Here is a 72,089-nt window from a genome sequence, read left to right on the forward strand (position 1 = left end):
ATAGGATCTTGCTAGTTCGTGCTTGGCTCTACTCCTTGCTTGTTCTGCCCACTATGGTTAATATGCTCCCATTGGGCGACAGGCTGTGGTCTGTTTTAGGTTAGCAATAAAAAAAAAAAAATATTTGGTACAGTGGTTTCACCCTCCTATTAGTGATGGGCATTCCGAGTCTTTTMTCATCAAACGGCTCTTCGTTCAAAATGCTTAAAAACTTCTTGTCRATAGGGGGCGCTGTTTTCACTTTGGAAGAAATCGTGCCCAAATTAAACTGCCTCGTACTCTATTCTAGATYGTACAATATGCATATTATTATTACTATTGGATAGAAAACACTCTCAAGTTTCTAAAACTGTTTGAATTATATCTGTGAGTAAAACAGAACTCATTTTGCAGCAAACTTCCATACAGGAAGTGAAAAATCTGAAAACGATGCTCTGTTCCAGGGCCTGCCTATTCAATTGCCTAATATTTATCGATATGCATGCACTTCATACGCCTTCCACTAGATGTCAACAGGCAGTGGAAGGTGGAATGGGGTGTCTAGCTTGATCTGAGGCCGAACAAGAGCTTTTGGAGTGACAGGTCTGGAAATTTCTTTGTCTTCTCTGGCGCGCGAAGTACGTCGACATTGGCTTCTGAAAAGCGTTCGGTATACACGGCGGATATCTCCGGCTCTGATTTTATTTGATACATGTGATAATAACATCATAAAGTAGTTTTTTTCAACCGAGTTGTATCAGTTTATTCAACGTTTATTGGGACTTTTGGAATTTTCCGTTCTTTGCGTATAGAGAAGATGGGCATGTTCGCGCCACATGGCTAGCTAAGGTTGCTAATTCGACAGGAGAAAAGGACATTCTAAAACCAAACAACGATTTATTCTGGACCTAGGACTCCTTGTACAAGATTCTGATGGAAGCTCAGCAAAAGTAAGAACAATTTATGATGTTATTTCGTATTTCTGTGGAAAATGTTGATTCCTATTCTCTGCCGTTTTGGCGGGCGCTGTCTCGCAATAACGCAAGCTGTTTGTTATGGTAAAGTTATTTTTAAAAATCTAACACGGCGGTTGCATTAAGAACCAGTGTATCTTTCATTTGCCATACAACAAGTATTTTTATGTAAAGTTTATGATGAGTTCTTTGGTCAGATTAGGTGAGTGTCCAAAATCGCTCCGGACATTCTGGTGAATCGATGCTACATATTCGCAATGTTCGATGCTACATATTCGCATATTCACATTTTCGAACAAAACATAAGTGTATTGTATAACCTGATGTTATAAGACTGTCATCTGATGAAGTTGGTCAAGGTTAGTGATTCATTTTATATCTTTTGCTGGTTTTTGCGAATGCTATCTATGCGGTGAATAAATGCGGTTGTGTGTTTGGCTATTGTGGTAAGCTAATATAATGCTATATTGTGTTTTCGCTGTAAAACACTTAAAAAATCTGAAATATTGGCTGGATTCACAAGATGTTTATCTTTCATTTGCTGTACACCATGTATTTTTCATAAATGTTTTATGATGAGTATTTAGTTATTTCACGTTGCTCTCTGTAATTATTCTGGCTGCTTTTGTGATATTTTTGATGGTAGCTGCAATGTAAAACTATGATTTATACCTCAAATATGCACATTTTCGAACAAAACATAAATTTATTGTATAACATGTTATAAGACTGTCATCTGATGAAGTTGTTTCTTGGTTAGTGACTAATTATATCTCTATTTGGTCGGTTTTGTGATAGCTACCTATGCGGTAGAAACATGGTGAAAATATGCGGTTGAGTCTTGGCTATTGTGGTTAGCTAATAGAAATACATATTGTGTTTTCGCTGTAAAACATTTTAAAAATCGGAAATGATGGCTGGATTCACAAGATGTTTATCTTTCATTTGCTGTATTGGACTTGTGATTTCATGATATTTATATGCTATTATTTACTTGTGGCGCTATGCTAGGCTATGCTAGTCAGCTTTTACTGATGAGGATGCTCCCGGATCCGGGATGGGTGTTAAGTAAAGGTTTGACTAAGAAATAAGAAGAAAAAAAATATCCAATGTAAAAGCCAAAAAGTAGGCTACCATTATGAAATGCGCGTTCAAATACATTTTTACCTGGCCTAATTATTAGATCASCTGATATATATTTTTTTAACACTGCAAAAAGTATCGTGGACCATGCTCTCCCCACTATTTATTGTTTCTGCAGTGAGAATTCAGCCTATTTAGTTCATTATTCTGTAACGTATCTACATTTAAACGTTGTTTTGAGCTCAAAAAGCAGTAGCAGTTTGCAAACCAGAGAGCCAAATGAATTGGCTCTTTCACCGATGCAATTCGGTTCCCAACGTTCACCAAAAAGAGCCGTTGATTAGGAAACGACACTTCACCTATCAAATTGCTGCGTTCTCCTCTAGTCAGTGTCGTAATCTGATTCCAAGGCCATCTGGCATCATCTATCTCAAAGTAAAATGTAAATTTGTGTTTTAAAAAATATGTATCTATTGGCACTATTACTTAAGTAGCTAGATACATGTTGAATTCAGGATAATGCAATTAAAGGTTAGATTGCTACATTGTTGATATACCCGTAGCTAGCTAGCTAAAATTCGGAAGCTAGCTGACTCGATGGCTAACGTTAGCTAGGCTAGCAAGCTAACTTTTGTCATTGTTTATCATCGTTGCCCAACACCAGATCATCATGTCGGGAGCTCTGTTTCCCAGTGTGGTGTCAGGGTCCCGCGGCTCCTCCAGCAAATTCCTGGTTGAGTTTCGGGCAGGGAAGATGACCATGAAGGGTAGCACAGTGACTCCAGGCAAGCGCAAGGGACAATTCTATGTTCAGACTGACGACTCCCTCATTCATTTCTGTTGGAAGGATCGGACCTCTGGAAACGTGGATGTCAGTGGCACTTTTCTCGCTCTCTGTCCTTTGTGTTGTCATGGTTAACTAACCTTTGTGATTAATATTATTGTCCCTATTCAGGACCTGATCATCTTCCCCGACGATTGTGAGTTCAAGAGAGTGAACCAGTGCACTACTGGTCGGGTGTTTGTTCTGAAGTTCATGGCTGGCTCCAAGAGACTGTTCTTCTGGATGCAGGTGTGTATGGCATGATGAAGATCCTATGGCTGTGTTTACACAGGCAGCTCAATTCTGATATTTTCCCCCACTAATTGGTCTTTTGACAAATCACATCAGATATTTTAACATCAGATCATTTTTCAGAGCTGATCTGATTGGTCAAAATACCTATTCGTGAAAGATTATCAGAATTGGGCAGCCTGTCTAAACACACCCAACACCACGCCTGCCGCCTTTGTATATTTATCTGGAGAGGAAGGTAATGTTATCAGCTGCCAATTGTATGAGAAAAATAAGTTCCTGGTGTAATAAAGTGTTTCTCTGTTATAGGAGTCCAAGGCTGATAAGGATGAGGAGTACTGCCGTAACGTGAATGAGTATCTTAACAACCCTCCTATGCCTGGAGCCCTGGACAGTGGAGGCAGCAGCGGGCATGAACTGTCTGCTCTGAGTGGTAAGGATTAAAGAAGGGTACGGTGCACACACTCAAACAGAGTGCAAAGGTACTGTGGCATGTTGACACAGGAAGCAATGCATTCTCAGAGACAATAGTTCCTTCCCCACTCAGCCTCTCCTTGTGCATGATGTGTTGATCCGTTTGGGAACATTTTTCCATTCTTCCTCCTGTCCTAGGCGAGGATGGACTGCAGTCTCCTCGGTAACATGAGTCACAACCAGCTCATGCAGCTCATTGGACCTACTGGACTGGGAGGTCTTGGTAAGTGGCTATTGTTTAGTGTACAGTCTTTTTTTACCACTCGTAGCAATGTGCTTTAAACAGCCGATAGCTGGATTGACTGAGAATGTGTTCTGGAGTGCMTGACTATTGGGTTGTCATTAATTGCAACAATGTCTATCATAACAGGATTCTTTGGGAGACAAATTAATAATCCGCTCCCTATTTCTGTCATGTGTCTGTCTGTAGGAGGTCTTGGGGCTCTGGCTGAACCGGGCCTGGCCAGCCTGCTAAGTAGTGGAGGTCCTGCAGCCCGCAACTCCTCTTCAAGGTACCACAAGACAACAGACTACTTCACTACTAAATTAATGATTTTGGTACATTTATACACTTGTCTCTCTTCAGCTTAGACTACACACTCAATACTTAGCCAACTTTTACAGATAGCTTATTCTACATTTATTACAACCCCTGTGAATTTAGCTAGTCTCTCGGTCTCTCTCCCGCTCAGTCCATCTCAGTCTCCTGCGGTCACCCCCACCTTTGCTGTCACCCAGCTGGGCTCCTCCCAGGTGCCAACCACACCCATCACCCCATCTGCCACCAGTGCAGTGTCACCCATGGCCTCACCCGCCACCCCTGTTTCCCCCTCCCTCACAGCCGGGGCAGCCAGCCCCACCCAGCCAATCCAGCTGAGTGACCTGCAGAGTATCCTAGCAACCGTGAATGTACCTGCAGCCGGGCAGGGAGGTGAGGGACTAAACTAAATTATAGAGCAGCTCACAACACAGCTCAACAGTTTAGAACAGTGGACAGAGCAATAAGGAGTCTCTTGAAGACATTTACAATGAAATAAGGGACTGTAATCATGCTGTTACCAGTGAAATAAAACCTTGCAGCAGTAGATCCATGACTGAAGTTGAGAATGGCCCTCTGTATTTATCACCTGTCTGATGTCTGTATGAAATATGAATGACTGTTTGTTCTCTCTAAAGTGAACCTGGCCAGTGTTGTTACCCCTGAAATCATGGCTCCTATCCTGGCCAATGCTGAGRTCCAGGAGAGGCTGCTGCCTTTCCTGCCRTCAGGAGAGGCCCTGCCTCAGAGCACCGACAAGCTCCACCACATACTCACCTCCCCACAGTTTCAGCAGGTATACCACACACACAAACTGCTCTGAGTATGTGTTGAGCAGTGCTCTTCCTTTCTCTGTAGAGCACACTTGAGTAGCAGTGTTTTCTTAGAACACTTACTATAGTATGATAAAGTGATCCTGGTCTTTCTTTTAGTTACCACTTGAGTGCTAAATTTCATATACTACAGTATGAGTATGTATGATGTAAAGCAGTGATTATTCTCTTTGTAGGCCATGGGTCTGTTCAGTAGTGCCCTGGCTTCAGGGCAGTTGGGGCCTCTAATGAACCCGTTTGGGCTGCCAACAGAAGCTGTGGATGCAGCTAACAAAGGAGGTCAGTGTCCTGTATCTGCCCACAAAACATGAACCCAGGGACCTTGTTTGTATATAGAACACATAACATGCAGGTCTGCCTGTGCAGATATTCCTACATAACATTAGTGTCTACCATTTTGAATAAGATTTCCATAAGAGGTTATGACCTGCTGTTTTCATGAGTGAAATTCTAATTGCGCTTTCCTCCATTCCAGACATTGAGGCCTTTGCTAAAGCCATGGAGACAGACAGCAAGTCTGACCATGAGAACGATGATTCCAAAGACAAGGATGATGACGAAGATATGAGTTTGGATTAGTACCTGTGTTAGTCCAGTTTCATTAAATATTTTATTAAAACAATTTACTAGCTGATTTGTTATTTAGAGCACTGAAGCGGTCTACCATTTCCTATCAGAATATATATTTCATGGAATGTAAGACACCTACCCTCTCAATTGGGTGTTAAATTTATAACAAATTGATGCACACATGCTCAAATCCTCAGAGCTTGAATCAACATAACATTAAATGTGTTCCCTGATATATTGCAAACCAGAATATTGTGACTGTTTAGGATTTGGGCCTTGGTAAACTAGTGACAGCTACATGTGCCAATGTGACCCGTAGCTTCCTGGCCTAAAAAAAAAAAAGAACACTCAAGTCATGCGGTCTTAATGGTTAGATAATGTTTAAATATATTTTCTGATTTAAAAAATATATATACACACGTTTACAAAATTGACACCATCCATGAGCACAACATTTTCAGAAGTTCTACCATTTCACATTCTAAACAAATTACATGAGGTAATTTTTTAAGCATACATTTGCAAAACAAAGACATCCAGTCACACCACAGCAGACATCTGCACATTACTGTACAAAATGTTTTTTTCCAAGATCACTCACAGAACAATGAGCTTCACATTATGCAGTCCAATTTTCCATGATATTCACAGGTACGGTGAAACAACACCCCAACAGCAATAAGAGTGAAATACAAGAGGGAATAATATCTGGATAGGACTGATACATCATTCAACTCATGGTGGTTTTAGGCACTTACGGTTTTGTCAAGTGGCATAATACAACGCAAATGAAGAGAAATACACAATACTGTAAATAAATCCACTTTTTAGGACACAAATAACTGGTTTCTACCTGCTCTCATTCCAGAGTTTTTCTGTTTGATAAATCCCATGATCCCAGAATGATCAGCGGGGAAAAAAGCTTTAATTCAAAGATATTTCCTGAGAGCTAAAAAAAAATATGACAACTGGCTTGTGGATGATCCAGCACTTTGAACAATATGGTAAGAATACTTATTGCAAATCCTATACCTGAGTGTTGATATACAATACCAACCAGGTACTGATATGAGGTTTGATTGAACATTAACCATGCAACTTAACAAAACCATTCACAGCAGAAAAGTAATTTGTGTAATAGAAGATTGATAACGCCAACATCAAAGAGGCAGTTGATTGCACAGTGGTGATTTAAAGTCTACACAATTAGACTGATTGCTAGCTACAGTACTGACATGATCAAAACTGTTGAGACTCCAACTCAAGAAAAGGGTAATAAAATACCTTAAGCCAAGTTTTAAACTAATTATACAATAAAAACTGAAACGCTGATGGTTYTACAGTATAGTTTGTGAGGATGAGAGTTCTGGGCTGGCCAGAGTGTCATTTCAATCACATTTGAGGCCTTTTAAGTCCAATGACTGATGTGTCATTTTCAAAGTGAGTGAATAAATAGTAAGATCAACACAAGCTACAATGAGCAAAGATACCAATACCAGGCACCATTTACACATTAAAAAAAAAACATTTCTGTACCTTTGGACGGGGAAATACTTCAGGGCGGCTAAATTATTTCAAACTGATATGGCAATCATCAACATCACATTATGCGGACCTTATCAGACACATCCTTTAAATAGAGTTTAAGTTAAGACTTCTTCCCACAGCTCGAAATGAACGTACAGAGGATTAGAAGGAACAATCACCACCTTTAACGTGATCTGTGACATCTATAACAGAGCGCTGTCATGCGTTTTGAATGCACTGCAAGTCTTAATCTGGTTTATTGATTTAAAAAATAATAACTAAACCTTTGAACAACAAGTCAACCCTCGGGAGATGCCTTTTGGCTGCTTATAGATGCAGGCCAAATGTAAAAACTCATACTTCGGTGGCCTGTGTGGTCCTGCGGTTACAGCCGCTGACCCAGCACACATGTATGCGTGTGTGCCGCATATGTGTGAAATAGGCCAAATATAACCCCTTCCGACTTTCCAACACTATCATCTCTTCAATAAAGCATTTTTTATTATAGAAATCAACAACAAAAAATGTAACTCACCATGGCCTAGCCTGCCCCCCATTAGTCGCCACACACCTCCATCAAGCAGCATGCATAACCTCCATAACAACCACCTGTGCTCTCACCTGCAGTCGTTAGCCCTCTTCTCACAAGCAACCAAACCAGTACAATGGACACAAACAGATGCGTGTACTGACAACTAAAACCATCTACATCTGTCATCGGATCACATGTAACCCATCATTGCGACTCATMCGAGCACCAATGCCTTTAGGACTGAAAGAGATAAACTAGAGAAGAGTAAAAGTCCTCTGTGTTCTTACAGACACCCCCATCAGGTTGCCATCCTACACTCAGTTTTTTAGCAATTTCTTAGCAAATATTTAAGGTGTACTGTTTGTACAAATAAACATGGTTTTGAACCCTTCTATGAAAAAAATATTCACATCAGAATGYCATATACCACCCAGAAAGAAGTTCAGTACAAGCTGACCCAACAAGAATCAAAACATGAAAAAAACAAAAAAAAACAGTCCAACAGCTTTGCAGAAAATATTCTTAAAAATCCTTCATCAAGATATTATCATATCAAGTTATCAAGATATTGGATTGCATTCAATCAAATAAATAGAGTACCTAAACAGTTATATGTATTTTTATAAGGAGCATGTAGGCTGGGCTGGCCTGCTACACCTGAACAGATTCTAGGGCAGAAGGTGCATCTCTCAAGGTGCTGATTCAGGATCAGCATTTCCAATCAATATCATCAGGACTTAAATATCAAAACTGGCACAGGCCAGTTCTCCAGGCCACCTCCAAGCTCCAGCTTAGCCCTGCTGCACCAGCCTGCGGTAGTGCGGCATGACCTTGCTGTCAGGGAGGTAGAGCCCCATTTCCAAGGCAACCAGGACAGGGAATTCCAATGGAATCAACTCCCGGCTGTTTATACGAAAACGCTCCTCCAGCTTCTGCTCAACCATGGAGAGAGAAAGAGAAGGGGGGCTAAGAACGAGAAGACAACCTCCTACAATACTGCCCAATGCTCTGATCACCGTAACAATTAAATTCATTAAAGTGATCCTGACGTGAGCAAAATTATCCATACATTTTAAACACACAAGGTACTGTATTTTCAATTCTTAAAAAATGTATGCAATGCTTAAATGGGTAGGTTGAATAATATAATTGCATGTTAGGAGTGCTACTTGATTGTAAGTTGCTCTGGATAAGAGCGTCTGCTAAATGACCAATATGTACAGTTTAAGTCGGAAGTTTACATACACCTTAGCCAAATACATTTAAACTCAGTTTCACAATTCCTGACATTTAATCATAGTCAAAATTCCCTGTCTTAGGTCAGTTAAGATCACCACTTTATTTTAAGAATGTGAATTATCAGAATAGTAGAGAGAATGATTTATTTCAGCTTTTATTTATTTTATCACATTACCAGTGGGTCAGAAGTTTACATACACTCAATTAATATTTGGTAGCATTGCCTTTAAATTGTTWMACTTGGGTCAAACGTTTTGGGTAGCCTTCCAAAAGCTTCCCACAATCAGTTGGGTGAATTTTGGCCCATTCCTCCTGACAGAGCTGGTGTAACTGAGTCAGGTTTGTAGGCCTCCTTGCGCGCACACGCTTTTTCAGTTCTGCCCACAAATTTTCTATAGGATTGAGGTCAGGGCTTGGTGATGGCCACTCCAATACCTTGACTTTGTTGTCCTTAAGCCATTTTGCCACAACTTTGGAAGTATGCTTGGGGTCATTGTCCTTTTGGAAGACCCATTTGCGACCAAGCTTTAACTTTCTGACTGATGTCTTGAGATGTTGCTTCAATATATCCACACAATTTTCCTTCCTCATGAAGCCATCTATTTTGTGAAGTGTACCAGTCCCACCTGCAGCAAAGCACCCCCACAACATGATGCTGCCACCCCCGTGCTTCACAGTTGGGATGGTGTTCTTCGGCATGCAATCCTCCCCCTTTTTCCTCCAAACATAACGAGGGTCAATATAGCCAAACAATTCTATTTTTGTTTCATCAGACCAGAGGACATTTCCCCAAAAAGTACAATCTTTGTCCCCATGTGCAGTTGCAAACCGTAGTCAGGCTTTTTTAATGGCGGTTTTGGAGCAATGGCTTCTTCCTTGCTGAGCGGCCTTTCAGGTTATGTCGATATAGGACTCGTTTCACTGTGGCTATAGATACTTTTGTACCCGTTTCCTCCAGCATCTTCACAAGGTCCTTTGCTGTTGTTCTGGGATTGATTTGCACTTTTCGCACCAAAGTACGTTCATCTCTAGGAGACAGAACGCGTCTCCTTCCTGAGTGGTATGACGACTGCGTGGTCTCATGGTGTTAATACAGATGAACGTGGTACCTTCAGGTGTTTGGAAATTGCACCCAAGGATCAACCAGACTTGTGGAGGTCTACAATTTTTTCTCTGAGGTCTTGGCTGATTTCTTTTAATTTTCCCATGATGTCAAGCAAAGAGGCACTGAGTTTGAAGGTAGGCCTTGAAATACATCCACAGGTACACCTCCAATTGACTCAAATGATGTCAATTAACCTATCAGAAGCTTCTAAAGCCATGACATAATTTTCTGTAATTTTCCAAGCTGTTTAAAGGCACAGTCAACTTAGTGTATGTAAACTTCTGACCCACTGGAATTGTGATACAGTGAATTATAAGTGAAATAATCTGTCTAAACAATTGTTGGAAAAATTACTTGTGTCATGCACAAAGTAGATGTCCTAACCGACGTGCCAAAACTATAGTTTGTTAACAAGACATTTGTGGAGTAGTTGAAAAACTAGTTAATGACTCCAACCTAAGTGTATGTAAACTTCCGACTTCAACTGTACATGTAAAAAAACGACTTCACTTACGTCAATCAGCTGTCGGACCTCCTGCTTCTTCAGGTCACTGCTGATCTTGGCTGCCAGTAGGACGCAGGCTGCAGACACCAACTTCCTATTCTGCTTGTTCAGGCGGCCCTSCAGCACCAGTTTCTCAAAGTACACAAATGCCATAGCCACTGTGACCGGCTGCAAACTGCACTCCTCTCCCACCGCGCGTATCTCCCACTTCAGGCTGTCAAACAGGAGGGAGGTTACACATGGGTGTGTATGGTAGGCAGATATGCAGGATTTGCATATGTAAATGCAGGGTTTGGAGACAAAGATACAAATGTGACTTTCAGAGATTGAAACAGACAGTAGACAAAAATGCACAACGTGTTCATGCACCGTGCACCTTCTTATCTTGCTGAGGGTCAGTTTAATATAGGGGAATTTCTCCTTGAACGTCTCATTCATGTCTTTYTTCAGGTCCGACGGCTTCACATACTCAATAACAGTCGTCTGGAAGACAGGGAACAAGATAAATATGAGAACTTTGCTTTCATCCTATTCATAGAGATTGCATTATGATGCTGTTTACTATGTGCAGTAAAGTTTACTTGTCATAAAATCCCTTACAATATGGATTGTTTTAAGTTCATAATGGTGCTACTGAACAAAATCAGAGCATTCTGGACTGCAGTGTGTCGTGTGATGTATTGTCTAGTCACAAAGTAATGTGGTGAGGTGTATGTAACATGTATAATGTTATATGAATGCTTACCACATATGATGAGAATATAAGAACTCTCTTGTGTCTCCCGCAAGGCCACTGAGGGTCACTGAGTAGGTAGGGATCATAGTCTGCCAGGTCTTCTATATCTGTAAAAATGATATTAAATGAGAAGACAGTAATACTTGCAAAAACAATTTGCTAAAGAGAGAGTGCATGTAACCTGTATTCTAGTGAAGTGGAGCGTACTCGGGTCCTGTCCTATGGTGCTGTTGAGTCGAGACGGGTTGGTGTAGTTCTTCTGGCCGTTGCCTCGGTAACGGGACAGGGGTGTCTGTGTTGTGCTGGGCTCTAGTGCTCCACTGCTCTTCGGTCTCACCAGGGCATTAGTGGGGAAAAGGAACTGGGCGTACGATACCGTCTGATGAGGAAAGAGAGACGTTTACGAACACAAAGCACAGACAGTGTGCAGTTACTCTCCAGTGCAACCTTACCTTTCCATATGCACCCAGCTCCACCCCCAGGCCCTCCAGGCCAGGGAACAGGTCAGATGCCACCCCAGAGGACAGCTGTAGTTTGTGCGCCTCCAACTTTGGGTCACTGGGTGTGCAGAAAGAGAATCTACTCATGTCACCATCATGCATCATAAAATGTATGAATGCATGACTAAGTCACTTGGATAAAAGTGTCTGCTAAATGGCATACATTATATAATTATTATGCAGCTCCACATTAAAACCTGTGATCATCATAACACAAAACCTTTCCTGATGGCGATTCAGGACACACGAGAGGATGGCTGGGTCATATAGTGAGACAGAGGGATTAGGTGGGCTCTAGTTGGTTAGGGCTATGTGTCTGTACCTGAGGTGAATACGCTCTCCATAGGGCAGCACTGAGAAAGCAGCACATAGAGACCGCTTGGCACAAATCATCATGATCCTGCAGGACACAGATAGCAAGTACAGGCACACAGAACATCCGCAGTGTCAGTCTACACAAACAACAGCTACAGTCACATACTACTAAACGGGTCGGGTCGCCCAAAAAGGTACATACTGTATGGCAGCCCTAACCATATCACTTAAATACATTTTTAAAGGGTTAATGACCTTAGATTTGAGTATCTGGCCTACGATTAAGAAAATCCTGAATAACCAAAAATGTCTCATTGGTGTTACTACTCCTACTGGTGGCACGTTATCCTAATGTAAAAAGAAAAAGCATATTAGTTGATTTAGAATGGAAAGCCTTTAATTACATTTTTTAATGTAGTGCCCAAATGCCACCGCAATTCAAGAACGACCCAAACTACAGCATTAGTAATGCACTTATTAGTTCAATGTGTACAGTGCTTTCAGAAAGTATTCAGACCCCTTGACTTTTCAAAACAATGTTACGTTACAGCCTTATTAAATGGATTAAATAAAACAATTTCCTCAGCAATCTACACACAATACCCCATAATGACAAAGCGAAAACAGGTTTAGAAATGTTTGTAAATTTATTAAAACCAAAAAACAGAAATACCTTACATAAGTATTCAGACCCTACATAAGTATTCAGACCCTACTATGAGACTCGAAAATGAGCTCAGGTGCCTCCTGTTTCCATTGATCATCGATGAGATGTTTTTCATGGTCTGAGAGTCCTTCAGGTGCCTTTTGGCAAACTCCAAGCGAACTGTCATGTGTCTTTTACTGAGGAGTGGCTTTTGTCTGGTAACTCTACCATAAAGACCTGATTGGTGGAGTGCTGCAGAGATGTTTGTCCTTCTGGAAGATTCTCCCTTCTCCACAGAGGAACTCTGGAGGTCTGTCAGAGTGACCATGGGGTTCTTGGTCACCTCACTGACCAAGGCCCTTCTCCCCCGATTGCTTAGTTTGGCCGGGCGGCCAGCTCTAGGAAGAGTCTTGGTGGTTCTAAACTTCTTCCATTTAAGAATGATGGAGGCCACGGTTCTTGGGGCCATTCAATGCTGTAGAATTGTTTTGTTACCCTTCCCCAGATCTGTCCCCTGACAAAATCCTGTCTCGGAGTTCTACGAACAATTCCTTTGACCTCATAGCATGTTTTTTGCTCTGACATGCACTGTCAACTGTGGGACCTTATATTGACAGCTGTGTGCCTTTCCAAATCATGTCCATCAATTGAATTTACCACAGGTGGACTCCAATCAAGTTGTAAAAACATCTCAAGGACGATCAATGGAAACAATGCACCTGATCTCAATATCAAGTCTCATGGTAAAAAATTATGTATAGCAACCCCAGGTGTAAAATAGTAAATAACGGCTACTTCTCAGAGAGTTTTGAATTGTCAAGAGGAGTTAAACAAGGGTGTCCGCTGTCACCATATCTATTCGTTATGGCCATTGAAACGCTAGCTATTAAAATCAGATCCAATAACATTAGAGGATTAGAAATCCAAGGCTTAAAAAACAAAGGTGTCCATGTATGCCGATGACTCAAGTTTTATGTTAAGTCCGCAAGCTAGATCCCTGCAATGTCTCATTAAAGATAACTTTTCTGTACTCTYTGGACWAAAACMTAATTATGATAAGTGTACAATATTACATATYGGAYCCTTMAAAAATACAACTTTTACATTACCTTGCAGCTTACCTATAAAATGGGCTGATGGTGAAGTAGACATACTCGGTATTCATATCACAAAATATATAAATAAGCTCTCCAAAATGAATTTCAATAGAAAACTTGTAAAAATAGACAAGATCCTGCAACCATGGAGAGGTAAATACCGGTCTATTTATGGAAAAATTGCCCTGATTAACTCCTTAGTCATATCTCAGTTTACTCACTTAATTATGGCGCTGCCTACTCCTGATGATTCGTTTTTCAAATCATATGAGCAAAAAATATTTTGCTTTATCTGGGACGCTAAACCAGACAAAATAAAATGAGCATAGAGCATACCTATATAATGAATATGAATTGGGTGGGTTGACATTATTAAATATAAAAGCACTAAACTCTCTAAAAGCTTCACTCATTCAAAAGTTTTATTTGAACCCTAAATGGTTCTCAAGTAGATTAATAAGAGAAGCTCATCCATTGTTTAAAAACTGCCTTTTTGCATTTGTGCAGATTGCCATGTCTCATTTTCGATTAATTGAAAATGATACTTTTWWAAAAAGTATCTGTCTTTTTCAAACAAGCATTGCAGAACTGGCTACAATTTCAATTTCATCCCCCTGGAAAGATAGAACAAATATTACAACAAATATTATGGCTGAACTCAAATGTGCTGGTTGATAAAATACCTGTATTTATGGGAAAGATGTTTGAAAAGGGTATTTTGTTCTTAAATGATATTGTAATGGTAGAGTTACGTCCTTCATGGAGTTATCAGAATTGTACGGGAAGGTCTGCTSAATCCAAGAGTACAACCAATTGATTACAGCATTGCCCCAAAAATGGAGGAGGCGGGTGGCAGCGGGAGGCGGTAGGGAACGGGTCTGTCTGCCCAATATAAACGATCAAAACTGGCGGAGGAATAAAAATAGCATAAATAGGAATGTATACCAGTTTCATTTGAGGACCAGGATGTTGACAACTGTGCCATACAGATTGCAAAATAGTTGGGAATAGATTTTAATTTTTTTATTTTTTTATTTTATCCCATTTTCTCCCCCCTTTTTGTGGTATCCAATCGCTAGTAATTACTATCTTGTCTCATCGCTACAACTCCCGTACGGGCTCGGGAGAGACGAAGGTCGAAAGCCATGCGTCCTCCGAAGCACAACCCAACCAAGCCGCACTGCTTCTTAACACAGCGCGCCTCCAACCCGGAAGCCAGCCGCACCAATGCGTCGGAGGAAACACCGTGTACCTGGCCCCCTTGGTTAGCGCGCACTGCGCCCGGCCCGCCACAGGAGTCGCTGGAGCGCGATGAGACAAGGATATCCCTACCGGCCAAACCCTCCCTAACCCGGACGACGCTAGCCCAATTGTACGTCGCCCCACGGACCTCCCGGTCGCGGCCGGCTGCGACAGAGCCTGGGCGCGAACCCAGAGACTCTGGTGGCGCAGTTAGCACTGCGATGCAGTGCCCTAGACCACTGCGCCACCCGGGAGGCCCCGGGAATAGATTTTTGATGTACCGATTCCATGGTACAGTCCGTTTGCAATATTACAACAACCAAGAAGTTACTGCAAACAACGAACACATTTGTTTCCCACCCGGACATCATTGCACACGCGATAAACCGTGAATTGCATATGCTGCTGTTCTAACTTTTTTTTTACCAAATCCGCGCCGCTCCCAGCTCTGCTTTGTTAACAAAACAGAAACAATAACTACGGCTGTTGGGTGGTCAGTGGCGCAGTTTCCCCTACTGCGGATACCATCTTTACTGGAGCGCTAACAGGACTGCCATTTAATTTTTAAGTGTCATGTAAATGCACCATAATGCTCTTTCTAGACATTATATTCCGCATGTAATGTTAATTGTACGCCAACATGGCTGCAGTGCCACGTAAATGCATCATGATACAGAAACCTCAATGTCCCATCTCTCTATATACATGGCTCTGGTTATTGCAAAACATCTTACAACATGCCAGCAACGTGTGATCCTGTATTTGCATTTTGCACTAAGTTCAGGAAAACATGCAAAAACGACTATGGACGTGATATTGTCTATGATTAAGTAATTTTCAGGTAGGGAAAAATGAGAGGGCTTCTAAAACTGTTTGCCTTGTTGAAACAAATAAGTTTAGAAAAATGTGTGTCTTATCTTTGTGTATCCAGGGAAACTTTTCTTTCTAAGACAACCTGACTAGGCTGTAGCCCTATAGGCCTCACCCAGGTTCCTCATTCATAAAAAACACATTGAGTAAGAGACTAAGTTAAACAGAGTGAGAATAGGTTGAGTGCAGCTTGAGTGTGATAGTTCAGTCCCATCTTACATAAGGGGTATTTTACTGTTAATGCCAGGGAGGGTTATAATTCCACTGGACACCTTTTTGGTGTTTTGATTTGATTAAATGCACTGTTGCAATCCACACAGTCGTTCTGTTATCTTCTTCCCTCTTCTCTATAAAGGCTATGCTTATGAATGCAATTCATTTCCTGTATGTCATGGGTCACTAAAATGCCATTTAGAATTACTTTTTTTGATACCACTTGTTGAGCCTATAGAAGAATGCTTTATACATTTTGTTTTGGTTGTTCACTTCATTAGAATACACAGTTTACTCCACACATCTCCTGCACCCCCTCATCTACTACTTAAACTCACCTGCTTCCTCTTGTGTCGTACTGCCTCATATTCTTGATAAAGTGGACCTTCTTGCCCACCCTTGCAGGTTTTGGAGAGCCCGAATGATTCCGTGATCTAAGACAAAATGGAGGACACATAATTGTCAATTAAACGTCAACATTAGTAATGTCTAATGTCTGGACCAACAGGTCGCAACAGTACCATATAATTTGTCAGTGAGTTTTAGAATATGGAGGTAAACAAATATGGAGGAAGAATGAACCATTTTCTTGAAATAATAAACTAAGGAAGACCTTAAAGATTAATTTACATGACATGTCTGAATAATAATGCCAAAATCACAATGTTGTGTGAGAGGGAGTTGAAGTTATATGTTTGTTTTTCTAAACATGTTCAAAGAGAATGACGGAGAGGTAAGATGCAGAGCAAGACAGATGTGGTGGCTGGAGGAGAAGGTGAGATGATAACACAGAAGGTCTGACAACAATTAATGTAATGTTTACACAAAGCACAGCATTACAAAGAATGTTAAAATAAACAAACCAATATCAACTAAATATGTAAGAACTATCAGATAATTGTATGAAACTGTAGTTTAATTTAGTGATGAGTTGTGCAGCACTTGTAGCTGAGGAAGGCTTAGCTGTTTTTAGAAACATCTGCTAAATATCCGTATGTGACCAATACAATTTGATTGTTAGTATCTTACACACTAGCATTGCTAGGAATTAGCTTGTAAAAAACGAATAGTCCTCAGAAGCGAGAAGTTAAATAAAATTCMATTTCAACCTACTCCCGAGTCTGCCCTGCCGATTGCCCATAGGGTTGGTCCTTATGCAGGGGGAAATTGAGAAGAAAAAAAATCTAATAGAACAAAAATTAAACAGATTTCTCAAACATGGGTATCTTTTTAGACCTACTTCCTCTCTGATAACCTCATGTCAAAATAAAAGTTCAGCACGTGCGCCATACCTGCACAAAAAAAAGCAAGAACTTGTAGGGGACTTTTATTTTGACACGAGTAAGGAGAGGAACTTCATAGGTCTACAACAGACCCAGGTGTGGAAAGTTTCATTTTAAGTTCCATTGTGTTTTTTTCTCAAATTGCCCTCTGCATAAGGACCAACTATACAGACAATGGACAGAATATTTTAACTTCTGGCGGACTATTCCGTTTTTTTGCAAGCCAATTTCCAGCAACCCCAGTGTGTAAATACTAGCGTTGCTATAAGCAGCTAAGCGATCGTCCAACTGTTCTCTTATATCAAGGCAGGGTTGAGTGTTTATAACTGGGCGCCGATTTGCTAGTAACAACATTGAGTTACCAGCAGTCAAGACTTGAAAAAAGTTCAATCTTGAAAACGCTTACCTGTAGGCCTACAGTACGTATGTTTGTCCTGTACAACCGTGGTCCAAACCTAAACAATACCTACTTTTTCTCACATTTGTGTTGCTCACGTAGCGTCCTTGATGTAAGCCAAAATACAATTGGCACATGCGCATTCGCGCTGAGTTGAGCAACACAAATTAGGAAAAGGTCGGTGGTTGTATTTGATAAGGGTTTATTAAAACGTGTGAATTTCGGATCCCGCGGAAGGAACGCGGTTGTACATAACAAACGGGTACAGGTAAGCGTTTTTAGAATTGACATTTGTACATATCGACCGATGGTAAAGGGTGTTGCTAGTAAATCGCGCGACCAATTTCCCCCTGCATGAGGACCAACCCTGTGGACAATCTGCAGGGCAGACTCGGAGTATATTGAAATTGAATTGTATTTAACCTCTCGCCTTTGACGGGCTATTATCTTTTTTTATACAAGCTAATTCCTAGCAATGCTAGTGTGTAAGATACTAGCTTTGCTAAAAGGAGCTAAGCGTTCCTCAGCTACAAGTGTTGCACAACTTATTGAATCAAAACTCTACTCCGCCTTTATACTAGAACAGAGTTGAGCGTTCCTCAGCTACATTTGTCGCTGCAGAGGTTTTTTTAAAAGGACTGACAGGGAAATAAGATTTTTTTCAATGTGGCAGCTGACAATTAAGACGTTCTAATGATTGTTTTGAGAAATAGATTTAAATAACTACAATTTCGACGTAAGGTCTAGTCTGTGGCCATTTGAGTTACCGTAGATTTCTATATTGAAATGAGATACGCGGAAGTAAATAGACCACATTTATAAATCAGGCCTATTCTGTCAAACTTTGAAACAGCCAATGTTGGTTACAATGAATACAAAAGCAGAGTGAGTAACACCCAGTCGTGACTGATGGTTATTATGACAGATTAATCCCTTATTGTTTACCACCCTATAATACAAACGTAGTARCTAGATAATATTTCCCACCTTTGTGTATCTCCCGGAACGGAATTCTGAGTCTGGAGCACAAATGATGATTTGGCACTTGGATTGAATGTCTGAGGTCCAGAGGTGGGGCACAGAGGGGTATCTGGTGGAACCATGGGGTCAACACCCTCAAAAAACACCTCACTACACCGCACAGCAGTACTTGAGCCCGTGTCTGTAGACATGCCCAAATTAGGAGGGACTGGGCTCAGTCCACTGATCCCCGCCACAGTAGGAGCAGCGCCACCGGCCAAGGACGGTGCCACAAGGGAGACGGTTCCGTAGATACTCGATGAGAAAAGAGGGTGTCCAGTCGCCTGTGCCCCGGTGGCGTCTCGATTTCGGAGCTCGGCGGCCTCCCTTTGACCGTGGTTTCCATTGCTGAGATGATACAAAGGCCTTCCGTCTAAAGATATGTTGTTGAGGAACAAAAGAGCCGCCTGTCTCCGTCGTGAATCCTTACCTTTTCRCAGGTGTTCTTTGTGTGATTTTGCAGTATTACTGCCTGTTGTACATTGACGACCGAAAACAGCAGTCGCCATTCTAGTATAATAGAACGATTGTGCTCGACGAGGAATGAATTTAGCCGGCGAGAGGACCTCTCCACGCCCACCATAAGCTGATTGGTTCAAACGTATCATTATTGAAATAAGTACGGTTTGGTTTTAGGGGATTGGCTGTGAGTTGATGGCGATGCATTGTAACAACTGATAGACACATTGTTCTGTTCGTTTTGCGTTGCCTGGTGCCCCTGGTTAGCGGAGTTGATAACCATTCCATTGGTCCTTAAGTGAAATAGCCACCCACCCGGGGCACCGGGCCATGCAAAACGAACTCCACCAATGTAACAACAGATAATAATAATAATACATTGTAACGAATAGATGCATAATAGTCAAGGTATTGTAATACATTCGACCCTATGCATTTAATCATCAAGACTTTGGGCATCTTTTAATAGATTTTTCTATTAACTATGGTCCTACTAATTTCAGCCTAATCACCAATTTATAGTATAGGGATCTGTTTCTTAATAGCCTGCTTTACCCAGAAGGTTGGTGATTTATATTGAATAACATTGTGCTGCAGATAAGCAAAAATGTGTACATTTGGCCCTATACTCCAGAATTTTGGATATGAGATCAAATGTTTCATATATATCTGTTTTACTGTTTAGATATCACTTCATGTATCTAGACCCCCATTTTGAATAAGTTTTATTTGGAACAATGAAATTATAGTATATTAAAGTAGTCATTGAGTATTTGGTCCCATATTCCTAGCACGCAATGACTACGTCAAGCTTGTGACTCTACAAACTCTTGTTGGAAGCATTTGCAGTTTGTTTTGGTTGTGTTTTGGATAATGTCTTGCCCAGTAGGAACTGAATGGTAAATAATGTATTGTGTCATTTTGGAGTCACTTTTATTTGAAATAATAATAGAAGATGTTTCTGAACACTTCTACATTAATGTGGATGCTCCCATGATTATGGATAATCATGAATGAATCCTGAATAATGATGAGTTAGAAATGCTAACCTCCCCTGTTATTGGTAATGGTGAGGTTAGCATTTTTTGAGGGGGACTAGAGACATAAAGTGCTTTCATTTCTAAACAGTAAAACCGGTGTGTATGAAAATACCCTCACATAAAAGGTGTCATTCCGTACTGTCACTTCATATGAAACATTTTATTTCAAATACAAAATGCTTGAGTTTAGAACCAAATGTACACATTTCTGCTTCACTGTCCAAATTAATACAGATGGGAGTGTATATGATATGGGAATGGCTGTTAAGTGAACCACTTTCAGTTGAAAATTATGATGATAAAAATATAATAATTTTGTGTAGACAGCCTCACCTGACCCAATGACCTCTGCCTGAGCTCAGGTGCCAGCAGCCAGCGGGGTAGTGTTTCATAATCCACTGATCTACTTCTATATGAGACAGGATTTCGCTTTTTACCACTGGACAGTCTAATCAGAATAATCTGTCACTTTAGCAGAATGATTAGATCGATCTGTCTGTCTCTCCCTATCTGTTTGATTGTCTGCTTCACATTTAAACTATTCTATTGTATTTGGATAACTGCATTTACCTGACTTGAAATCTGGATTTATGTTTTGGATAATTAGCCATATTTTGGATAACTGGTTGCATTTGGTTTCTGAAAACCACCCATTGAAAGAATGAATTGGTCATGGAGAAGGTAAACACATTGCTCTTTATTTTCCCAACAACAACATAATGAAAGTCTTTGTTCTTTTTTCCTGCAGTCACCAGCAACAGTCTGGCTTGACCAGTTTAAGGCTTTCATTCTGGTATGTGTATTTGAGTTACAGCCCACCCAAACCAGTATGGTTTGATGGATGAATCCAGACCACTGTATAAGGTAAGTTGTGGTGTTTATAAACAGACTCAACAGTTAGCACCAACGTGGAGCTGTGGCTTCATAGTTCTGTGGCTGTGTTGATGGTTCTGTGTGGAGATATTGTATTCATCTTAGTGCTAGCGGGATAATTGAGTTACCTGGACAGCATTTAAGAACATCTTTCTACAACACAATATCATATGAACCCCAATGTACAACATACAAATGTGCACGAACACACCTCATATACAAATGCTCCCAGTTTCCACTTCTCAGCCACATAAGGTTTCTGTCTTGTTCTTCTGGATTTAAAGTTGATACAATGCACTCCATTTTTAGTGTTAGACAGATAGAACATTTCTTTATGGAGCAATGGCCACCTAGATACACACAAAGCACACACTGTATCATCATCATGAAGATTGAAAGATATCTAAACTATTTTCTACAGGGCAACCAGAGTCCAGACAAGTTAGACATAATACAGCAATCCATGGTACTGCAATCCTGCACATTCAGTATCCAGCCTCATGTTTATTGTACTTCACGAATGTTGTCATAATACCACACTAACTGTATGACAACAAAGTGTATTGAACATTCATCCCAATACATCTTCTCAATTTATCTCTCTTTAGAAATTGTCCTATGGATTTTAGACCACTTATTAAGGCTTTGAGATTACTTAAACATGCATAAATAGCTATGACAAATCACACACAGCAGTAAGATCTTCCACTGTCATCTTCAGGTCAAAATGTCCTGTTCCAGTAGCTCAATTAGACGGGTATGTATTAACCATGTGACTTATCTACTGTTATGGTGTATAATCATAATAAATTAACAGAGATATTGTCATAGGTATTCATAAATGTTTAGGTATTGTCTCTGATGGTATTTGCCTTGGCTTGAGAGGACATTATTTTGGAGCACGTTCATTGAGGATGGTTTCCCTCTGATTGACAGCTATCCAGCTCCTCTTTCTGTCCTTCTGCACTTTCACTGATCCCTAACCTCTGACCCCTGGCCCATAACTCTACCTGTACCATCCCCCTAACCAGAGAAATGATACTGACACGGCACCAAAATACAAACCTCAAGTAGTCACCTACTTAGGCCACATCAGACATTGTCTTTCTATCCCAGACATTTGATGTGAAAACCTTTGCACGCACTCCCCCTCTCCCAGCCAGTGTATTCTTGATGCTTTACAGCACAGAGCGGGACTAGAGCAGAACTGATCCTCAGAGAGAGTTAGTCAGCTGTGTGCCACTGTGGGGCTTTGCCGGCTGGATGATAGCCAGTTGAGTAACTGTACTCTAAGCGGTTCACACTGTGGTCTCATACTCCATCACCTCTGTGGCTGAGCCCAGACAGCGGTACTGGATCCTTGGTGTGACCGGAGCAGCACCCTCGAGCACCAGGATGGTTTTGCGCAGCCGGCGGTCGATGAAGTGGGCATCCCAGGCAGGGTACTTCTTCCTGGGCAAGTCTATACGGATGACTGGCCCTTCTGTCCTAGGGGCGAGGGGTGGGAGATTTGGCTTGGCTCCTCTTTTAAGTGTTCGTACCAGAAACACGTCTGCATTAGCCCCTCCCATCTGCTCACGTTCTCCACCTTTAGTCCTCTGCAGAGTCCTGGGGGGGCTCGCTACTACATCTGGAGGGAGAGAGGAAGCTGGGGAAAGGCAGGACTCCATTGCTACCTCCTCTGGTACCCCCCATCCCCACCCTGAGATAGGACCGTCAGGGTGCAGCAGGCAGTAGTAGACTAACATAAAGAAGATGCCCAGAGCGTAGCTACTGGCCACCATACACACTATGATCAGGGCATTGAAGTCAGAGGTATGTTGTCCACGGTACACATACCAGAATGTGGTGAGTGCCACATTCTCAATGAATACAACCACACTGTAGATGAGCATACGGCAGCGTGTGCGCCCCTCCCTCACGCTGAACCAACAGAAAACATACACTATGCCGACCATCATGTTATAGATGACCTCCTCCCATTTGGACATGCAGAAGTCTGTTTCGCCTTGAATGATCCAGAATGTCATGATGCACCAATGGGCCACGATGAAGATACCGAAGTAGAGCTGGAATACGGAGGCGAACAGGGCGAAGGCAATCGTACGGGCTCCGATGGTAAACAGGTGCCACAGGATTTGCACACTGACGGCCTTGTAGGACATGGGCAGCTTATCGTCCCGGGAGTCCCTTAGAACCTTCTGGTAGGAGGCGATCATCCAGGACAGGGACACCAGCGAGGCAGAGGCTGAGAGGCCTGGAGAAAGAGGGAGAGAGACGGGGAGAGGGAGGGAGAAAGAATAATTAAGATTGAGCAGGGTAAAATGTGCTGACTATCATGAGAACGCTGCTGAGTCTGTGTGAATCAGAAGGCTCTATTGTAGGTTAATGAATTCTTTAGAGCAGGGATGGGCAACTTTGATGGGGGTGGGGGCCACCAAAAATATGAACTCATCCTTAGTGGCTCTGTGTGAAGGGATTTTTTGTTGTTGTTATATTAAGAATGGTGACTAACTGCGTGGATTGAAAATCTGGCAGTTGTGACTATGTGAGGTCATTATATGGGGGAGTTTGAGAGGGTGATATCATTAGTGAGTGAAAAGGTAAAGGAATAACAGGAGCAATTGGTGTTAAGTGCCTTTCTCAATGACACATCACATTTTTCACCTAGTCGGCTCAGGGATTCAAACCAGCGACCTTTCGGGTAATGGCCCAATGCTCTTAACCGCTACGATGCCTGCCATCAATGTGAAAGTCACAGTGGATTGTATGGGGCAGTTTGAGATGGTGATGTCACTAGTAATTATTAAGGTTCAGGTCAGTATTTGTGTTCAGACCGTGACTCACCCTGCAACGGGAGGACCTGGCTGGCCTGGACCATGATGCTTAGCTGCAGGACCAGCTGGGGGGCACTCTTCAGGAACGACTCCAGCAGACGCAGCATGCTGATGTCAGCACTCTCAAACATCATGCGCCAGTAGAAGTGACGTCTCTCGCGGTCCCCACGCCAGCGACTCTGCACCCCCAAGTACAGGGCATGGACATACCTGTGGAACATCAAAGGGGAGGTTGGGGGATGGGGACAGAGAGGGAAAGGCATGAGTATGATATTAGAATTATGTCATCATTTGTGCGAGAGAAGAATCTCCAGCTATCGAGAGACGCTCCATATCAATCTGTTTCATCCACATGCCAGCACCATCCCAAGACAGATGGCTCATTGCAGCCTCAGTTCAGCCTTATTCTAGCAACTGAACATCAAACTCTCCAGACAGCCTGGGAGCTGTCACTCCATYCAGACAGAATAACTGGTAATGGTATGTCATCTCTTGGTAGAGTGCCACTGAGCTGGTCTGGTCACTTCATCCTTTCCTCTCCAGGCTACAGAAGTGATTGCTTTGACAATATAAAATTATACTTTCTCATTTGACCTCTCTAAATGTAGTAAAATGCAGGGACTGTTTTTGTCACTTTATTACCGCCGACTGATTTTGTGAAAGAGAAGTGTTTCTCTGTGATGGCTAGAGGGATGATGGGATCATGGGACAGAAGAGAGCTCTACACTACAGTATCTCAATGAGCCCAGTGAACAAGGAGTTAGTATAACACTTTTTGTTCTGGTTTCCTCTGCCTGGGGATGTCATATACACACAGTACACACATAATTGCATGCTATAGTTGCCCACTGATGATTATGCTCATTCAAAGTAATCCAAAAGCATCCTGTTCTGGGACTCCTAACCAACTGTGCTCTTTTAAAAAAAAACTTATTTTGTACATAATGTTGCTGCTACCGTCTCTTATGACCAAAAATAGCTTATTTATTTTATTTTATATATATTTAACATTTACCCCTTTTTCTCCCCAATTTCAGGGTATCCAATTGGTAGTTAGTCTTGTCTCATCGCTGCAACTCCCGTACGGACTCGGGAGAGACGAAGGTCGAGAGCCGTGCGTCCTTCCAGCCAAGCTGCACTGCTTCTTGACGCAACGCCCGCTTAACTGGAAAGCCAGGTGCACCAATGTATCGGAGGAAACACTACACCTGGCGACCGTGTCAGCGTGCATTGCGCCCGGCCAGCCACAGGAGTCGCTAATSGGGAAAAAAGCATCCCTGCCGGCCAAACCCTCCCCTAACCCAGAAGACCCTGGGCCAATTGTGCGCCGCCCCATGGGTCTCCCGGTCGTGGCCGGCTGTGACAGAGCCTGGACTCGAACCAGGAGCTCTAGTGGCACAGCTAGCACTGCGACGCAGTGCCTTAGACCACTGCACCACTCGGGAGGCCACCCAAAAAGAGCTTCTGGACATCAGAACAGCGATTACTCACCTCGAACTGGATGAAGATTTTTTCTTTAATGAGTCCGACGCGAAGGTTATACTTCTTTCCCGAGACCAGGCCCAAATCCCTGTCATTTGCGTGAAGAAAAGACTGAGATACCGGGGGCGGAGGTCRGGGTGCCTTGTGAGAATTAATTGGCAAGTGGGTAAACCGCCACTACCATCTGTCCTATTGGCCAACGTTTTCACTGGAAAATAAACTGGATGATCTATGATCAAGACTATCCTACCAACGGGACATTAAAAACTGTAATATCTTATGTTTTACGAGTCGTGGCTGAACGACGACACGGATAAAATAGAACTGGCTGGGTTTTCCGTGCATCGGCAGGACAGAGCAGCTACGTCTGGTAAGACGAGGGGCGGGGGTGTGTCTATTTGTCAATAACTACTGGTGCGCGGTGTATAATATTAAAGAAGTCTCGAGGTGTTGCTCGCCTGAGGTAGCGTACCTCATGATAAACTGTAGACCACACTATCTACCGAGAGAGTTCTCATCTATATTATTCGTAGTCGTCTATTTACCACCACAAACCGATACTGGCACTCGGACCACACTCAACGAACTGTATAAGGCCATAAGCAAACAAGAAAATGCTCATCCAGAAGCAGCACTCCTAGTGGTCGGGGACTTTAATGCAGGCATACTTAAATCCATTTACCTAATTTCTACCAGCATGTCACGTGCAACCAGAGGGGAAAGAAACTCTATACCACCTTTACCCCACACACAGAGACACATACAAGGCTCTCCCTCGCCCTCCATTTGGCAAATCTGACCATAATTCTATYCTCCTGATTCCTGCTTACAAGCTAAAACTAAAGCAGGAAGTACCCGTGTCTTGCTCAATACGGAAGTGGTCAGATGATGCGGATGCTAGGCAACAGGACTGTTTTGCTAGCACAGACTGGAATATGTACGTACCACCTCACTACCGTACGTACATATCCCAACCAGAAGCCATGGATTACAGGCATCATCCGCACCGAACTAAAGGCTAGAGCAGCCGCTTTCAAGGAGCGGGACACTAATCCGGACGCTTATAAGAAATCCTGCTATGCCCTCAGATGAACCATCAAACAGGCAAAGCATCAATACAAGACTAAGATTGAATCCTACTACACCGGCTCTGACACTCGTCGGATGTGGCAGGGCTTGCAAACTATTACGGACTACAAAGGGAAACCCAGCCGGGAGCTGCCCAGTGACGCGAGCCTACCAGACGAGCTAAATGCCTTTTTATGCTCGCTTCGAGGCAAGCAACACTGAAGCATGCATGAGAGCACCAGCTGTTTGGAGCGACTGTGTGATCACGCTCTCCATTGCCATTGTGAGCRAGACCTTTAAACATCACAAGGCCGCAGGGCCAGATGGATTTCCAGGACGTCCAGGACGTGTACTGCATGCTCGGACCAACTGGCAAGTGTCTTCACTGACATTTTCAACTTCTCCCTAATAATTCCACCACATTTACAGTTGAAGTCGGAAGTTTACATTCACTTAGGTTGGAGTCATTAAAACTCATTTTTCAACCACTCCACAAATTTCTTATTAAAAAACTATAGTTTTGGCAAGTCGGTTAGGACATCTACTTTGTGCATGACACAGGTAATTTTTCCAACAATTTCCAACAATATTTCACTTATAATTCACTTTATCACAATTCCAGTGGGTCAGAAGTGTACATACACTAAATTGACTGTGCCTTTAAACAGCTTGGAAAATTCCAGAAAATGATGTCATGACTTTAGAAGCTTCTGATAGGCTAATTGACATAATTTGAGTCAATTGGAGGTGTACCTGTGGATGTATTTCAAGTCCTACCTTCAAACTCAGTGCCTCTTTGCTTGACATCATGGGAAATTCAAAAGATATCAGCCAAGACCTCTTTTGTAGATTTTGTAGACCTCCACAAGTCTGGTTCATCCTTGAGAGCAATTTCCAAACGCCTGAAGGTACCACGTTCATCTGTACAAACAATAGTACGCAAGTATAAACACCATGGGACCACGCAGCTGTCATACTGCTCAGGAAGGAGACGCATTCTGTCTCCTAGAGATGAACGTACGTTGGTGAAAAAAGTGCAAATCAATCCCAGAACAGCAGCAAAGGACCTTGTGAAGATGCTGGAGGAAACATGTACAAAMGTATCTATATCCACAGTAAAACAAGTCCTATATCGACATAACCTGAAAGGCCGCTCAGCAAGGAAGAAGCCATTGCTCCAAAACCGCCATTAAAAAAGCCAGACAACGGTTTACAACTGCACATGGGGAGAAAGATCGTACTTTTTGGAGAAATGTCCTCTGGTCTGATGAAATAAAAATAGAACTGTTTGGCCATAATGACCACTGTTATGTTTGGAGGGAAAAGGGGGAGGCTCGCAAGCCGAAGAACACCATCCCAACCGTGAAGCACGGGGGTGGCAGCATCATGTTGTGGGGGTGCTTTGCTGCAGGAGGGACTGGTGCACTTCACAAAATAGATGGCTTCATGAGGAGGGAGATTATGTAGATATATTGAAGTAACATCTCAAGATGTCAGTCAGGAAGTTAAAGCTTGGTCGTAAATAGCTCTTCCAAATGGACAATGACCCCAAGCATACTTCCAAAGTTGTGGCAAAATGGCTTAAGGACAGCAAAGTCCAGGTATTGAATGTCAGGAATTGTGGAAAAACTGAGTTTAAATGTATTTGGCTAAGGTGTATGTAAACTTACAACTTCAACTGTATGTGTGAGGAAACCATGAATACGGTCTAGAGCCGTGCCATTATTCCGAATTTTAATGGTGTGCCCTCTTAAAACCTCTTAGATGTAAGGTCCCTTTTTAGCGGACCTGTGTGGTTCTGGTACCGGTTCTGTCTGACATTTTTGCTTATAAATTGATCTGTGGATACCGTAGTGGATATCGAAATAGTGTCACGCCCTGACCATAGAGAGCCCTTGTTTCTCTATGGTGTAGTTGTGAGGGGAACGGCACCTCCGTACCTTCAGGCTCTGATCAGGCCCTACACCCCAAACAAGGGCACTGCGTTCATCCACCTCTGGCGCTCGCCTCCCTACCTCTGAGGAAGACAGTTCCCGCTCAGCCCAGTCAAAACTGTTCGCTGCTCTGGCACCCAATGGTGGAACAAACTCCCTCACGACGCCAGGTCAGCGGAGTCAATCACCACCTTCCGGAGACACCTGAAACCCCACCTCTTTAAGGAATACCTAGGATAGGATAAAGTAATCCTTCTAACCCCCCCCCCCCTTAAAAGAGTTAGATGCACTATTGTAAAGTGGTTTCCCACTTGATATCATAAGGTGAATGCACCAATTTGTAAGTCGCTCTGGATAAGAGCGTCTGCTAAAATGACTTAAATGTAAATGTAAATGTAGTAGGTCAGGGCAGTGACTAAGGGGGTATTCTAGTTCATAATTTCTATGTTGTGTTCTAGTTTATTTTCTATGTTGGTGTTTTGTTATGATTCCCAATTAGAGGAAGCTGGTATCGGTTGTCTCTAATTGGGGATCATATTTAATAGCTATTTTTCCCACCTGTGTTTGTGGATATTGTGTTGTTTGTTGCACCACGGTAGTCACGTTTAGTTGTTCGTTTATTGATATATTTTGTTTGTTTAAGTTTCTCTTTGATTTAAATATGTGGAACTCAACATCCGCTACGCCTTGGTCCCGTTCTTACGACAGCCCGTGACAAATGGCTTGCATTGAGCGATAGCCCTGGTTCCCACGTACACAGTCCTATTTTTTTGAGCCCGTGTGACGTATGATGTGAAATCTGAAACCACTTGAAGCTGGGATGTCCCTCCTACCATTTAATTCGCTCTTCCGACTGTTCCATCAACTCCTGGCTGAACCCTACATCACAGCCACTGACAAATGCCTGCAAGCATTAGGTCTTAGTGCAGCAGGAGAGAGTGGTTTCATCATATAGCACATTCAGAGATCGATTTATAGTCATTTACTCAAAAAATAATTAATTGATTTGAAACAAACTTTCTGTTTGGGCACAGACGGACAAATAGATAACATAGAGATGAAAAGGTTTTCTTAGAGCTCTGTGATATGTTCACAAAGATGGGGGCAGAAGTTTTGATCAAGAGAGACCTTTAGAAAATATGCACATTTTCTCTAACACTAAACATACAAATATGTATTTACAGTTATAAGGCAGGTGAAATCTTATAGTTAGTCATTTTATAATTTGATTATGCTATATTTAGAAAGTATATAAGTCATTTCAAGCCTTATTTATACATTTTGTTGAATAGGAAATACATCATATCAAATATTTCATATTTTTATCATATTTGTTCTGTGTACTTGAGCTTGTGTCCTCAATAGTGACTAAACCTCAGCAATTTATAACAATTTTTACCAGAAAGGTGAGATTTTAACCTTTTCTTTGAGTATACAGCATTAGTAGTTATTGTTTATGATCAATAATTACTTTTGGGGATTACATAGATTACATTTTCGATTACATTTAATTAGATAATTTGCATGGATGAAATGTTGACATCCAAGCTAAGTAATACCCATATATATATTTATAACTGCCACTTTGGTGTTAGTTTTCTTCAATGAGTAGCTTACATTTTGCATCATTCTATTCCATTTCCATTTATTTCCTCTGTCAAGACCGTTTAAACAGTTCCTGAGGGTCTTATTATTAGTGGATCATATTAGGCTAACGTTGTGCTATAATTTGGGACATGCAGTGGCGTGTATTCATGGATGCCAAGGGAAGCCAGGCTTCCCTCTGTATGTGTACAGAGACACAACTTTGGTTCTGCCGTTTCACGTCCCTCACCCATGCTTGCATCGTCCAATGGTCCCCCGCCCACTTTTCTTCCTTCATTCAAAATGTATGGGCTTCCAATGACCACGTTTACATGCGCACATTATTCCGGATAGTGGCTCATATCCCACTTAAGGTCTTATTCGGGATAAGCTGTTTCAAATCAAAGTTTATTTCTCACATGCGCCGAATACAACAGTTCACCTTACAGTGAAATGCTTACTTAACCAATAGTGCAAAAAAGGTATTAGGTGAACAATAGGTAAGTATAGAAATAAAACAACAGTAAAAAGACAGGCTATATACAGTAGCGAGGCTATAAAAGTAGCGAGGCTATATACAGACACCGGTTAGTCAGGCTGATTGAGGTAGTATGTACATGTAGATTTGGTTAAAGTGACTATGCGTATATGATGAACAGAGAGTAGCAGTAGCGTAAAAGAGGGGATGGCGGGACACAATGCAGATAGCCCGGTTAGCCAATGTGCGGGAGCACTTGTTGGTCAGACCAATTGAGGTAGTATGTACATAAATGTATAGTTAAAGTGACTATGCATATATGGTAAACAGAGAGTAGCAGCAGTGTAAAAAGAGAGGTTGGGGGGGAACACAATGCAAATAGTCCAGGTAGCCATTTGATTACCTGTTCAGGAGTCTTATGGCTTGGGGGTAAAAACTGTTGAGAAGCCTTTTTGTCCTAGACTTGGCACTCCGGTACCGCTTGCCATGCGGTAGCAGAGAGAACAGTCTATGACTGGGGTGGCTGGGGTCTTTGACAATTTTTAGGGGCTTCCTCTGACACCATCTGGTGTAGAGGTCCTGGATGGCAGGCAGCTTAGTCCCAGTGATGTACTGGGCCGTACGCACTACCCTCTGTAGTGCCTTGCGATCAGAGGCTGAGCAATTGCCGTACCAGGCAGTGATGCAACCAGTCAGGATGCTCTCGATGTTGCAGCTGTAGAACCTTTTGAGGATCTCAGGACCCATTTACCTTTGATATCCCGCTCAGGAGTATCCCTGTATCAATGAATGAACTGAATATTCCTCAATTAAGTTCATATGGGTTAAATGGAATAGTAACTGAAATATGGAAACTGACTGTCGGCCTATAACCTCACATGTAGCATAATATCATATTAACTCCTGCAGAATTATGCATTTCTTGCAGTGAAATTATACAATAAATGTTAATTTTGTCTTGGGAACAGGAGTGGAGAAATATTAATTTATTTCAGCATCTCTTGAGAAAATGCAAGTGGAATGTGTTATCTTTGACACTGTTATGCAAGCAGACACTATTTCAACCCCAAATATGCACCTAAAACAAACTGAAGTCTTACCAGAAACATGTTTAATTGTTTTCTCAGCTTTTCATTTCCCTAAAACCATTCAAACTGATGACATTTTGCACAGGACCAATCTTTCCACTGTTTTGGAGTTAGTGAGTTTTCTCCCCGGTCCCTAAACGCAATATACAACTTTACTGGTGTTAATTACATTACTAATGTATTAATTATATCAATGTAAAACATTATTCTGGTGAGAACTACTTTATTTAGTCTTCTGGTGCAAGAAGTTATGACAAACGAGAAGCTGCATGTATCTAACTATAGTTGACAAACAAATGGCCTACCAAATGTCGGAAATTATAAGCAGAAAGTTGTCTAAATTAAGGGGGAAAGTTGCCAGTGGGCTATACTGTCCAGTACGGAGTATCAGCAAAATAAAATTATTATGGAATTATGGTGGATCCAACTGTGCAGGTAGCCTACTTTTTGAAGTGATTTGTTTGACAATCAGATGAAAACATCATCACACAACACCAATGATATGCGAAACTGAGCTTGTGCAGACCCAGAAAAAAACCCAGTAAAGGAGATAAGATTTTTACATGCCACAGTATCCCGTCTAAAATCAGCATATCCCAGGCATTTTATACGGGTTTCTCACAAATGAGATACGAGCCTTTTTCGGGTTATTGTAAACGGGATATGATGTTCATGTGTCAACTCCAAAACAGAATAATTGAGTATCCCTAATAATAACGGGATATTGGTGTGCATGTGAACGTTGTCATTGTTTCATCGACCCCAACGTGCTATGTGGACCTTGTGTAAATCTGAATACGAATTACTGAGAAGTGTGTAGGATAGGCGTAAATTCCTAAATCGGAATCGGCCCTATTGTGAATACAGTAGCCTTCTCTCTGGATGAGTTTTTAAATTCGTTTAACAATTAGGTCAAGATTGAGCTGTTAAAACAAACCCAGACATCGCAGTCTAGTAGGGCTACTAGGGCTTTTAGAATGCTTTGATCACCATCTTCGCAGAACCCTGTCACACACACGCTCAAGCCAGTACAGTATCCGTATATGAGAGAGAATGGGTGATCTTACCTCCAGACCTGTGCTAGCTGAAATATATGGATGAAGCATTGAAAGAGCCACATAAAAACTCTGCAGCAACCCCGGGCTCCTCCCATAGTGCCCGTAGTAGGCAATTTCCCGAACTCAGCATCGCGGCCAGCGCCCGGTTGATCGCTGTTCTTGGTGGTGAAATGGCTCTCGGCGCCCGGTGCTGCGACCGCTGCTGCAGCTGTGCTACTGTCGTTGGTATCCGAATAATCATAGGCGAACCACCTAAAACTCAGCACCTGAACCACCACAGATGGGACGATCACGAAGACCAGTGTCAATGCAAACCACCAGTAGTTCCGACTGAGGTAGTAATCCGCTGCCAGCCACAGGTCTGAGGCCCCGTCCGAAAAGAACACCAAAAGGGCACATAGCGTCCAACTGCAGTCGTGGAGCGAGTAGCGCTTCCTATCAGGGTGGCACTGAGGYGAACGTTGATCTGAACCGGGCAGGCACTCGGGCAGGATGTCATTTCGCAACGAGACTGGTGCACCATCAGATTTAGCGGCCATGTTTGTTGTAGAGAAGAGTGTGGGTAAGGGAGATGGGGAAATTATGGAAGGGAGGAGGGGGTCGCGTATGTGTGTGAATGCATGCGTGTGTGGGGGAGAAAGGAAGGGAGGAATAAAAGGCGAAGGGAGGTGAGAAAGCGAAAACTATATTTCATAAAAAAATGTGATTGATTTAGCTCTACCATATAACGGAAATGTAGTGTGAAATTTTAGCAAGCTAGATCATAAGATTAATGATTGTGCGGTTTTATTAAATACTGCATTTGCACTGGTAGGGGAGCCATGACGAAACAGTTGGACGTTCCATCAGTGCCGAACCGAACAATACTGAGATGGCCGTTATGAGAACACATATCAGATGTTAAAATGTCAATTTACTATTTATTATGAAATTAATTATATGGAGGCTGTATGTGTGTGTTTTTTCTTTTTTTGTTTGAACATTTCCCTTGGGAAAAATAAAAACAAATTTGATTGGAATATGTATATGAAATGTAATATCTTTCCTGCTAAGATATATTATATTAAGTCAATTTACAAGTGCATTCAGTCCTTTGTTTCATACAAGTAATTTGCTATAAAGAAGCTGGTTCCTCCTTGGTGTAATTTAGGCCTACATGATCCATGTGCCACAAAGATACTGTACTTTTAAAATGTCTTAATATGATGATGTGATAGACATAGGGCTATCAAAAAGCAGGCGCCTATGGATCCTGGTACAGTCTCTAATTATACTGACACCTACTGGTGAAAATGTGAAGCAGAGTTGTAAAAAATCTAAAAAGTTCATCAGTAGGGCTAAGATTATTGTATAAAAAATTGCAGAGAGGATGTATGAGACAAAGCAAGACAGAACAATGAAGTTGATTAGCTTGGACAGGCTCAGTGTGGGTATTKTTTTATATAGAGAGCATGTTCATCTCCGATTGTTATCCCATCACCACCTTCTTTCCAGAGTTCCCCAGCTCTTATCCAGTAGCTGCTCAACCCTCTTCCTCTAAAAATATACAGAAAGAACTGAATGAATAGGTGAGTGTTTTATTTGTTGCAATTTCCATGATTCACATACTCGTTATATTTTTACTCTGACAGTCATATCCACAGTGCCTTGCCTGGTTCTTGCAGAAGAGTCATGTTAGTATGAGGTCAGGCTTTAGCTCAGTATGTTAACGTTGTCTTTAGATATGGCTTTGCTAACCTGGAGTTTGTCAAAAGGATCCTGAACATTGAGTCCTGTCTCTTCTTGTGGCAGTAAAAGCTCCAGCCGTACAGCCCTCTGAGCAGTGGGCTGACAGGCGATCATCAGACTTATATCTTGGGTCTTGAGAGCAATAATAAAACAAGCAGGTAGAGGTAAAGAGAAGACTGAAAGATACTGTATAGGCCTATATTTTCACATTCAATGTAATCAGTGGAACATACACTGTAGCAAAGAAAACAAAACGTACTATGGGAGTGACATATATGTTGGTGGCTTGTTGTAAGTTGAATGCAACTTTTATGGTCTTACCCTAATGTTCTGGTGATGCAGCCTCATAAGGCGAACCCTGTTGCGCGCCTCTGCAGCCTTCAGTTGAGCGATTATTGTGTCTCTCCTAGCTCTTTCTGACTGTTGCGCAGCATTCACATTGGCCTGTCTGCCTTTCCACTCTGTTAGCCTGGCACACACCCTCTGCCGCGCTACAGCCATCACACCCTGCGCCTCCTTAGGTGGTTCCTCATAAGCCAAATAACGGGCCTTTTGCTGTGGGCACATCTCACGAAGTTCCGCTGCTGTCGCATTTCTCCAATTCCTGCAGACGACGTTATAGGGCTTGGCTGGTGCGTCGGTCATTTTCTAGGATAATCGTTTGGCTTTTAAGCCATTTGAAGTTAATTAAAAGGAACGTCTAATCATCATGAATAATAGGCCTGAATTAGATGGAGGATGAACTGTGACAATTGGGGACAGCAGTTAGCGCATTACTAACGTTGCAAACATTGCTGTATTTCAGACACGCGGGAAGTTGATAAATGTTAGGCTGAGGGCCGATTCCATGGAAATAGAACGAACTGTCTCATTCTAATTCTATGAGATTCGTTCTGTTTACTCTCGTCACCACAGAGACGTTACCGTGACATATTGCATTTGCAACATGCAAAATTGAGGACAGATAGCCTATCAGGTAGAGCATTAGTCCAGTAACCCAAAGGTTGTTAGTTCGAATCCCCGAGCCGACTAGGTGGAACTTCTAGTTTGGACTAACTTCAGAACAATTTTTGAAAGTCATTAGAGAAATGCATTTTGAGCAAACGTGTTAACAACCCAATATTGTTAATCAACCAGGTTGTCACCGAAATATTTATAATATAATAGTAGCCTCATTAATGCCAATGCTGTTTTCTATGTTTGTTTTCCATTAATATTTTGGGATACTGGTGCTATGTCAGATTACATTTTTTATTTTATAACCCATTTTGTCCCCAATTGGTAGTTACAGTCTTGTCCCATCGTTGCAACTCCCATACGGACTCGGAAGAAGTCGAGAGCGGCACATCCACCGAAACACAACCCAGCAAAGCCACACTGCTTCTTGACACAACGCCCTCTTAACCCAGAAGCCAGCCAGACCAATGTGTCGGAGGAAACGCCATACACCTGGCGACCGTGTCAGCGTGCATGCGCCTGGCCCGCCACAGGAGTCACTAGAGCGCCATCGGACAAGGACATCCCGGCTGGCCAAACCCTCCCCTAACTAGAACAACGCTGGGCCAATTGTGAGCTGCTTCATGGGTCTCCGGGTCGCGGCCGGCTGCGACAGAGCCTGGACTCGAACCAGGATCTCTAGTGGCACAGCTAGCTCTGCGATGCAGTGCCTTAGTAGGGCCTCCCAGGAGGCGCAGTGGTCTATGTCGGATTTTATGGGGGTTGCCAGATTGGAGTAAAAAGCTGTATTTTTATGTTTTATTTGTGGTATCGATGAAGGTATTTGATTGGGGAATGGGGATACATTTTCATTATGGGAAATTAATGAATCAGTTAATGTGGGGAAACCGAAGACCTGCAAAAAAATCTGTTTGGTTTAGATTCCCAAGGTGCAACTGCATGGTATTTGCAACTATAATGAGTCTGGTCTATGATCAATTAAGCCATATCAATACAGTTAAACAGGTTAACGTAAAATAATACATTTTGTTGGGTTACACTTATAGCCGTTTCATGATGATTATTACGGTTGTGTCAATCATGTTACATACTTAGGCTATTGTAACAAGGCATATGCCAGCATTGTAGGCCTACTGCCTCTGCCCAGAGGACTATTAAGCTTTCATGGCAATGGCCGCTCACTTTGCCACGCATGAGCCTTGGTTAGATTCCCTGTTGCCGCTTTCACTTTCTTCTGCTACATTGGTGGCAGTGCTGGGATCACGTCCAGCTCACATCTAGTTATTTGATCTAGTGGTGGGAAGCGTTCTGTTTTTCAACATTGTATTGGGTTTAATAACCCTTGAATGAGTAGGTGTGTCCAAACTTTTGACTGGTACTGTATATATTTTTTGTGTGGGCTGTATTGCAATTTTTGGGGGAATTAATAAGTGTCACATATCAGTTTGCAAACAATGTAAAAAAAATTAATCAATGAGTTAATAAAGTTGCATACATACATGTTTTTTTCTTTGCTTTCTTGAATAAGCCAACTCCAAAATGCAGGTGTTTCAGCCTAGCTCAGTGCTTTCTGTTGTGGTGGGGCAGCCAGCGGAAAATACACAGAGTAGGGGTTGGTAAGACTCCATAGAATGAAAACAGACATTTCTCCTAACTGTAAAAGATGTACCTCTGAAAGTGGAACCTATATGCATATATTTTGGAGTTGTAGAGGGATTGCCAGATTTTGGCAATCTATACATACTGCTGTACAGATAATACTAGATGTACAGTTCGATATGACCCCGTGTATCTATCTTCTTAATGCCCAGCAGGACTTTGTTCTTGATCCCGACAGAGAAAATTTGTTTATGACTAATACATACTTTGCTAAGAAATGTATTCTTCTATTGTGGGCTTCTAATACTTCTCATACATTTAAAATGTGGATTGACCAGATTGTTGACTTTCTTCCTCTTGGAAAGCTCACTTATGACCTCAGCAAGAGACAGCCCAAGTTTAATAGACTCTGATCTCCACTACTCAACTACTGTATATTTGAAATTGGACAGAGTGAAGGGGGTGATTAGGGAAATGAGCAGATACATGTTGTGTAAGGTGCTGTAAAAACTCATTATTTGCTTGTCATCTCAGCTAAGGTTGTAAATAGCTAATAAGAACCTTGATAGTGCTGCTGCAAGGTTTTTTTGTTTATTATTATTATTATTTTTTTAATTATTGTTATTTTTTTWTATTTTTTTAAAGTCTGTCACATCTGTGAACGTGGAATGTGTTTTGTTGGTTGATTGAAAAACAAGAAAACGGAATAAAACTTTAAATTGAAAAAAAAAAGAAGTGCCCATCCAAGAAGACTCAAGGTCATTGGTCACAGATAAAATTATGTCAAATCACGTTATACTTTGATTGGACTGATCATGTCAACATCATACTCTCAAAAATATTAACTAGCAAGCTAGACAAGCAGTCATCGTCATGAATCAAGTCGACAATCTACTTGGGCAAATCCTTTTCAAGAATTTTCATATGAAGAGAAATTCTAGATAAAACGTATTGGTGCTCATCCGCCATAGGACATAAACATTACACAACAAGTTGGAAATTGCAAATTCAACAATGAGTGGTTTGGAAAGAATCAGTGGCTAACTGCAAGCGTTGCAAAGCAATCACTAGCCTGCTATTCAGTGGAGAGGATGTGTGGTCCAAGTCTGGGTTTAAGGGTTTCTTTTCCAAGCTTAAAAGCATAAACATTCACATGCAACACCATGGGCCAGAAAAGGTCAAATACATTGGCCATGCTCTCAATCCAGCATGACTTCTGACGCATTCAAAACAACTGGAAACTCGGAACTGGGAAATCTCAGACTGGGGAAAAAAAGAGCTCCGACTGGGAAAATATGTTTTAAACGGTCATCCAACTCGGAATTCCAAGTCGGCAACTCAGGGCTCTTTCTAGAGCTCTGACATGAAGATCACTGACGTCATGATTCAACCTTGTTTTTTCTGAGTTTCCAGTTGTCTTGAAAGCACCATAAATCCAGAGAACACCAGACTTTGATGACAAAATTTGCCCACAAGAAGGACCGTCGCACCACGTTCCTTTTCAAGTGAGCACAGCACAACAAGGTGAGTCCAAAAATGTATTGTATGCTGCTGCATAAATGATGCAATATGCCAGGGAGATATGTATACTGTAGCTGAGAAAATAATACTAAGTGTATGTTGTGTAGTAAGCTGTTAGTAGCCCATGTGCCTCACCCTAATAATTTGGTCCCTTTCCCCCTCATAACATCATGAGTTGGTGGTGGTGCACATGTAACCCATAGTCTGTTTTAGAGAAATGTCATAATCAAATATTGTAAGAGCTTTCATTGTCTGCTTATATGCCCCCTTTATTTATCCTACGGTTCTGACTTGGTGTACAGAGAGAATACTGTAAGAATGGTCCATGTTCTGAATTCTATCGCTGTACATTTTAAAGTGCTAAACAAATAGTTATATTGACTACGTCCATCTTAGCTGCTCATTGCATCTTATCTGCTCATCGTTCCCTTATGTCATAGTTTGTACATCTCGGTAGTCAGTAGAAGCCACATTTGTTTAAGCAAGTCAGCCATATCAGCTATGTTTTTAGAAAAGGCAGTAAATGAGGCATAATAACTGTTTCGCTGCCAGACAAGGCTCCGCTGATAGCCAGTGTAGCGGTGGTAAGGATTCACTCAATGGTGCTGAAAAGAAAGCTCTGCTAATGGGACAGCTTTATGTACAGTCGTGGCCAAAAGTTTTGAGGATGACACAAATATACATTTTCACAAAGTCTGCTGCCTCAGTTTGTATGATGCAATTTGCATATACTCCAGAATGTTATGAAGAGTAGCAGATGAATGGCAATCAATTGCAAAGTCCCTCTTTGCCATGCAAATGAACTGAATCCCCCCAAAAACATTTCCACTGCATTTCAGCCCTGCCACAAAAGGACCAGCTGACATCATGTCAGTGATTCTCTCGTTAACACAGGTGGAGTGGTGACGAGGACAAGGCTGGAGATCACTCTGTCATGCTGATTGAGTTCGAATAACAGACTGGAAGCTTCAAAAGGAGGGTGGTGCTTGGAATCATGTTCTTCCTCTGTCAACCATGGGGTAAAGTCATTTTCTCTGATGAATCCCCTTTCCGATGTTGTTGGGGCATCCGGAAAAAAGCTTGTCCGGAGAAGACAAGGTGAGCGCTACCATCAGTCCTGTGTCATGCCAACAGTAAAGCATCCTGAGACCATTCATGTGTGGGGTTGCTTCTCAGTCAAGGGAGTGGGCTCACTCACAATTTTTCCTAAGAACACAGCCATGAATAAAGAATGGTACCAACACATCCTCCGAGAGCAACTTCTCCCAACCATCCAGGAACATTTTGGTGACAAACAATGCCTTTTCCAGCATGATGGAGCACCTTGCCATAAGGCAAAAGTGATAACTAAGTGGCTCGGGGCACAAAACATGGATATTTTGGGTCCATGGCCAGGAAACTCCCCAGACCTTAATCCCATTGAGAACTTGTGGTCAATCCTCAAGAGGCGGATGGACAAACAAAAACCCACAAATTCTGACAAACTCCAAGCATTGATTATGCAAGAATGGGCTGCCATTAGTCAGGATGTGGACCAGAAGTTAATTGACAGCATGCCAGGACGGATTGCAGAGGTCTTGAAAAAGAAGGGTCAACACTGCAAATATTGACTCTTTGCATCAGCTTCATGTAATTGTCAATAAAAGCCTTTGACACTTATGAAATGTTTGTAATTATACTTCAGTATTCCATAGTAACATCTGACAAAAATATCTAAAGACACTGAAGCAGCAAACTTTGTGAAAATTAATATTTGTGTCATTCTCAAAACTTTTGGCCACGACTGTAGGCACACGACAGTTTGTGGGCACTGGTTGTCACCGTTATAGTGCAATTCATGTATTGTTTAGTGCCGTGTTGTGTCGTGGCATTGCTGGCTTGGATAACATTTTTTTTTTTGCCCCACTAAGATTTACTGTTATTCATAACAAAAAAACAGGTAGCTAAATATAATAATATGCAATCATTTCCTGTTGATGAGAAGAGCACAAATCTAGGCCTATTTATTTTATCTTTGGATTCTAAAATAATTTGAAATAGGCATCTATTTCCTATTATTTCCATCTTCATTGCAGAATACATTCCTCCTCATTTCTGAAAATGATGGTTTCATACTCGCAAAATAGTTTAAATGCCTATAAAACAAGTTTGGATAGGCGACCATTCCTCCCAGCTCTCATTTAATAGATAAGCTATTTCAAGTATTTTGCGCAATGCGATGTGCAGTTTAACCGTAGAACAGACGGTTCACCTTTTTTATTGTAGGCTGTCTGAATACTGTAATGTCACATTTCTCGAGTAGACAGTATTTAATTATAAACATAATACATAAATATACATAACCATTGCAGAATAAATTCCTCACCTTTTCTGGCTATGATGAGTTCATATTCACGAAGTAGCGTACAACAAATTACTATCCGCATCTTATTTAATTGGGCCTATTAGATAAACTATTATAATTTGTTTTTGCTCTATGCAGCCGAAAGGGAGAGCGGTTTATAACACATGCCTATAGTATAATTTGACAGGTGAACAGACAGTTGATCTTTTGCAACGAAGTGTGTAGGCTGCCACTGCAAGTAGTAGTTTACATTTTTTCCCAGTAGAAAATGTTTTAGAATTCGCGGGCAGTGCAGTATATTTAGGTTTGGGAAAAAGTAAATGCAAAACATAGTTGAACGCAAACGATCTGTTTACAGGTCCAAAACTATTTGTAAATGTTTKTWTTTTTCAGAGATAGATACAGCAACTTTAGTTCCAACGCAAACATTCTGCAACCTCCAAAGACATTTGATCAAGTTTGCCATTACTATTTCCCTTAGGATGTCTCAGCCTAATTCCAATACTTCCAAAGTATACAGCAAAGAAGGGCGTTATAGAGTACCACAGTATGAGTCAAAATACCTGTAATACCTAGCGGTCAAACAGGGAAATGGTTCCAATCGTTTTTCCACCATCCATTTTTCCCATAGGGGATTTTAGAAACACTTAAAATAAGGTCTGTGTTTCATGTAGTTTTTTTGATAGCCGTGTAAATCTCTCTAGGACAAGGTGCCTTTTTATCAATATATAATGGCCTGTATTTACCCCCACCCAAAATGAAATGCTAATTAGCTGTGTATGTGGTTATCATAAAGAAGCACAAACGGCATGAATATCTGGAAGACAAAGGTAAGAATCTCTGGATTAACTGTTAGCTAAATGTAGTAACTAATAAATTGGCAACATTTCTTTCAATTGACAATTCTGTGGACTGTCTTGTGCACGTTTTAAATTGACAATAGCTGTTAGCAAAGGTGTCAGCTAGAGATGACGTGCAGGAGCTTGCAGTTTTGCATGATGTCTATGTTGAAGCTAATTAACATTTTCTAATCAGAGTAAATAAAGTTGAATATATGGATAAAAGTCACCTTGTTTGAGAGAGATTTACATGGTTATCAAAACATCACGCCAGGATGAGATATCACATAACACAGCCCTTATTTCAAGTGTTTCTAAAATCCCCTATGGGAAAAATGTATGGTGGAAAAACAATTGGAACCATTTCGGTTTGACTGCTAGGTTATGGGTATTATGACACCTGCATTGTGGGGCTCCATAATCACCATAAAAAGGTGAATGATGGGTGTTTTTCAGGTGGTTATAATGCTCATTCACACAGTTTTATAACAGGTCTGATTTATAACGGGAAACATGCGTATGTATAGCTTGCGCCAAGTTTATGAATCTCAATATTTGTGCGTGCGCAGTCTTCCAGAAATTACCCATGCATACATTTATAATTTATGAGGTCCCTGATCTCATCTGCTCTCAAAATAAATTACATGTTCTCATTGTCCAAGACCGTGTAAAAATGGATCCGAGACCAAGACACTGTAGTCCCGAGACCAGACTCTACAACACTGAAAAACACAATCCATTTCACACCACACACCTGTTTAAACCAGTGTTTCCCAAACTCAGTCCTGGGGACCCAAACATGTGCACGTTTTGTTTTTTGCCATAGCATTGCACAGCTGGCTGATTCAAATAATCAAAGCTTAATAATGAGTTGATTATTTGAATCAGCTGTATAGTGCTAGGGGAAAAAACAAAACATGCACACATTGGGGTCCCCAGGACTGAGTTTGGGTAACACTGAGTTACACACTTGTACATGTATTTTTATTGAGAGAGCATGTTCATTTCAGATTGACCTTTTGACTTAATTACTATTATGTAGAGGAATAAAAAGGCATTGACAAAATATAATGAAAATGTACTAAAATTTAATCATTCATAAAAGCTGGAAAATCTTTTGTGACAGGGTAACAAGAAGCAATATTAGAGTTGGTTTTTAGTACAATATATTTTCAGCCTCAAGACAAACAAATCAAGTCTCATTTCCCCCATTCTATAAAATATACATTTTCCACAGCATTATGCAAAAAAGTAATCAGAATATATTATGGGAAATATGAAAGCCTTACAGCTTCCCATAAAACAAAGTCACTTAGGAAATATGTTATTTGATGAATAAAAGTACTTAAGAGTAGTAGGAGAAAGAAAACATATGGACATTGATGCATTACTGTTGACACAATTAGTGCAGAAGGGTATGGTAATGAAAAAGGCCAACATTTCCCATGATTTATTTTGCAAACGTTTTGTCATTTGAAATGTGCCGAAGATCTGACAATATTTGCAATCAAAACAACCTAATTCCCCAAATCCGCATGGTGGTCTCTTCTTTTAAATTATAATTTCCAAAACAGGGGAAAGGCAAAACTCTTCCTCACAAGGCTGACCCATTGACAACATTTTAAAAAGACAAAAAGATCTGTAACCATTAAGAAGCAGAGAAGAGTATCAAAGAAGAAGAATCCTCCAATATTAGAGTGGTGAGGAAGATAATTACTTGTCTGCCTTTATCAAACTTCTCCAAACGTTGTTGAAAGGTCTTGGAATGCTGGCACCTTCCAAATGGGCAACAGTTGTGTAATTCAGTTTCCTACAGGTAATAGAGACACAGAGGAATGATATTCCAGAGGTGCTTTGATTTACACACCCTTACGTATTTATTTGGACAGTGAAGCTAAAACTTTCTGCTCCATACGCCAGTATTTTGGATTTGAGAAAATGTTTTATGTGGCGACAATACAGAATGTCACCTTTAATTTGCAGGTTAGCGTTTTGTGTCATGAAATTCACTTATAGTGTATTAAATATAGTCAAAAGTTTAGTATTTGGTCCCATTTCCTAACACGCAATGACTACATCAAGCTTGTGACTTGTTGGATGCATTTGCAGTTTGTTTTGGTTGTGTTTCAGATTATGTTGTGCCCAATAGAAATGAATGGTAAATAATGTATTGTCATCTTGAGTCAATGTAAATAAGAATGTTTCTGAACAGTTCTACATTAAATGTGGCTGCATTGCTACCATGATTACAGATAATCATGAATGAATTGTGAATAATGACGAGTGAGAAAATTAGAGACATAAATATCATACCCCCCAAAAAATTAGTCACAAGCTTGATGTAGTCATTGCGTGCTAGAAATATGGGCCCAAATACTAAACTTTTCACTAAATGTAATACACTAAGTGACTTTGTCCAAATACTTATGACACTTTCAAATGGGGGGGGCACTAGAAACAAAGTGCATTAATTTCATAACTGCAAAACAGATATGAAAATACCCTAAAATAAACAGGTGACATTCTTTCATGTCGCCTAATACATTTGACCTCAAATCCGAAATTCTGGAGTATAGAGCCATATTAAAGGTTTTAGCTTCACTGTCCAAATGAATACGTAGGGGAGAGTACACTCCATGTGAGAGCAATTGCACATGGAATGCGTGACTGAAGAACGTGAGACTGGTTATTCTGATAGAAAGCAAAAATATCAATGCAAGTACATACTCATGGGATTATGATCAAATTAGACTCAGTACAAAAACATAATACATATAGGTTCCGGATCTCACCTGGCTCAGAGCTGCTGCAAGTAAGAACTTTAGAGCAGTGTGCAATTTGACTTCTTCTTTGCTTTCTTCTTTTCTATCGGCGTTTTCCTATTGATCTGTCTGACCAGGTCATAGAAAATCTAAATAGGAGCAAAGGAGCTGGTAGTTAGAGATGCATTAACTAACTCTGTCATAGGCTCCAGATAATCACACTTGTTTACTTGACAATAATTACTTTTTTGTTGTTGTTGCAATTCCTTTCAAATAAGAGATATAAACCACTTTAATTCAGTCCAGGTGACGACGTGAAAGCAGTGGGACTTACCTCATTAACGTTGATCTTTGATTTAGCGGAGGACTCTAGAAAGGCACAGTTGTTCCACTGTCTGGCCAGGTTCTGTCCCTGCTCTTTGCCCACCACACGCTCATCCTCCAGGTCACACTTGTTGCCTACCAGGATCATGGGGACCTGATACAAAATAGGGAGAAATAGAGGGATGTTGACAGTTCTTTCCTCATTCTTTTCAAAAAAATATAAGCCATATCAGTCTCCATAATGTGACAATGAATCAATCATGTACAAACTCTGCATGAGGCAGAAATAAGAGCATGGCTGAAACTGGCAAACATCAGCCATGACATTTCTATCTCAAAGCCACCATCTTCTCTGACATGCTCCCCCAATGTCTGTACGGGATTCCTTCTTCTCACTCTGTCATTTAGGTTAGCAACACTGAGGCATGCATGAGAGCATCAGCTGTTCCGGACGACTGTGTGAACACGCTCTCCGTAGCCGACGTGAGTAAGACCTTTAAACAGGTCAACATACACAAGGCTACATGGCCAGATGGATTACCAGGACGTGTGCTCCGGGCATGTGCTGACCAACTGGCAGGTGTCTTCACTGACATTTTCAACAGATTGAGTCTAATACCAACATGTTGTTTCAAGCAGACCACCATAGTCCCTGTGCCCAAGAACACAAAGGCAACCTGCCTAAATGACTACAGACCCGTAGCACTCATGTCCATAGCCATGCAGTGCTTTGAAAGGCTGGTAATGGCTCACATCAACAACATTATCCCAGAAACACTAGACCCACTCCAATTTGCATACCTCCCAAACAGATCCACAGATGATGCAATCTCTATTGCACTCCACACTGCCCTTTTCCACCTTGACAAAAGGAACACCTATGCGAGAATGCTATTCATTGACTACAGCTCAGCGTTCAACACCATAGTACCCTCAAAGCTCATCACTAAGCTAAGGATCCTGGGATTTAACACCTCCCTCTGCAACTAGATCCTGGACTTCCTGTCGGGCCGCCCCCAGGTGGTGAGGGTAGGTAGCAACACATCTGCCACGCTGATCCTCAACACTGGAGCCCCCCAGGGGTGCGTGCTCAGTCCCCTCCTGTACACCCATGACTGCATGGCCAGGCACGACTCCAACACCATCATTAAGTTTGCAGACGACAACAGTGGTAGGCCTGATCACCGACAACGACGAGACAGCCTATAGGGAGGAGGTCAGAGACCTGGCCGGGTGGTGCCAGAATAACAACCTATTCCTCAACATAAGCAAGACTAAGGAGATGATTGTGGACTACAGGAAAAGGAGGACCGAGCACGCCTTCATTCTCATCGACGGGGCTGTAGTGGAGCAGGTTGAGAGCTTCAAATTCCTTGGTGTCCACATCATCAACAAACTAGAATGGTCCAAGCACACCAAGACAGTCGTGAAGAGGGCACGACAAAGCCTATTTCCCCTCATGGGTCCTGGGATCCTCAAAAGGTTCTACAGCTGCAACATCGAGAGCATCCTGACTGGTTGCATCACTGCCTGGTACAGCAATTGCTCGGCCTCTCTCTGACCGCAAGGCACTACAGAGGGTAGTGCGTACGGCCCAGTACATCACTGGGCCTAAGCTGCCTGCCATCCAGGACCTCTACACCAGGCGGTGTCAGAGGAAGGCCCTAAAACTTGTCAAAGACTCCAGCCACCCAAGTCATAGACTGTTCTCTCTGCTACCTCATGGCAAGCGGTACCAGAGTGCCAAGTCTAGGACAAAAAGGCTTCAACAGTTTTTACCCCCAAGCCATAAGACTCCTGAACAGGTAATCAAATGGCTACCCGGACTATTTGCACTGCGTGCACCCCCCAACCCCTCTTTTACGCTGCTGCTACTCTCTGTTTACCATATCTACATAGTCACTTTAACCATATCTACATGTACATACTACCTCAATCAGCCTGACTAACCGGTGTCTGTATGTAGCCTCGCTACTTTTATAGCCTCGCTACTGTATATAGCCTCGCTATTGTTATTTTACACTGTCTTTTTAATGTTGTTCTTATTTCTTTACTTACCCATTGTTCACCTAATATCTTTTTTGTACTATTGGTTAGAGCCTGTAAGTAAGCATTTCACTGTAAGGTCTACACCTATTGTATTCGGCGCACGTGACAAATAAACTTTGATTTGATTGTGGGGTAACTACAATGTTGATTGTCCCCATTGACCTCAGTGAAATCCCTAAGCAGTTTCCTTCCTCTGCGGCAACTGAGTGAGGAAGGACGCCTGTAACTTTGTAGTGACTTGGTGAATTGATACACCATCCAAAGTGTAATTAATAACGTCAACACGCTCAAAGGGATATTCAATGTCTGCTTTCTTTATTTGTACCCATCTACCAATAGGCGCCCTTCTTTGCAAGGCATTGGAAAACATCCCATGTCTTTGTGGTTGAATCTGTCATTTGAAATTCACTGCTCGAATGAGGGACCTTACAGAATAGTATGTGTGGGATACAGAAATGAGATAGTCATTCAAAAATCATGTTAAACACTTATTGCACGCAGAGTCCATGCAACTTCTGACTTGTTAAGCAAATGCTGTTGTTTTTTCAAATTTATTTTAATGTTTAGGCTTGCCATAACAAAGAGGTTGAATACACATTTCAGATTTTACATTAATTTGTAAACATTTCTAAAAACATAATTCCACTTTGACATTATGGGGTATTGTGTGTAGGCCAGTGACACAATCTCAATTTAATCCATTTTAAATTCAGGCTGTAACAACAAAATGTGGGGAAAAAGTAAACGGGTGTGAATAATTTATGAAGGCACTTTAGAACATAACTGCATACAAATCATAGTGATCATAACAGCTGTAATAAATGCATTGACAACAAGGCCTAAGTGTTGGAAGCACATCAACAACAGTGACGGAGCCCTGAATAGCTACAATACTCACATCCTCCCAGGCTGACTACACCAATGAGGAGATGGGAGAGGCAGGACTTGCAGCGCGATCTGCGTCACAAATAGAACTGACTTCTATTACGTGGTTATACCCACGTTGCAAAATAAATGTAGAAGTCTATATTATTAAATTATTGCGCCAATGAGCGTCTGCGTTGCCAAGGGGTAAAATAGAAGTCAGTTGTATTTGTGACACAGATCGCGCTGCAAGTCCTGCCTCTCCCATCTCCTCATTGGTTTATAGAAGCAGGTACCCACATGCCATCACCTCATTGGTTATACCCACGTGGGTGACTGAAAGACGAACGAGGTCAGTGGCGGTAATGCAGCTAATTTATGAAAGTTGCCAATCGCAATATAAAGTCAGGAGAAGAAAAAGTCAGGAGAAGAAAAAGCCTGGAAGGAGGAGAGATGACTAGAAACTATTCGGTTGACCGTTTTATGTGTGGATTAATTGTCGGTGTAGAGGACCTTGTGCATTTCAGGTAAAATAACAACTCAATGTTTATATCCCAGGACAAATTAGCTAGCAACAGCAAGCTAGCTAAATAGGACAAATTAGCTTGCAAGTGCAAGGTAGCTAGCTAAATTGGCATAAATGTTTAATGCTTTTCGACCTGTCCCCAAATTAATGTAATTGGTTCAGAGTTTGTTTTGATATTTTAACCTGCGTGTCATGATCGTGTTTGGTGTGGGGGGACAATATACATTTATGCACAATGGCGCATGTGCGCAGCCGGTTTGGGTCATGTGTCAGTGTCAACGACAGTGACTGAGCCCTGAATAACAACAATACTCACATCCTCAGTGTCCTTTACTCTCAGGATCTGTTCCCTCAGGTCCTGTAGGTCGTTAAACGTGGACTGTGCAGTGATGGAGTATACAAGAGCGAAGCCTTGACCGTTCTTCATGTACAGGTCCCTCATTGCTGTGAACTGCTCCTGTAAAACAGCAGATGAAAGACTCCATGACATACTGGTCATATTTACTGCCGTCATACAATCTGTTACCATGGCTAACGTTTACTGCCGTCATACAATCTGTTACCATGGCTAACGTTTACTGCCGTCATACAATCTGTTACCATGGCTAACGTTTACTGCCGTCATACAATCTGTTACAATGGCTAACGTGGACATGTTCTACTTACTGTTCCAGCTGTGTCAAGGATTTCAAGCATGCATTGCTGCCCGTCCACTTCAACTTGCTGTGGGAGAGGGAGTAAAGTTTAGTACCATTTTGACACTTAAGTGGTGGCAATGGAGCTCTTAGTAACTTTAGGGCAGCATACCTTTCTGTAGGAGTCTTCTATTGTGGGGTCATATTTTTCCACAAAAATACCTTGTACAAATTGGACAGTCTGGAAGAGAATAAGCAAGGAAAGAAGAACATAAATAGTGATATTAATTCTCAAAAGCAAATGCCCACTCAAATCACTTACACCCAGAATGCCTTAATAGAAACCTAGGCAAGGCACTACTCACCAGTGCAGATTTGCCGACACCGCCGGAGCCTAACACCACAAGCTTGTATTCACGCATGGTGGGGTTACTTCACTAGACAGCACAAAGGTCTGCAAGAGGAGAGACAAGAGAGAGAGCATTGTTTAGGCCTACTTACGTCACTATGTATATAAATTTAACACATTGCCAGCCACAGATGAGAACCCAATAATGTCTTTCAGCTTTCATCAGATCTAGACGTAACATTTTGCAGTTGTTCATTCCCCTCAGCTTGCCCATTATCTAACTACTCATACATAGCTCAGCCTGAACATAACAGTCTGCTTGTGGTATCCCTTTGACAACACATATTCAGGAACTGAAACTCCTCTCCCTCTGCCAAAAAAAGAATCCCTCCATCCCACCACTACCCAGGGACATCAGCTGACATGAGGCCATGTTCCCTTTTCAAAAGAAGGAAACAAATAGACAAGAGCAAAAATAACCCAGAGATTTGTTCCACCCTCGGGATTATGCACTACATCTTTAACACTTGAGTAAGTGGCAGAGAGCTGATGCTAATTGTCACACAGCTCAGTCTCTATGGAGTTGGTGGGTAATAGCCGCAGTACCACAAATAGCTTAATCTCATTAGCATGCTTAGGAGCAGGCTGTGTGGGGCGAGGAGTCGCCACCTCCATCAGCTTGGCACAGTGATAAGTAGGGCTTGTAAAATTAGCACAACATTATAAAACTCTTAAAACAGTCAGGCATTTATGACTTGATATTACAAACCTATTCAATTCGCATTTCCTGTTCTGTCTTGGAGCCAGCCATGGAAATGTGAGGCACCTGCCAAGAGAGACACTTCTCCCCCAGAATATTATCCCCACAAAACCTATTTTTGTTTTGTCTGCATTGTGCTTATTCCATTGGGGACCATATTGGAAACAACGTGTTTAACATGCATCTTTTCCACCAATAAATCAACATGTCTTATGTCAAATAGGAATAACCACCAGGTAATGGCAAAAGCTACTCCATGAGAAAATGTTGGTTTTATGTGCAGAGAAACAATCCTAACCCACTACGCAAATCTAACAAATTGCAAAGGACAGCAGCACCACAAGCCTACAATGGACAGATGGGCGGTATGAGGGATGCTACAAAGGTCCATTCAATCCTCAGGCCATTGCAATACACCCCCCCTTTGTGAAAATGTTGTGCATATAGAAAACAGAACAGAGATTAGAGTAAGAGAATGACCACTGATGTAAAATAATGACCAGACCAAGAAAGGCAGCGTGTGTTTGATTCCGATATCAGCTCCAATCTAGAAGCATACTTAGAACCCACAGACGCAGTAAGAATGCTAAACAAAGTGTCTGCCAAAAACGTTTCAAAAAGGCATTTAATTTATATCTGACGTGGCCACAGCCTTTAGTAGCCTCTTTCTGATTAGAGATAACACATCTGGAGTAGCACTTAAGCAAATAAATGCTTGTAGAACTTCACATGGTCAATCCCAATCTTAGAATTCCTGCAAAGCACAGCTGATATGGAGAGTGTTTCCATGTTGACAGGATGTTGGCACATCCACCATGCCCACTGGCAGTGAGAACACTAGCCTCTTGATATCTTCCAAGTCATTGAGGGTTCAGATCCAGTTAACACAGTAGACAGCAGTTAACTGGACTGAAAACCTGTAGCTAGACAACTTTTTGTAGTTCTTTTTACTAACGCTATGCGAGTTGATCATTCCCAAGCAGCATATAGCCTAATAGCATAGTATCTGCACAAACTCATTTTCCAGCAAAAACACCCACTTTAAGGACATAACCTACCGTGTACAAGGCTGGAAACGACAACTCCCCACTACATCTGGTGAGGGAAGGCTAGCAGTTCCCAGGACACACAGGTGTGGAGGCTGTGGTGGGAGCCAAAGGATTTAGGCTATGCCAGAGAATCCCCACAAAGATAGGAAAAAGACAGAAGAAATATATAAGTTGCAGTTCACTTTTTGAAAATAATCTTAGGCCTGCACTTTGAGGGAGTGGGAAACATTTTGTCAAACGGTAGGCGTACATTAGGCCGAATCATCTACTCATCACCATCAATATGGTCTCAAAATCCTCACTTGAAAAGTGAAGTTGAAAAAGGCCTAAATGATAAGAAAACCAGACCATTGTTAGAACTACAAAAGAAACCCATGCAGAATGTGCCAATGAATGGGCAACATAAGGTTATCTGTGTTTACTCAGATTTCTGTTCAAAATTGAGGTGCAATTTACTGCATAAAAGCTGACTTTGCTTATCAGTCAGACAGCCAAATCATTCCTGGCTTCTTTCAGACTTCTGAGTGAGAGAGTTTCTGGCAGATTATAAAACATCTGCTACTTTAAACATGTCAGAGTTCTCTAAATTGAGAGACAATTATTTTATCTATGGATAACACATCTTTTTGACAATCTTAAATGCATACAAAGGAGAACCTGATGGGAATGTGGTTAATTATTTGCTTTTATTGCACATGGGTGTTCTCCTGAATGGCATGTCATGCATCCAATTATAATTCTCAAAAGACAACACTAGCCACCCTTGCTATTTACATACACTACTTTGCCAGAAAGTATGTGGACACATGCTCGTCGAACAACCCCCCCCCCCCCCTTTGCCGCTATAACAGCTTCCACTCTTCTGGGAAGGCTTTCCACTAGATGTTGGAACATTGCTGCAGGGACTTTCTTCCATTCAGCCAAGAGCATTAGGGAGGTCGGGCACTGATGTTGGGCCTGGCTCACAGTCAGCATTTCAATTCACCCCAAAGGTGTTCAATGGGGTTGAGGTCAGCGCTTGGTGCAGGACAGTCAAGTTCTTCCAGACCGATCTCGTCAAACCATTTCTGTACGGACCTCGCTTTGCGCACAGGGGCATGGTCATGCTGAAACAGGAAAGGGCCTTCCCCAAACTGTTGCCATAAAGTTGGAAGCACAGAATCGCCTAGAATGCCATTGTATGCTGTAGCATTGAGATTCCCCTTCACCGGAACTAAGAGGCCTAGCCCAAACCATGAAAACCAGCCCCAGGCCATTATTCCTCCTCCACCAAACTTTACAGTTGGCACTAGGCATTGGGGCAGCTAGCATTCTCCTGGCAACCGCCAAACCCAGATTTGTCCGTTGGACTACCAAAGGGTGAATCACCACTCCAAAGAACGCAGCTCTAGCAGGCAGAAATTTGACGAACTGACTTGTTGGAAAGGTGGCATCCTATGACGGTGCCACGTTGAAAGTCACTGAGCTTAAGTTGTCCTTATGTTAGGCTATGATCTGGCTATACAATAAGGCTGTGGTCTACACTAGTTCATTTAGCAGACAAGATTTGCGTCGATTTTCCATGACATTATTTTATAGTATGAAGAATAGAATTGAACTGAATAAAATAGAAAGGATATTTTCTTCAAACGATTTAAGGGAGTGCGCACATGCTGCTATTCTGTGTTGAGCGGTTAACAAAGAAACAGGTATTCCTATATGCTTAATTTAGAGTTATGTAACTTTAGTTGTGATACAAATGTTGGGTTATATGTTTTGATTGTCAATACATTCTATCACTGCATGATGCGACTATTGATTTGAATAAAGTCGCATGAAAAGGCATCTCAGCTTTGTTTTTTGCACAGGCTGTACACATTTCATCAGTCTCTCATTCACAATTTGACGAGCACTTGATAAAGCCTCGAATTTCCCGGCTGCACCCCCTTCGTGTGGCCATAATGCCCCCTAAAAGAATCCATGCTTTTTGCAGCCAGTGGCCGTTGTGCCCTTGGGCTAAATATAATAATTATAGTTCCCTTCTTCGGGCTGCGTGGCAAAGCACCTCTCACTCACATGGCTCTTCTTCACATGATCAGATCTTTATCTAAGGCTATAAGTGAAGACAGACATCGGGGACGCAACAGCGTGCGTCCTTATCCAAAATCAAATCAAACTTTTTGTCACAAGCTCCGAATACAACAAGTGTAGAACTTATCGTGAAATGCTTACTTACAAGCCCTTAACCAAGAAAGAGTTTAGAAAATATTTACCAAATAAACTAAAGTAAAAAATTATAAAACACAATAAAATAACAATAACGAGGCTATATTAATCTACTATCCCCCATAGTTCAAAAGTTGACCTATTCTATTCGAGAAAGAAATAGACCACTAGCATAAAAAAAAACTGTTTTAATGCAATGAGCCTGACGCAACTAATCAGAACGTCTAGCTTAAAATGTTGATAAACTATTAGGCTATTTCTTCACATTAAGAGCACAGCAATGCGCACATAGCAGTAGGCTATAAGCGCAAATGTTCCATTAGCATGAACACACCGTTACACACCACAACTCTCCTTCCGTGGCCTCCAACTGCTCTTAAAACGCAAGTAAAACTAAATGCATGCTATTCAACCGATCACTGCCCGCATCTGCTCGCCCGTCCAGCATCCCTACTCTGGACGGCTCTGACTTAGAATACGTGGACAACTACAAATACCTAGGTGTCTGGTTAGACTGTAAACTCTCCTTCCAGACTCACATTAAGCATCTCCAATCCAAAATTAAATCTAGAATCGGCTTCCTAGAACGCAACAAAGCATCCTTCACTCATGCTGCCAAACATACCCTCGTAAAACTGACCATCCTACCGATCCTCGACTTCGGTGATGTCATCTATAAAATAGCCTCCAACACTCTACTCAACAAACTGGATGCAGTCTATCACAGTGCCATCTGTTTTGTCACCAAAGCCCCATACACTACCCACCATTGCGACCTGTACGCTCTCGTTGGTTGGCCCTCGCTTCATACTTGTCACCAAACCCACTGGCTACAGGTTATCTACAAGTCTCTGCTAGGTAAAGCCCCGCCTTATCTCAGCTCACTGGTCACCATAGCAGCACCCACTCGTAGCACGCGCTCCAGCAGGTATATCTCACTGGCCAATTTCTCCTTTGGTCGTCTTTCCTTCCAGTTCTCTGCTGCCAATGACTGGAACGAACTGCAAAAATCTCTGAAGCTGGAAACACTTCTCCCTCACTAGCTTTAAACACCAGCTGTCAGAGGAGCTCACAGATTACTGCACCTGTACATAACCCATCTATAATTTAGCCCAAACAACTACCTCTTCCTCTACTGTATTTATTTATTTATTTTGCTCCTTTGCACCCCATTATTTCTATTTTGCACATTCTTCCACTGCAAATCTACCATTCCAGTGTTTTACTTGCTATATTGTATTTACCTCGCCACCATGGCCTTTTTTGCCTTTACCTCCCTAATCTCACCTCATTTGCTCACATTGTATATAGACTTATTTTTCTACTGTATTATTGACTGTATGTTTTGTTTATTCCATGTGTAACTCTGTGTTGTTGTATGTGTCGAATTGCTATGCTTTATCTTGGCTAGGTCGCAGTTGCAAATGAGAACTTGTTCTCAACTAGCCTACCTGGTTAAATAAAGGTGAAATAAAAAATTTGCAAAAGTGACCACAAATGCAATTATTTTATTATAAAAAAGGTACATTTATATTGTGAAAATGGTCTTCTCCAAACATGAAACTCTCGCAATGCGCATGTATGCCAGTTTAGGGTCTACACCCGTTGTAAAGCAGATTATGTGCTACATTTTAAGAAGTTATTTGGCAACTTTAGTTGTGATACAAACCTTAACAAAACATATAAGCCTATGCGCTAGACTACATGAGGTGTGCGACTATGATTTTAAAAAGTCACAAAAAAAAAGGCATGCGCCGTTTCTTGCCTTAAACTAGCCATCATTCACAAGTGAAAGGCTAATATTGTCACCCAGCAGACTATTCTTGACTTAATCTAATCTTTACATATACTAAATACATTTACTAAATGTAAATAATGTGTGAAATTTGTTTGGATTTAGAATGGACCATTATCATGCACTTGTCTGTAAACAGAAGCAGTGGAAAAAAATATATCTATACACTTAAAAAGCGAATGGAGGTTTATTGGTGGTTTATTTTCATGCCAGCCAGGTAAGCTATATTTGTGTTGTAAAGAAGCAATGTGCTTAATAATTAGAAAAGATGAGAAATAAATATATTAGGCCTAGTCTATAGAAAGCTGATGGGATCCTCTTTTTAAGAGGCCATCACTCTGTTTTCTCACAAAATTGCATAGCCTATAGAAATGTTGCGCAACATGAAATCTCGAAGTGTTTGATTAGATTTTCGATTACATTTGCATTGATGTCAGAGTGATGAGGGACAATAGAGTGCTGAGTACCAGGCAGTTAGCAAGTTTGTTAGGCTACTAATGACCATCAGCAGCATCAGAGTTGGAGAAGCCTAATTACTGTGACTAAACGGACACGTGGAATTTGAATGCCATCATTACCCGTGACCGCCGGTGTGGCGGTAATACGGTCACCGTAACAGCCCTATCCATGATTGGGAGTTACAGGTTAGGTACTGTTTGGTGTAGCACAACATTTTTACCAACCTTTACGTGGCGATACTAGCTTTGTTCTCGATTCTGCCAAAGATGCATCTTCTAAAATGTCAGTGTCCAGTTGCAGGTGGTGCATTTGAATTTAGAAAAGGCTTCGTTACTAAAACAAAGAAATATTTTGCTCCATTAAGTAATCAAACAATGTGTACGTCGCCATCTTCTCCATTTAATTTTTTCCCCCCTCATTGATTGAGACAGGTGGTTCCACCCCAAAGTGCAGCATGTCATGATGACACTCACCTGTCTCGATCAATGCACTCTCCACGGAATCGGAAGAAAGCGGATGTTTCTGGTTTTCAGGGATACAGTATTTTCAACCCAACTTCAGTTTCCCATAAAAAAAAACAGAAGTAGGGACTCCGCTCAGGGATCCTTCTATGCCTGCTACGTTTGATCATAACCTATGAGAGAAGATTTGAAATAGACAAGATGGCGGCATACACATTGTTGGATTACTTCATGTTGCAAAACAATTACTGTATACTGAATAAAAATATAAACAAGTCACATGTTTCATGAGCTGAAATAAAATTTCACAGAAATGTTCCATATGTAAAAACAATATTTCTCAATTTTTTCGCACAAATTTGTTTACATCCCTGTTAGTGAGTATTTCTCCTTTGCCAAGATAATCCATCCACCTGACAGGTGTGCCATATCAATAAGCTGATTAAACAACATGAACATTGCATAGCTGCACATTGTGCTGGGGACAATAAAAGGCCACTCAAATGTGCAGTTGTCATAAAAAATGTGACAGACTTCTCAAGTTGAGGGAACGCACAATTGGCATGCTGACTGCAGGAATGTCCACCAGAGCGGATGCCAAAGAATTTAATGTTAATTTCTCTACCATAACCCATCTCCGCCATTTTAGAGAATCTGGCAGTACGTCGAACCGGCCTCACAACCGCAGACCACATTTAACCACGCCAGCCCAGGACCTCAACATCCGGCTTCTTCACCTGYGGAATGTCTGACACTAGCCACCCGGATAGCTGATAAAACTGTGGGTTTGCACAACCAAAGAATTTCTGCACAAACATCTCAGGGAAGCTCATCTGCGTGCTTGTCATCCTCACCAGGGTCTTGACCTGACTGCAGTTCAGCATCATAACCGACTTCAGTGGGCAAATGCTAACCGTCGATGGCCACTGGCATGCTGGAGAAGTGTGCTCTTCACAGATTAATCCCAGTTTCAACTGTAGTGGGCAGATGACAGTGTATGGTGTTGTGTTGGCGAGCGGTTTGCTGATGTCAATGTTGTGAACAGAGTACCCCATGGTGGCGTTGGTGTTATGGTATGGGCAGGCATAAGCTACAGGCAACGAACACAATTGCATTTTATCAGTGTCAGTTTGAATGTATGGAGATACCGTGACTAGATCCTGAGGCTCATTATCATGCAAATTAATCTGCCACAATCATGTTTCAGCATGACAATGCACAGCCCCATGATCTGAACAATTCCTGGGAGCTGAAAATGTCCCAGTTCTAACCAGACATGTCACCCATTGAGCATGTTTGGGATGCTCTGGATCGACGAGTACGACAGCGTGTTCCAGTTCCCGCCAATATCCAGCAACTTCGCACAGCCATTGAAGTGGAGTGGGACAACAGTCCACAGGCCAAAATCAGCCTGATCAACTCTATGCGAAGGAGATGCGTCGTGCTGCATGAGGAATATGGTGGTCACACCAGATACTGACTGGTTTTCTGATCCACACCCCTATCTTTTTTTCTAAAGGTTTCTGTGACTAACAGATGCATATCTGTATTCCCAGCCATGTGAAATCCATAGATTAGGGCCTAAGGAATTYATTTCAATTGACTGATTTACTAGTGATGCACAGATATAACATTTTTGGCCGATACTGATATCCGATATTTTCCTTGCAAAAAAAACAATACCGATAACCGATATAAAAAATGTTGCGGGCTTTTAAGCATTCTAGTACAGTTAAATAGTTACACGGATGCAGCGGTTTAAGCCACTGCATGAGGTGTCACTACAGTCACTGGTTCAAATCCAGGCTGTATCACATCCGGCAGTGATTGGGAGTCCCATAGGACGGCGCACAATTGGCCCAGCGTCGTCCGGGTTTGGCCGGGGTAGGCCGTCATTGTAATTAAGTATTTGTTCTTAACTGACTAGTTAAATAAAAGGTTACACACATGCACAGACTATAAAATGATTATGTTCGCATTTACGTATGTCCCCATGACCAGTAAAACATAATCAAAACCTATTTCTTTCCCTTACTTGCTGTGCTGTTTCGTTGTTCAGTGGTTTCATTCTCAACCAGGATTTCTATGGTTGGGTCTTTGCGTGTCCAAGAATATACTATTTAACGTGTCAAATAAGCTTGTTGACCAATCAGGACCTGAATATGACTGCACATCACATCACATAATACTTTAACGCGTTCATACATTTTTTACATAGTTATTACACATTGATTACGCTATCACTCGTATTTCATATGTCACAACGATTCGTCAATACGTATGCTATGATACTCGTAAAGTTGTTGCGCAGTGCTACAGTGCTGGTCATAAAACAAGCTAGCTAGCTCATGGATTTAAACAATGTCGTCTTGCTATGTTTTTGGGGAAGAACAATCTGTTTCAGTAGCTAACTATATAGCTAGGTGTCATCTAAAATAACCCTTAATTTATAAAAGACAATTCTTATTTGATTAATGGTGGTTGGACCCATCTATGTGAAGCTAGCTACAATAAGGATTAGCCACAATAGTGGAATTTGCAGTTAGTATTCAAAATAAAAGTATGCCATAATTCTATTAATTCACTGTCAATGACATACTTTGATTTTGAAGGCAACCGCAAATTCCACTTGTGCCTAATCCTTATTGTGGCTAGCATCACAACACATAAGCCGGCGAGCATCACTAGACAGATGAAGCTAGCTGGATGCTTTTAACGTTAGCTTTGGACAACAGGTTTAAGTAGCTGGCTAGCTATTATTTTTCATGAACTGAAGTTCAACTTCAATAGGCGAACAACAAGCGGCAACCAAGCTAATACTTTCTCACAAGGATTACTAAATCATTGCTAAGAATAATGAAAATGACTGCATTTTTATTGGTCATTGTTTTCAGGCTGGTTGTATTGGTGCTGGGACCAAGCTAAAACTAGCTAACCCAGAAGTTACGGTCGAACAAATGATGCGTTATTACCAACGCGGTATTGTAAACATCGTTCATGGCTGGTGTTTGCTTGTTTGCTGACTTTTTTTGTTCAGCTTTGACAGTGCTACTGTATCATTTTTGACACGCAAGGACCCAAACGGAGTTCCATAGTATGCTTGTCGTGAAGCTAATAGCAGTGACGCTATTACTGTCTAACTCGTTAGGGCAACAAAATAAAATCCCCCCCCGGGAAAAAAATAAAAAAGGTAGCGCACTTGTTAGTGTTAACCGGTGCTCGAATTGTCGGCGAAAGCCAACATCACCCACGACAGAGAACGGTTGATTGTCAAGGGCAAAAAAATCCATTATCTTGGCTTTAATGGATTTCGCCTTTGTTGTCTCGCTGAAATTTTGTTACTCTTTGAATGAAATGACTGCTTGACTGCTCGATCCACACAGCAGACATTGTGGGTTAATTTAGGAATGCTGTGTTGCACGTATAGGGCAAAATTTTACGTGGCGTCATTACATCATATACCTTCGTTATATAGGTGTGCATGTCAACTTTGACATCGGTTTTGAACATCGGGCGTTAAACTAGACATCCATCGGCCAATACCGATGTTGGCATTTTTAGCTAATATCGTCCGATTCCGATACGTTCACCGATATAATCATGCATCCCTAAAATCTTTGAAATTGTTGCATGTTGCATTTATATTTTTGTTCAGTGTAATAACGGAGCATTTTCTAAATTCAAAATGCACCACCTGCAACTGGCCAAATCGAGACGAAGATTGTATCACCAAGTTAAATGGATAATTCCACCACAAAACACAAATTCCTATGATTAACAGTGTTAAATAACAGTAATATGTGAACACAACATTTTTTGTGAACAAATGTTATAAGTTTAGTAGCAGCATGTGAAAATCTGTTGCAGCTCAAGTCAACTACTAAACCCACAATGCAATGCTCTCTCTGGGCTGGCTGGCTAGCTAAGTAGCAAACTTAACTATACACAATAATACCAGTTAATATCTGCATATGAAGTAGCTAGCTAGCTGTAAAATCACCTAAACAAACTGCACTATCAATTTAGGAGTCTCACCCAGAGTGCAAGAGTACGTTGTTATGGCAACAACAGCCTGTTCCCAGACACACAGGGCGCATTGAAAGATGGTACTTGGAGAAACTGTGTTGAATAATTTGCTACACTGTTTAGATTGAGCACATCTAAACGTAATATATACATTGTCATGACGATATAGGTGGATGGATGTGTTCTAGACAAGTATGCCAATACCATTTTATTGGATGATTTGGTGGTCTGAAAAGCAGGTAATTGTTTTAAAAGCGTTATTAAAATGTGATAGTGTGTTATCCCCTATCTCCAGTGACGAGAACTAGCCTAAAGGCCAGCAGATAGTACTATTGATGGTTCGTACCTAAAAACATTCTCCATTCAGGCTGCTAAGGCGTCAATTTCATCCTTAAGTAGATTTAATGGCGAGAAGGAGAGGGAGAAATATGCATACTTTCTTTTTGAAACACAATTTCACTGCCATGCAAGTGGCTAATGCTACTTACTGATGTTGCACCCTGCATTCAGCCAGGGGTGAACAGACTGCTGCAACCTGATTGGCTGAACGCAATACGCAACATCCAGGACTAGCATTCCTAGGCATTAGCCACTTTCGCATGGTGGTAGAAAATGGTGTTTCATAAAGAGCACAAATTGTCCCTGTCTTTTTTCACCTTCTCACCATTAACTATAGTTCAAGAGGAAATTGATGCCATTGCAGCATGAATAGAGAATGTTTTAGATACGAACCCGTCCACGGGGATATTATCGGCTGCATCCATTGCGTTTTGATGGTAAGATGGGAACGACTCAATATCGCCCTCTGCTGGCCTTTGGGCTAGACGAGAACCATGTATTCTGAATAAAAATATAAAACAACAATTTTACTGAGTTACAGTTTATAGAAGGAAATCAGTCAATTGAAATTAATTCATTAGGTCCTATTCTATGGATTTCACATGACTGGGCAGGAGCGCAGGCATGGGTGGGCCTGGGAGGGCATAGGCCCACCCACTGGAGAGCCAGGCCCTGCCAATCAGAATTAGTTTTCCCTACAAAAAGGGCTTTATTACAGGCAGAAATACTCCTCAGTTTCATCAGCTGTCCGGCTGGCTGGTCTCAAGATGATCCCGCAGGTGAAGAAGCCGGATGTGGAGGTCCTGGGCTGGCTTGGTTACACTGGGTCTGCAGTTGTGAGGCCGGTTGGTCGTACTGCCAAATTCTCTAAAACGACGTTGGCTCTTATGGCAAGAGCTCTTATGGCAAGAGCTCTTATGGCAAGAGAGCTCTCCACCAGAGCTCTTATGGCAAGAGCTCTGGTGGACATTCCTGCAATCAGCATGCCAATTGCACGCTCCCTCAACTTGAGACATCATTGGAATTGTGTTGTGTAACAAAACGGCACATTTTAGTGGCCTTTTATTGTCCCCAGCACAAGGTGCAACTGTGATCATGCTGTTTGATCAGATTCTTGATATGCCACACCTGTCAGATGGATGGATTATCTTGGAAAAGGAGAAATACTCACTAACAAATTTGGGCACAACATTTGAGAGAAAGCTTTTTGTGCGTATGAAACATTTCTGGGATATTTTATTTCAGCTCAAGAAACATGGATAAAACACTTTACTTGTTGTGTTTATATTTTTGTTAAGAATATATATGACAAGTTCCTACAAGATTTCAAACAGACCACTTACAAGTTAAATCATGGAGATAATCTTTTTACCCACTGAACATAGGCTTTCAACAAATTGATTGTATTTCTGGGGTGGATTATTCCTTTACTTGGTTGGAAATTCTATGTATCACACCAAACAGTACCTAACCTGTAACTCCCAGTATTGGATACCAAAAATCGTTGGTTAAATCGCATTATCTGGTGTAACAATCTGCATCTAACTTAGCTAGCCAAGTTACTATTTAGTTAGCTGTCGAAGTTGCCTTCCTAGCAATTTAGCTAAGCTAACCCCTACGTTTGCCATCCTGGACCGATTTAAAGTTACAGCTAGCTAACAGTCCACGATCTGGGTGAGCCAACCATGTAGTGGCTAACTTGTTAAATGGTATGTCCATCAATTGCCAATTAGCCAAAATAGCTAGTTAGCTAAGGCGAACTAGCTACAGCCAACTCCCTTCGGCTTGTTATGCTAGCTGTTGTAACTAACTGTTTTAGCTAACTTAGCTGCTTTAGCTCGCTAACGTTAGCCTCCCTTCCATCCGGCCTAGACTTTCGCTGTGACTAGCGAGCAACTACCATAGTTAGCTGTCCTACTTTGCCATCTGACACATTTCAAAAATTTTCACCGACCTATATCTATATTGGAGTATTGATTAGCCCAAAACGGTTGTTATGGCCAGATATAATCGTTACTCACCGTGTTTTGGTCTCCCCGCCGCCTCACTGGAGTTGCTGACTTCAATGAATCTAGGTCGAAAATATACTTCAACCAAGACATCAATGAACCTCGTTCGGCACTGTAAACGTCACTCCCTAACAAACGTCACTCCCTAGCTAACCTCTCRAACCATAAATGGCAACGGACGGTGCACACTACTGTAGTTTCAAGGCGACCTGGGTATTCACAATGTTGTAGTCCAGGCATAAAACCATATGGATCATCTGAGTATTTTGGCGACCATGTACACACTGAGCGCAAATATTATTAAATAAGAGATTACAAGTTTGTTGCCATGGTCTCCACATTATAAACTGAGGACTGTGACAAAAACTATACAACAAAGTCATAAATAGCCTATAGTTATCAAGTAGGCATACTGCCATACGAAACGTGTTTGGATAATGTGGGAAAGCAGAATGCTGTAGCGTGCAATTAGATAGCATACTTTCCCACTGGAGTTCTCAGAAATAAACCATCTCTACTTGTTCAAACAGACATTCAGTCCCTAGTACAAGTCTACACAGCCCTTTCACAGCACCCCTCCTTTCCTTTGTTTGCTGAAGCGCAAATGCCCACCTGAACACTCACGGTCTTCACATTTTGCTACCTTAAAATTAAATCTCAAAAAGGAATACATTGGATTATTTTCCTACCTACAGTTGAAGTCGGAAGTTTACATACACCTTAGCAAATTACATTTACACTCAGGTTTTCACAATAACTGACATTTAATCAGAATAAAAATTCCTTGCCTTTTATTTTACCGTTATTTTACCAGGTAAGTTGACTGAGAACACATTCTCATTTGCAGCAACGACCTGGGGAATAGTTACAGGGGAGAGGAGGGGGATGAATGAGCCAATTGTAAACTGGGGATTATTAGGTGACCGTGATGGTTGAGGGCCAGATTGGGAATTTAGCCAGGACACCGGGGTTAACACCCCTACTCTTACGATAAGTGCCATGGGATCTTTAATGACCTCAGAGAGTCAGGACACCCGTTTAACATCCCATCCGAAAGACGGCACCCTACACAGAGCAGTGTCCCAACACTGCCCTGGGGCATTGGGATCTTTGTTTAGACCAGAGGAAAGAGTGCCTCTACTGGCCCTCCAACACACTTCCAGCAGCACCTGGTCTCCCATCCAGGGACTGACCAGGACCAACCCTGCTTAGCTTCAGAAGCAAGCCAGCAGTGGTATGCAGGGTGGTATGCTGCTTAGGCCTTAGGTCAGTTAGGATCACCACTTCATTTTAAGAATGTGAAATGTCAGAGTAATAGTAGAGAGAAATATTTATTTCAGCTTTTATTTCTTTCATCACATTCCCAGTGGGTCAGAAGTTTACATACACTCATTTAGTATTTGGTAACATTGCCTTTAAATTGTTAAACTTGGGTCAAACATTTCAGGTAGCCTTCACAAGCTTCCCACAATAAGTTGGGTGAATTGTGTTTCATTCCTCCTGACAGAGCTGGTGTACTGAGTCAGGTTTGTAGACTTCCTTGCTCGCACACGCTTTTTCAGTTCTGCCCACAATTTTTCGATAGGTTTGGGTCAGGGCTTTGTGATGGCCACTCCAATACTTTGACTTTGTTGTCCTTAAGCCATTTGCCCCAACTTTGGAAGTATGCTTGGGGTCATTGTCCATTTGGAAGACCCATTTGCGACAAAGCTTTAACTTCCTTACTGATGTCTTGAGATGTTGCTTCAGTATATCCACATAATTTTCCTACCTCATGATGCCATATATTTTTGTGAAGTGCACAGTCCCCTTGCAGCAGAGCACCCCACAACATGATGCTGCCACCCCGTGCTTCACGGATGGGATGGTGTTCTTCGGCTTGCAAGCCTCCCCCTTTTTCCTCCTAACATAAGATGGTCATATATCACCAAACAGTTTATTTTTGTTTCATCAGACCAGAGGACATTTCCTCAAAAAGTACAATCTTTGTCCCCATGTGCAGTTGCAAACCATAATCTGTCCTTTTATGGCTGTTTTGGAGCAGTGGCTTCTTCCTTGCTGACGGCCTTTCAGGTTATGTCGATATAGGACTCGTTTTACTGTGGATATAGATACTTTTGTACATGTTTCCCCCAGCATCTTCACAAAGTCCTTTGCTGTTGTTCTGGGATTGATTTGCACTTTTCGCACCAAAGTACGTTCATCTCTAGGAGACAGAACGCGTCTCCTTCCTGAGTGGTATGATGGCCATGGTGTTTATACTTCCGTATGTCACGGCATTCATCGGAAGAAGAAGAGGAATCGTCAGACCAAAATGCAGCGGGTACGTGTTCATCTTTATTCGCTTAACTGACTGAACACTGAATACTAAATAACAAAAGAATAGCGAACAGTTCCGCAAGGTGCAACCTGGACCATACAAATCAGCTGGGCTTGACAATCTGGACCCTCTATTTCTGAAATTATCCACCGCCATTGTCGCAACCCTATTACCAGCCTGTTCAACTCTCTTTCATATCGTCTGAGATCCCCAAGGATTGGAAAGCTGCCACGGTCATCCCCCTCTTCAAAGGAGGAGACACCTGGACCCAAACTGTTACAGACCTTATCCATCCTGCCCTGCTATCTAAGGTCTTCGAAAGCCAAGTTAATAAACAGATCACTGACCATCTCGAATCCCACCGTACCTTCTCCGCTGTGCAATCCGGTTTCCGAGCCGGTACGGGTGCACTCAGCCACGCTCAAGGTACTAAAACGATATCATAACGCCATCGATAAAAGACAGTACTGTGCAGCGTCTCATCGACCTGGCCAAGGCTTTCGACTCTGTCAATCACCATATTCTTATCGGCAGATTCAGTAGCCTCGTTTTTCTGATGACTGCCTTGCCTAGTTCACCAACTATAGAGTTCAGTGTGTAAAATCGGAGGGCATGTTGTCTGGTCCTCTGGCAGTCTCTATGGGGGTACCACAGGGTTCAATTCTCGGGCGACTCTTTTTCTCTGTATATTCAATGATGTTGCTCTTGCTGCGGGCGATTCCCTGATCCACCTCTACGCAGACGACACCATTCTGTATACTTCTGGCCCTTCCTTGGACACTGTGCTAGCTAACCTCCAAACGAGCTTCAATGCCATACAACACTCCTTCCGTGGCCTCCAACTGCTCTTAAACGCTAGTAAAACCAAATGCATGCTTTTCAACCGCTCACTGCCTGACACGCCGCCGACTAGCTCACCACCTGGACGGTTCCGACCTAGAATATGTGGACATCTATAAATACCTGAGTGTCTGGCTAGACTGTAAACTCTCCTTCCAGACTCATATTAAACATCTCCAATCCAAAATCAAATCTAGAACCGGCTTTCTATTTGCAACAAAGCCTCCTTCACTCACGCCGCCAAACTTACCCTAGTAAAACTGACTATCCTACCACCGATCCTCGACTTCGGCGATGTCATCTACAAAATAGCTTCCAATACTCTACTCAGCAAACTAGATGCAGTTTATCATAGTGCCATCCATTTTGTTACTAAACACCTTATACACCCACCACTGCGACCTGTAGCTCTAGTCGGCTGGCCCTCGCTACATATTCGTCGCCAGACCACTGGCTCCAGGTCATCTATAAGTCCTGCTGGTAAAGCTCCGCCTTATCTCAGTTCACTGGTCACGATAAAACACCACCCGTAGCAGGCTGAGGTATATCTCACTGATCATCCCCAAAGCAACACTCATTTGACCGCTTTCCTTACAGTTCTCTGCTGCCTGTGACTGGAACGATTGCAAAAATCGCTGAATTTGAAGACTGTTATTTCCTCACCACTTTAAACATCTGCTATTGAGCAGCTAACCGATCGCTGCAGCTGTACATAGTCCATCTGTAAATGCCCACCCAATTTACCTACCTCATCCCCATACTGTTTTTATTTATTTACTTTTCTTCTCTTTTGCACACCAGTATCCTTACTTGCACATGATCATCTGATGATTTATCACTACCAGTGTTAATCTTCTAAATTGTAATTATTCGCTCCTATGGCCTATTTATTGCCTACCTCCTCATGCCTTTTGCACACAATGTATATAGACTCTTTTTCTCCTACTGTGTTATTGACTTGTTTATTGTTTACTCCATGTGTAACTCTGTGTTGCTGTCTGTTCACATGCTTTGCTTTATCTTGGCCAGGTCGCAGTTGTAAATGAGAACATGTTCTCAACTAGCCTACCTGGTTAAATAAAGGTGAAATAAAAAAAAATATTTTAAAAAACCCAAACTAAAAGAAAATAACCACGCACACTAACAGTGGGAAAACAGGCTACCTAAGTATGGTTCTCAATCAGAGACAACGAAAGACAGCTGTCCCTGATTAAGAACCATACCCGGCCAAAACATAGAAATACAAAACCTAGACATACAAACATAGAATGCCCACCCACATCACACCCTGACCAAACAAAAATAGAAACATACAAAGCAATCTACGGTCAGGGCGTGACAGTACCCCCCCCCCACAAAGGTGCGGACTCCGGCCGCAAAACCTGAACCTATAGGGGAGGGTCTGGCTGGGCATTACTCCACGGTGGCGGTTCTGGTGAGGGACGTGGACCCTCCACTTCTGCTCGGCCCACTTTAGTAATGCCTCTGGAGCGGGAACCCTCACCGCCGACCCCGGACTAGAGAACGCCACTGGACTGATGGTAGAGTCTGGAGTGAGTGGTGCTTCTGGACTGACGGGCGGTTCTGGACTGACGGGCGGCTCTGCCGCCTCTGGACTGACGGGCGGCTTTGGCAGCTCCGGACTGACGGGCGGCTCTGGCTGCGCGGACAGGAGGGCGGCTTTGGCACTCCGGACAGGAGGGGCTCTGGCACCTTCCGGACTAGAGGACGCCACTGGACTGATGGTCGAGTCTGGAGTGAGTGTCGCCTCCGACTGACGGGCGGCTCTGGCGCCTCCGGACTGACGGGCGGCTCTGGCGCCTCCGGACTGACGGGCGGCTCTGGCGCTCCGGAGAGGGCGGCTCTGGCGCTCCGGACTGACGGGCGGCTCTGGCACCTGCTGGAAGGGGGCTCTGGCAGTCCGGCAGGGGGCGGCTCTGGCAGCTCCGGACAGGAGGGTGGCTCTGGCAGCTCCGGACAGGAGGAGAACCTGGAGGGAGGAGACGGAGGACAGCCTGGTGCGTGGGCTGCCACAGGGCCCACCAGGCTGGGGAGACCTACAGGAGGCTGGTGCGTGGAGGAGCACCGGATGGACCGGGCTGTGGGGAGCACTGGAGCTCTGGTGCACAGCCTTGGCACCACTCCTCCAGGCTGAATGACCACTTTAGCCCGGACCCTCCAGAGTGCAGGCACAGGTCGAACCGGGTGTGGGGGAGCACTGGAGATCTGGTGCATACCACTCACACCTCTCCCTTAGGCTCAATGCCCATTCGCCCAGCACGCGGGCGGAGCGCAGCATAGGGCGAACTGCACCCTCCCCAACGCCCCGGAGACACAGTACGCAGAGCCGGCGCAGGATACCCTGGACGGAACCGGCGCACCGGAGACCAAACGCGCTGAGCTGGCACAATCTGCCCTGGCTGGATGCCCACTCTCGCATGGCACTTGCGGGGACTGGCGACACCGGTGCGCTTCATCGCATAACACGGTGTTGACCAGTACCACGCTGCTTCCGGTAAGCACAGGGAGTGGCTCAGGTCTCTCGCCTGACTCGCCAATCTCCCCGTGTGCCTCTCGTGCCTGTTGCACTGCCTACCTCATATCACCGCCGCCCCAGCTTTAGCTGCCTCAGTTCTTCTTTGGGGCGGCGATATTCCCCAGCCTGTTCCAGGGTCCCTTGTCATCCAATATCTCCTCCATGTCCATGAGTCCATCAACCTCTGCTCCCTGTTACCCCGCTGCTTGGTCCGTTTGTGGTGGGTGGTTCTGTCACGGCATTCATCGGAAGAAGAAGAGGAATCGTCAGACCAAAATGCAGCGGGGTACGTGTTCATCTTTATTCGCTTAACTGACTGAACACTGAATACAAAACAACAAAAAGAATAGTCGAAACAGTTCTGCAAGGTGCAACCAACACTAAACAGAAAATAACCACCCACAACTAACAGTGGGAAACAGGCTACCTAAGTATGGTTCTCAATCAGAGACAACGAGAAGATTAAGAACCATACCCGGCCAAAACATAGAAATACAAACCTAGACATACAAACATAGAATGGCCACCCACATCAACTGGACCAAACAAAAAATAGAAACATACAAAGCAATCTACGGTCAGAGCGTGACACCGTACTATTGTTTGTACAGATGAACGTGGTACCTTCAGGCGTTTGGAAATTTCTCCCAAGGATGAACCAGACTTGTGGAGGTCTACAATTTTTTTTCTGAGGTCTTGGCTAATTTCTTTTGATTTTCCCATGATGTCAAGCAAAGAGGCACTGAGTTTGAAGGAAGGCCTTGAAATACATCCACATGTACACCTCCAATTGACTCAAATGATGTCAATTAGCCTATCAGAAGCTTCTTAAGCCATGACATCATTTTCTGGAATTGTCCAAGCTGTTTAAAGGCACAGTCAACTTAGTGTATGTACACTTCTGACCCACTGGAATTGTGATACAGTGAATTATAAGTGAAATAATCTGTCTGTAAACAATTCTTGGAATAATTACTTGTGTCACGCACAAAGTAGATGTCCTAACCGACTTGCCAAAACTATAGTTTGTTAGCAAGAAATTTGTGGAGTGGTTGAAAAATGAGCTTTAATGACTCCAACCTAAGTGCATGTAAACTTCCGACTTCAACTGTATCTTAACAAACTACTCCACATTATAAAAGTTAAAGAAAAATTATAGAAAATATTCAGATGTCTTTATTGCGCAATATAAAATTGCCCAAGCTCAGTAGATTACGGTGGGAGTCATTGATGGAGAGCAATATTCAAACCTTGTCTCTGATTTTCAACTAATTTAAGTCAGGACTAAGGCTGGACCACTCGGGAACATTCAACCTCTTGGAAAGCCATTCGGTGTGTCTTTGACATAAAAAATTGTGCAATTGTTCCTCTGAAAAATAAAACTCTATGCCAGGGTAAGGTTTTCAGAAGACTGAAGCAGGTTATCTGTTACTTTTTACCTGGGCTTTGCTCCTTTCATATTTTTGTTTTATCCTGACAAACTCCCCAGTCCCTGCCGGTGACAAGCATACCCATAACATGATGCTGCCATACAATACTTAAAATACAGAAGGTTTCACTCTTTTGTGTTGTATTGGATTTGACCCAAGCCTGTAGTTTTTAATTTAGGTCAAAAAGTAAATGTCTTACCCGCGTTGTCTTGCAATATTACTTAACGGCCTTGACGCAATCAGAATTGATGATTTTGAGAGGATTTTGTAAAACAGGCTTCATTCTTTTCACTTTGTCATACAGGTCTGCAATGTGGAGTGAATGCAATGTTGTTGATCCTCTGTATTTTCAAGTATTGTAAAGGAAGCATCATGTTCTGGGTATGCTTGTCACTGGTAGGGACTGGGGAGTTTGTTAGGATCCCCAAAAATATGAAAGGAGCAAAGCTCAGATAAAAAAGTTAGATGAAACCCTGCATCAGTCTTCTGAATACCTAAACCTGGGATAGCGTTTTATTTTTCAGCGGGAGATAACAAAAAATGTTATGCCAAAGACACATCACAATGGCTTTCCAATAGGTATTGAGTCTTCCTGAATGGTCCAGTCTCAGTCTTGACTTAAATCTGCTTGAAAATCAAAGACAAGGTTTGAATATTGCTTTCCATCAATGACTCCCAAACAAATTTACTGAGCAATTTTGACAAAAACAATGGAAAGTATTCAGACCCCTTGACTTTTTACAGAATTTGTTACGTTACAGCCTTATTCTAAAATGTATTAAATCGTTTTTTCCCCTCATCAATCTACACACAATGCCCCATAATGACAAGGCAAAAACAGGTTTGTAGAAATGTTTGCTAATTTATATTTTATTATTATTTTCTCTGCAGATCCTCTTAAGCTCTGTCAGGTTGGATGGGGAGCGTCGCTGCACAGCTATTTTCAGGTCTTTTCAGAGATGTTCGATCGGGTTCAAGTCCTGGCTCTGGCTGGGCCACTCAAGAACATTCAGAGACTTGTCCCGAAGCCACTCTTGAGTTGTCTTGGCTGTGTGCTTAGGGTCCTGCTGGAAGGTGAACCTTCGCACCAGTCTGAGGTCCTGAGCGCTCTAGAGCAGGTTTTCATCAAAGATCTCTCTGTACTTTACTCGACTTTCCCTCGATCCTGACTAGTCTCCCAGTCCCTGCAGCTGAAAAACATCCCCACAGCATGGTGCTGCCACCACCATGCATCACCGTAGGGATGGTGCCAGGTTTCCCCCAGACATGACGCTTGGCATTCAGGCCAAAGAGTTCAATCTTGGTTTCATCAGACCAGATAATCTTGTTTCTCATGGTCTAAGAGACCTTTAGGTGCCTTTTGGCAAACTTCAAGTGGGCTGTCATGTGCCTTTTACTGAGGAGTGGATTCCGTCTGGCCATTCTACCATAAAGGCCTGATTGGTGGAGTGCTGCAGAGATGGTTGACCTTCTGGAAGGTTCTCACATCTCCACAGAGGAACTCTGGAGCTCTATCAAAATGACCATCGGGTTCTTGGTCACCTCCCTGACAAAGGCCCTTCTCCCCGATTGCTCAGTTTGGCCGGGCGGCCAGCTCTAGGAAGAGTCTTGGTGGTTCCAAACTTCTTCCATTTAAGAATGATGGAGGCCACTGTGTTCTTTGGGACCTTCCATGCTGCAGAATTGTTTTGTTACCCTTCCCCAGATCTGTGCCTCGACACAATCTTGTCTCGGAGCTCTACGGACAATTCCTTCGACCTCATGGCTTTGCTTTTGCTCTGACATGCACTGTCAACTGTGGGACCTTATATAGACAGGTGTGTGCCTTACCAAATCATGTCCAATCAATAGAATTTACCACAGGTGGACTCCAATTAAGTTGTAGAAACATCTCAAGGATGGTCAATGGAAACAGTATGCATCTGAGTTCAATTTCGAGTGTCATAACAAAGTGTCTGAATACTTAAGTAAATAAGGTATTTCTGTTTTTTATATTTAACAAATTAGCAAACATTTCTAATAACCTGTTTTAATTTTGTCAATATTGGGGTATTGTGTGTAGATTGATTAGGAAATGTTTTTATTTAATCMATTTTAGAATAAGGCTGTAACGTAACAAAATGTGGAAAAAGTCAAGGGGTTTGAATACTTTCTGAATGCACCGTACTGAATGTTGCTCAAAGAGCAAAGTTGGTAGAATCTCATTCAAAATGTTTCACAGCTGTAATGGTGTGAAGACATATGCAATCAAGACATCTTCGTTTAAAAAATATAATACAATATTTTGGAAAATGTTCTATATTTTTTTTATTTTCACTAGGCACTGTATCAGAGGAAACAGATGCAGGGAAACAGTGAAAACATCTGACAATCTTCAACTGTAAACCACACACACACACACACGCACGTACGTACGCATGTACGCACGCACGCACGCACACACACATAATAGCAATAATGATACTGCACATCCACCATCAATGTGTTGGCAGTGTTATGAGAATGCCCTCTGTTGATTAGAGACTTGTGACCCTCACTGAGGTCTTTGTTCATTTAGTGTCAGGAGGGAGTAGAGAGCATTGTCTTCTATTTCCGGTGGGGTTTCACAAAACCTAATGGTGCAGTACAAGTCACTGTTGGAGCTGTACATAATTATCTCATCATACACATGACAAGTGTCCTCTTCACCCTGAGAGAGAGGAAGAGAAC

At 42.2% G+C, this 72,089-nt stretch overlaps 3 protein-coding genes, 2 long non-coding RNA genes and 1 pseudogene across 9 annotated transcripts; 3 read left to right on the plus strand and 3 right to left on the minus strand.

Annotated features, from left to right (window-relative positions):
- The first annotated feature begins 2,674 nt into the window (after positions 1–2,674).
- Positions 2,675–5,578, plus strand: LOC111966679 (proteasomal ubiquitin receptor ADRM1-like; annotated as a pseudogene).
- Positions 5,579–5,887: 309 nt separating this feature from the next.
- On the minus strand, positions 5,888–19,379 carry cables2a (Cdk5 and Abl enzyme substrate 2a). The gene is made up of 9 exons (XM_070444560.1): positions 18,721–19,379; positions 16,392–16,487; positions 11,993–12,070; positions 11,623–11,728; positions 11,378–11,549; positions 11,180–11,277; positions 10,811–10,917; positions 10,444–10,648; positions 5,888–8,517 (listed from the first exon to the last, which is right to left on the minus strand). Exons 1-9 carry the CDS (start codon positions 19,359–19,361, stop codon positions 8,377–8,379), a joined length of 1,644 nt encoding a protein of 547 aa, XP_070300661.1. The 5' UTR covers positions 19,362–19,379; the 3' UTR covers positions 5,888–8,376.
- Positions 19,380–20,929: 1,550 nt separating this feature from the next.
- Positions 20,930–33,193, minus strand: LOC111966656 (XK-related protein 7). The gene is made up of 3 exons (XM_023991511.2): positions 32,664–33,193; positions 23,973–24,172; positions 20,930–23,382 (listed from the first exon to the last, which is right to left on the minus strand). The coding sequence occupies exons 1-3, from the start codon at positions 33,191–33,193 to the stop codon at positions 22,424–22,426; spliced, it is 1,689 nt and encodes a 562-aa protein (XP_023847279.1). The 3' UTR covers positions 20,930–22,423.
- LOC139028045 (uncharacterized) lies at positions 21,036–28,966 on the plus strand. Its single transcript, XR_011480210.1, has 3 exons — positions 21,036–21,116; positions 25,000–28,428; positions 28,849–28,966. It is a non-coding gene; the product is annotated as an uncharacterized lncRNA (long non-coding RNA).
- Positions 33,194–33,236: 43 nt separating the features above from the next.
- LOC111966686 (uncharacterized) lies at positions 33,237–37,500 on the plus strand. Its single transcript, XR_002877678.2, has 3 exons — positions 33,237–33,322; positions 34,149–34,222; positions 35,668–37,500. It is a non-coding gene; the product is annotated as an uncharacterized lncRNA (long non-coding RNA).
- A 5,210-nt stretch (positions 37,501–42,710) lies between these two features.
- LOC111966669 (ras-related protein Rap-1A) lies at positions 42,711–62,814 on the minus strand. Of its 5 annotated transcripts, XM_023991533.2 has the most exons (11): positions 62,267–62,814; positions 55,893–56,053; positions 55,644–55,752; positions 50,970–51,078; positions 49,168–49,256; positions 48,975–49,043; positions 48,834–48,890; positions 48,484–48,624; positions 44,739–44,882; positions 44,435–44,553; positions 42,711–43,452 (listed from the first exon to the last, which is right to left on the minus strand). In XM_023991533.2, exons 5-10 carry the CDS (start codon positions 49,222–49,224, stop codon positions 44,464–44,466), a joined length of 558 nt encoding a protein of 185 aa, XP_023847301.1. In that variant the 5' UTR covers positions 49,225–49,256; positions 50,970–51,078; positions 55,644–55,752; positions 55,893–56,053; positions 62,267–62,814; the 3' UTR covers positions 42,711–43,452; positions 44,435–44,463. The 5 variants fall into 5 exon arrangements, with proteins under 5 accessions (XP_023847301.1, XP_023847302.1, XP_023847305.1 ...); XM_023991534.2 differs by lacking the exon at positions 55,644–55,752; XM_023991537.2 differs by lacking the exon at positions 50,970–51,078.
- Positions 62,815–72,089: the final 9,275 nt, after the last annotated feature.

The sequence above is a fragment of the Salvelinus sp. IW2-2015 genome, linkage group LG7 (genome assembly GCF_002910315.2).
Source record: "Salvelinus sp. IW2-2015 linkage group LG7, ASM291031v2, whole genome shotgun sequence".
NCBI classification, from domain to species: domain Eukaryota; kingdom Metazoa; phylum Chordata; class Actinopteri; order Salmoniformes; family Salmonidae; genus Salvelinus; species Salvelinus sp. IW2-2015.

Bases quoted from the DNA above. Each gene is read 5' to 3' on its own strand.
- LOC111966669 (XM_023991535.2), bottom strand. From the start codon at position 49,224: ATGCGTGAATACAAGCTTGTGGTGTTAGGCTCCGGCGGTGTCGGCAAA. The intron at 48,891-48,974 runs GTATGCTGCCCT...CCTCTCCCACAG, and splicing joins TAGAAGACTCCTACAGAAAG to CAAGTTGAAGTGGACGGGCA. The intron at 48,625-48,833 runs GTAAGTAGAACA...GCTGTTTTACAG, and splicing joins TCCTTGACACAGCTGGAACA to GAGCAGTTCACAGCAATGAG.